The sequence below is a fragment of the Benincasa hispida genome, chromosome 6 (assembly GCF_027475165.1).
Source record: "Benincasa hispida cultivar pf3 chromosome 6, pf3_genome.v1.1, whole genome shotgun sequence".
In the NCBI taxonomy this organism is placed as follows: domain Eukaryota; kingdom Viridiplantae; phylum Streptophyta; class Magnoliopsida; order Cucurbitales; family Cucurbitaceae; genus Benincasa; species Benincasa hispida.
The window spans coordinates 32678707-32750795 of NC_143483.1; the positions used below are offsets into that span (position 1 = coordinate 32678707).

Genomic DNA, 72089 nt, shown 5'->3' on the forward strand with positions numbered 1-72089 from the left:
CTCAAATGTCAAACATAGGTATTATTGTTACTTGGAGAAATTCTTTGCCTTTTACTTTGAGTATTCGCAGTTTTAAACATCTCATGATTTAAAAATGCTTTTGATTCAGTTGGTCTTAACACATATAAGTTGTCTTCTAGTTTAGTTGAACAAATCATGACACCATTTTTCATAATGAACGCTTCCTTGAATGAAAAAGAAACAAAATATGATTGTTCAATTAAACAAGAAATAGATATGAGATTTTTCTTCATTTTAGGAACTATATACAAGTTTTTCGAAAATAGGTATCTATTTCCAAAGAAAAACTTTGCAGCTTCCACTGCACGAGCTGATATGACATCTTCTGTTCCAACCTTGAGTGTCATTTCACCTCCTCGAGCTGCTGGACGAAACTAATTCCCTATAAAGAAGAACAAATGTGATTGGTGGATCCCAAATCAAGTATCCAGGCATTATGGTTATGTTCCACTAAACAAGTTTTCAAGATAAGTAAATCATATTTACCTTCCTTCTTTTTCTTCTTCTCAGTGAGTTACTTAGGGTAGTTGTGTTTCCAATGACCATCCATATTGTAGTGGAAGCATTTGCCATTGACAACCACCTTGCCCTTACTCTTGCCTTTTTCAGCAGCGGAAGCCTTCCCTTCCCTCCTTTCTTTTTATGGATCTTCTTAGAACCAGAAGATAATGGAACATACTTAGTTCCAGAAGATGAACCCTTGTGGAACTTCTTGGAATGGACAACATTTGTCTCTTCTTCTATTGGTCTCTTACTTTTCACAAAAGACTGATAAGTCTGTGACTCATTCAAAAGGGTAGTTATGGTGTACTTTATTTTATTCATAATCGCATTGATGTGAAACTGAAGAAAACTCTTCGGAAGAGATTCTAAAATAAAGGACACTTGACTATGCACATCGATGACCGCACCGTTTGTCTCGACGGTATTGAACTGAACCATCAGATTTAGAACATGTTCCCTAACTAATTGACTTTCCTTTATATGCACGCTATAAATGTACTTGAGGGTCTTGTGCTAGATCTGAGAGGACGGTTGCCCAAACATCTCCTGGGGGGACTCCATGAGCTGACATGTAGTGATCATGGCCTCGTATTTCTTGGTAAGAACATCAGGCAGATTTGCCAAGATATAGATTTGGGTCTTGTAATTGGCCGTCGTCCAGTAGTCATAAGCATCATTTACTGCTTGGGATGCATTACGAGCAAGGACTAGAGGACACTCCTCCATTAAGACGAACCATAAATCATTTATAACTAGAATCATATTCAATTTAGATTTCCACATTGCATAATTTTCTCCGATTGATTTTTCGTTCTTAAGCAAGGAAATGATTGTGGAAGACATGCTGAAACGTATAATTAACAATTGACTGTATTAGTTACATTTGTCTTAATCCATTATTAAAAAACAATTATCTAATCAATTTAGCAAAAACAAGTAATCAAAGAACCCTATTTAAACTATTGCTTGTCTTTGCAACGGTACTTCAAAGGTTTAGAGCAACAGTGATAAAGAGAATTACCTCAATCACGTATGAGAACTCCCCCTTTATTCTAGGTGAACCCCCACAACAATAATAAGAATAACCCCCAATAAACAAAATGATAACAACCCTAAGAAAGCTAAACAGATTTGGCTTGGAAGATTGATCGATGATCAAGAAGAAAGAAGAACTTGTTCCTAACTTCAAGATTTCGAACTCTTCACAATCTAATTGATCAAACTAGATTGAAAGTTCTAAAACATGCATTCTAAACACGAGAATACAAAGAAAAAGCATAAAGCTTGAGAGAATAAACTCTAATGAAATTCCATTCAAATTCAAAGTGTTGTTCTAAATGTGGAGATTACAGCCCTATTTGAACTAATTGAATAGACACCATGAAAGGGTGCAACCTTTGACCTATATTGGCTACATTCATCTAATACTCTTTTGACTACTCTAATAAATGTAAATTCATAACATTAATTAAATACATGGGATGTTAATAACGTAAATGGATCTAAATTTTTAGATTCATGATGGCTTTTGGATGACCAAATGACTCTTGAAGCTTCAATGGTTACAACTCTTCACCTTTGGTTGGAAACTTATCATCAAAGCAAACATTTAATCCTTCTAGAAGTCTTTTAGCTCTAGCTCATCATTGGTTTTTGGGGCATAATGATTGCATCATGATTTAATTGACTTAGAAAGCTCCCCTATGGATTTTCAGCATGAGCATTGATTGAGATGAATTGAGCTTGTTGAGCTTCATTTTTCTCTTGTAAAAATTCCTGTTCTCCTATGATGGTCAACTCCTTATCAAATAGCTACCTCAGGGTGATCAGCTACCACTCCCTTAAATTGAGACAATCTCAGCTAATCACTAATGCCATAATAACTCTTATTCCTATAGTTTTTAGCTACATTGTTCGGTCAATGATTCCTTAACTAGCTTAATTCATCTCGTAAGTGTGACCCTACCATTTTCGGATCCCAGAGGTACGCTTCAATAGACTACTAAAAGGAAAGATAAATGTTGAAGATTAACCTAAGAAACCCTATCCATTATTGGAGTTTGTGTTGTTTTGAGCCTTATGATTAGGCCTCCGAAAAGGTGGTGGCTCCAAGACGACACGCAGGTGGACCATAGGACTCTTATGGTGCAATCTAATGGAGGAGACCGTAGGATACATTGACATGCATCCTTCTCCCACTTACTATAAATATTTTCCCTATTCACCTTGGTATTGACCCATGCAAACACTTTCCGAAGGGAGATCACGCTCAAGGCGACAAGAAGATGAGCATGGATCTTGTTGTGTGAACTCTTAAGGACATGAGAGCTAAAAATTGATATATCCCATATACCATTTTTCTCCCACTGAAGTATATTATTTTTAGGGTTTTATTATACTTATTTAAACTCCAACTAATGAATCAATCTAAGTCCTTCTTAATTTGCTCAATATAACACTTATATTGAATCTTATAACAATATTTGATTTCATTTATGAAACTCTTTAATAAAATCAATCACCTATTGCATGCTTATAAAATATTTGCCCGATTCACCTTCCAGGTCAATTCCTAGGTGTAGATGTTCCGTTTCCGTCAGCTTAAATATCCTGTCTAAATAGAACGTTCCTTAGAAAAATGTCCCTTATGGGCAATTATTTTATAAATTTAATCTTTTAATGGAATTTATTTTAATCCAATTAAAATAAATTAAAAGATTAACCTATTTCTAATCTCATTATAAATACTTCCAACATAGGTCTAGGTGAATTAATTTTAAAACCATTAAAAAAATGGACCTATGTTTGCATGCAACTCTTGATTATAGGTTTTAATCTATCCCATTAAACATATAACACTTATATTAATGTCATATTAAAACCAAGACCGAGGAGGGGCTCAAAGCTCATAAAAGTTGTTAGATAGCATTGGTGTATTTATCTGTAGTAGGACTTAAGCAGTCGTCGAGGGCACTAGTAGCACCTACAGGTACCTATTTGAATTCCGTTTTTTGTACTCTCTCTTTTCTTTTTTTTTTTCAAATTAGAGTGTAGCCTCTAAAAAGTATTTGAACGTATTGCAGTACATTGAAAATGAATCACGTGCATGAGACCCCTTGGATTGCCCCATATGCTCTCATCAGTTCCATTTTTCTAACTTTAGTGGTGGGATTAAAGCAAGACTACTCTTGGGGTTTAGACCTGGCGCTAAAAACATCTGAGATCTCTCTATACATATAAAATCGTTTTATGGCACGATGGTACCTTTTTTGTTCAAAGAATAAAAATGAATACACGAGTTAATAAAAGTATGCAAATAACTGGAAGGGTGAAAGAAAGAGAGAAAGAATATAAATGATGTGAATCACCGCAATAGCTCTTTGGTTGGGTATTAGAGCAACATTAAAAAAATTCATCTTCTATTAAGGCCCCTCTTTCACTATCAAGAGGAGGGTGAGGCGATATTAATAGAAACTTCTTTTTCATTCTTGGAAAATGAAAGCGATAATTGAAATAGTAGCAATAATATATATATATATATATATATATATATTGAAAGCATTCTTTTTAGAATGAATTTTTCAAAAGGTATATGGATTCTGGATCATAAAGAAAGGGAATTTATTTTGCAACCAATGTGACCGAAGATTGAATTGGTACCAACAAACGAGGAACTTATGGAATTGATGATTTGAACAGGGTGCGGAAGAAGAAAGAAAAAGGTATAAATCAAGGCTTTTTCTAAAGATAAAGGTAGAAATCTAGTTCCAAAAGGATTTGACTCCTCAAAGGGGGTAAGAGAACTAAGCTAAGTAAGAAAGTCTTTCTAGCGTGGGGGGAGGAGGAGGGGGAAGTTATAGCAATTGAACTTTTTTTCTAAAGGATATTCCTCAAATTTTAAATAGCCAAGGTCTTTAGGTCTAAAGGAATAAAGAGTTTCGATTAGTAATTCATACGAGGCTTAGGTTTTTTTTCCTCAACCGGTTGAAGTACAAATAAAGAAAGAAAGGGAAAGAAAAAAGCTCTTTCGCTAGATTGGAGAACTTGACTTATTGTTCTTGTTCTGCAATAGATCTTTCATCAATGGAATTGGTAGTTCATTCTATCAGCCGAGGAAAGCGGGAACCTAGTCAAACTAAAGAGTCAATTACTAGACGGCTACGCTACTCAGACCCCCTAGGGGATACTTTTTTGTTTAAAATCACTGGGTCCAACCAAATGGGAATTTCTTTGCGATATTTCACAAAAATCAAAGTATGCGATAAGGTAGCAGGAAAACATGGAAATAAAAGTAATGTCTAAAAAAATTTGCTTAGAGAAGATATGCAAAGGTTATGCAATAGCCAAAATTTGAGTGGATTTGACATCTGTCCCTCAAGGACGCCTTCGATATATAGGGGTCGCGGACCGACCATAAAAAAAATTAGTACAAAGAGTTAGACTCTCGGATGAGATTAAGCAGCCACTGACTGTCCCAACGCGCCCCTAACCTATATTGATTAAGACCGAAAACCTATAAAAAAAAAAAAAAAAAAAAGGGAGCCTAGTTTAAGCTCTCAAACAAATGATAGAATGGAAGAAAAAATTCACTGTCAAACCCTTAACAACAAGTGAGAAAGTTGCCCCATTTTCAATAACAAAAAAAAGAAAGAGGGGCGAATCAACTCAACCGAGAGGGAGGGGAGCGAAGCAGCTCGATTGATAGGGAGAAGGGTCATCCTCTTTTAGAATATTAGTAAAGACACCTGAGCCTATCACTCAATATAGGAAGGGGCCTTTTCTTGATAATTTTTCATCATCCGACTTGAGCACAAATCAAATGGACCAACTAGATCCAAATAAAAAATTAATATCTTGTCCATATCCAAGCATATATAAAATAAATGATTGATTCAATATAAGAAAAAATATAGAAGGTTCTATTTTAAAACTTATTATATCATATAAAAGTAATTTTTTGTATCACAGACACACTTAAGAGCCGAGTACTCTACTAGATCTGTTCCTTGGGGTACCCTAAAAAAAGGAACTTTTCCTCTCCCCAACCATTTGTCATTTCAGGTGTTTTTTTCGATGTTTTTCCTTCCCTACTTCCACTGGGCCTACTTAGGCCTGTTGATGGCATATGGAAGTACCAAGGTTCGAACTACTTCAATCTCTCTCTTTTAGTTCCTATCTGAAGGAGTAATATAACATGCAACTGAAGAATTCAGAATCAATAAGCACTCTAACTACATTTAGTTTGAGTTTTAAACATGCTACTCACGATATATTCATAAGAGGGTTTGAATCAAACATTACCTTTGAAGATCTCTTCCACAAATTCAGCAGAATTTCCACAAGTTTGAGCTCGATTCTTGAAGTAGACCACCAATAAGATCTTTTCCACTATGCTCAAGAAGGAATGTGTGGTGGAAACACTTAAATTAAGCTGAATTGATGATGAACTTGGATGGGTTTAGTAGGGTTTTAAGTTTTGCAGCAACTCAAGTAAAATTCTCAGCATACTCATTCAATTACATGCATGAAGCATCATTTTATAGACTGGATTCATGCAATAGAACAGGACTGCATGTAGAGCAGCTTCTACTTGGAATTAATTGAAGATCAAAAGTGGACTTGGGTGATTAACCACCCAGATATGGTTAGTGAATTTTTCCAATTTTTGGGAAAAATCCAATAACTCAAATCAATTTCTTTTAAATTGATTTTTTATTTAAACAAAACTATTTTATTTAAAATTTAGTTTTATAAAATCAATTCAAAATAATTAATTTAAATAAAACTAATTCCAATTTTAATTAAACCTTTTAATTAAAAAATTATTAATTTAATATCTTAATATTAAATTAATAAATAACAAATTCCACCAATATGATTCAATTTCGTATAATTAACATTTAAATCATAATTTAAATATTTGACTAAATTAAACGTTTTAATTGCATCATATACAATCAATTGAAAACCTTAAAATCGAATTTGAATATTTCAAATTCATAACCCTAAATTCAAAATTCATCCAATCAATACTCAATTTATATTCCAATTTATGAGCTAGTAGAAGGACCTACTAGACCTACAGATCATGAACTCCAACGATTTGTAATCAATTGGTTAAACTCTTTAAACCGAATTAATTACTATTTGTTAATTATCAAGGCACACCACTATAGCTCGATAGTTGCACTCTCTTCACTGTATATGTATTTATGTCCATGTTAACCATAATCAGTAAGTCGATCCTTCACAGGTCGTTCGTATTTACAGTTGGATCAAAATTACTGTTTTACCCTTGTAAATGCATATTATTCCTTAAGCTCCCACTGACCCTTTAATGAACAACTGATCCATAATATCGTTTATGAATCACGTCCCTCTCTATCACGAGAGGGTGGGGCTCCGTTTGTTCAAGGCCAGGAATCAGCACTTAAGAGAACAACCTATCTGCTAACCCTAAGACAAGTAGGAGTGAATTCCATCTTGCAAGGCTATGTCCCCAATTATCTATCCGGTTTTATCCCTAAAATGGGAGGCTTATTAAACAGTGTTGTTGGACTACTCTCACTCATGCAGATCAAAGGAAAATTCTGAAATAAACAAGAGTTCATAGCTAGCTCGAGATTAAGATCGAGTTATCCTAGGTTACTTTAGTATGAAATAGTCAGTTTTAACAGTAAATGGTCGTTATAAAGAAAAGTGACTATTTTGAGGTCCAGTCTTTATGAAAACTCATTGCATAGGATGCCCCACTCACATGTCTCTACATGAATGATCTGTGGATCACATCATTTGTATTACCATACAAAAATGGGTTGCATCCAATAGTGTTACCAGGATGAGATACCCAATTTCATTCATATACTTATAGACTATTTAGGTTATATACTATTAACTTGATCCTATTTATGTCACCACATAAAGTTAAAGTATTCATATTATAGTCATGGATATGTTTATTGGATTTTTATAATAGGATGCAATATCAACAACTTTATCGAATAAGTGATGACATGCAGAAATGCATGTCATCTTAGGACTTTTATTTAGAATTATGAGGGCTGTTAAGCAGAATATGCGGCAATTATGTTAGGAATTCATGAGAAAATGAGTTTGCATTGATCAGCATGATGAATCTCGGCTAACCCATTATTATGTGTTCTTATACGTTCAATTGTCTATTTTTGTAGCTAACGCATGAAGTAGACGCAAACGCGGACTACCGCATAGACGACCGCATGTGGAGAAACTCTCCATCGCAAAGGCAAACGTATTCGATTAATGCATGGGTGTTGCGGTAATCAGCCGCATGCGTCCATTGCATGGGAGTTGCGCTCGTCAAGCGATTGCGTTCATCGTGTAGAAGTTACGGTTTTAAGCGAATGCGGTCACTGCATGATGGCGGCTACACGATAACGCATGATAAAAGGAACAACACAAGGTTGGTGGAATGAACGTATCAACGTATCTACCTCGGGAAAACCAAAAGATGATGTTGACATTTCACCTACCACGCCGTTAGTAACAGAGATTCAGAAAGGACTAAATGTGTTGCGAATGTCAAAATCAGAGCAATCCATTAATGTTGTCGGTAATCCAAGCTCTATAAAGAAGCCGATGAGCAGAATTCCAACTTGTCCGAGGATTACCCCTGCAATCTAAGGTTTTCCTTGCGATTCAGACAAATGCGTGAGAAGAAAGCTTGAGAGTTCTTCATCTCCTTCATTCATTCTGAGTGATGACTGAAGCCTTCAATCGGAGCTAGATCTCGAGAGAGTCAGTTCCACCACCCATCCATGGCACCACCGGAAGCCTTGATGCACATCCGCTGGAAGCAAGTCATTGCTTCCAGCCGGTCATTTCGTTTTCTCTTCTCTTCTTATATTGTATTGTATTACATTTTGTGATTAGGAATTAATACATTATGTGTTCAATGCATTTATGTGTTTCCTCCAATTCCATTTCCATCTTCTTTACTTAGCATCTTTAACTTTCATTGTATCACTTAGTGAGATTGCTAGAGTATCACATACTTAATCATGTGGACTAGAGATATGAATCATGTAGCAAAACACCGAGAGGTGTGTGTTGTGTGAGTGTGTGAGAAAACATTATTTGCTTAGTGCGAAGCTGTAGCAACGTCTGTCTATAGGCAAACGCAACGCTTGTCTATGAGTAAAGTCAGCAACAACTAACTGCCCGGGAGGGTAAGTGATTGGTCACGTTAAGCAATGTAAGTTATTGTTCACTAGAGATAGGAATAATCTTGCGTCAACCAAGTTTGTGTAGTTACCTTGTCTTGTGTATGCGCCCATCACACCTTTAGAGCTACTCGAGAGAGAGTCTAAAGAAAGAACCTAAGACTCGAGAGAGCTATGTTAGAATCGATGCTCGAGAGGGCTAGATTAGGTTCGCATAAACAAGAATGGAGACTTGGGAATAAGCTTCGTTTGTTATTACACAGCATATGCACCCTAAGGAAAGGACAATGGCTACGTCCAGGAAGTAGGATATGGTGGTTGTATGCGATCATCTCGACACGAAGCATACACACCATACGTCCTAGATTTAGGATTTTAGTGTGTGTAGCATGATCGCATGGCTTGCGTTGACTAAGGTTGCCCTTGCGGTCACTCTTAATGGTTTCAATGAAGACATCTCCACATTTTATCTATTTTCTCATTCATTTGTTTCATGTCAAGAGTTTTCTTAGGAGTAGGAGCAGAGTTAGCATAGAAACCTCCCATCCATTCTTTTATTCAATCGCTGCATACACATTACCGCATTCATCTAGCTACAAGTCCCTGAGTTCGACCTCGAATCACCCGAGAAACTTACGTTCGCGTTATACTTAGCGTGAGCGTAAGAAAACTTGTGACAGGACGCATGATCATCGCATACATTCGTTAACGCATAGTCATTCCAACACATGACCATCGACGCATCAAAGCATACATTTAGGACATGCATCGCATATCGCGTTCTCGGAATTTTAGCTGTCGAGTAATTGACATCTAATTTTTCACCATCAATAAGATACCCAATAATATTTTATTGATAAATAGAATGTTTAACACGAAATTTACGAACTGCGAGTTCTAGGACATTCCCAACACTATCCACCCCTATCCTTTCAAAGCTTATAGGTTGGGTACTCTCGCTTGACTAATAGATCTTGGTCCATAGACTCTCAAGAAGGTAAGAACTCCAACTAGTCCAATGTTTCTTCAGCATTCGGACCTATTACACCTGAGCCGCATTTTCGACTTGTGGTTGGCAAGTATGATGGTCTTAATGATGATCCTGCACGTATATCGTATGTATTTTACTGGTTGATTTAAGAAACCTTGTGAGTTGACTTAGGTTACAAGTGTAGTTCTGGCTGTATTGATTGCATCCTTTGGTGTAACTGATAGACAATTTCAAATTAGCTTTGTCTACGAACAAGAAAGCCTATAAGTAATGCAACTATGAATCTCATGGAGAGTTTGATCCTGGCTCAGGATGGACGCTAGTTGCATGCTTAACACATGTAAGAAGTCGAGCTATATCTCGAAAGAAAAATACAGGAAAGGAAAATGAAATATGAAAGAAAAAAGATGCTTTACGAGAGGAAGAAAAAGTCCAACATTTACCTTCTCGACGAGTAAGAAAATTAGCTTCCTTTGTCTCACGCAGGAAAGCATGAACTTTAGTTAGTCTAATGCATAGAAGCATCTTATGTATGTTAGGATTGGTGTCCTAATTCTCCTGGAGTCTCGTAGTTTGTAATATATACACATTGTTATGAATAAAATAAAAGTTATTTTTTCTGGCATTTACTCATATCTAATAAACAAAGCTTCATGGTTATCGTATGTAAACTTAAGCATATATATGAGATATACAAGTGGATCATGCCTTAAGTGATAACCTAAGTAGGTCTGTAGTTTAAGGATTAAGCAGGGATACCTGATCCTAGTCACACTACGGATACGACCCGCTTTGTAGAGGTTTGCAAGTGTTGTGAACTACTACAGATGGTAGATCCTGACCATTCATGTGGAGACATGCGAGCGGGGGTGTTCTATACAAAGAGTTTATATAATACCAGACAATGAGATGATTCGTGACCAGACAATGAGATGATTCGTCTCTGTATATAATGTCCTTGATACTGGAGACTTATATGTCACCTAAACGACCATAGGTGACATGACCTCAATCCTGAGTGTTTTGGGAACTCCTGCCTTTGAGGGCAATCCTTTGATTAGTATGGGTGAGAATGGCCAGATTGCCAACTCAACATGCCTACCTTTTTGGGGACTTGTCTGATTTGGGAGCTGGAAACTCGGTTACACAAGATGGAATTCACTCCTTCCCCGAAGCAGGGGTAAGTAGATAGATTGCTCCATTAAAGGCTGATTCCGGGGCTTGAACATAGTGGCTACAACTTCTCTTTGGAAGAGAGGACTTAGACATAGTAGGAATATGACTTATGTTCATTAGGGGGATCAGTGGTACTTAAGGAATTAGATGTAACTACAGAGCCATAACGGTTATTGGCCCAACTGTACTTACGAGCAATCTATGAAGGGTTATCGCACTATTGATTGGTTGATATGGACACATAATATATCTATAGTAAGGAGAGTTCAGCTGTCCGTCTTTAGTGGAGTACCTGAAAGTTAATGGATGGTGGATTCTGTGACTAAAAAGTTTAGTCAGTTACTCACATACCGTTAGAGCTTCGAGCTACAAGTCCATAAGGTCCTCTTGGTAGCTCAATGGATTCAAGTTGAAGATCAGTTCTTGGTATTGATTTGAAATGTTTAAATTGACAAGAGGTAATTCGATTATATATAATATGATCGGTGTGATGTATGTGATACATCAAGTAGAGGGTTAATGTAAATGAGATTTACATTAAGTACCATGAAATAGAAAAAGAGCTATGGTTATATGTTTCATGAGATGAAATATTAAAACTATAGGTTATAAATATAGTATGGTAAGTTGGTTATTATATTATTAATATTAATTATTGGATAATTATCTCTTTTTCTTTAATAATTAATTGAGTGGGAGGTTATTGGTGATATTCATGGTAACCGTGAGATAAAAGGAAAAATGTTTTCCTAAATTTAGTAGTTGATTGAAAGAGTTTCCGTTCTTGGAAATTTCTCATGGTGGCTATCAAGTGAATTAGATTTACTAAATGACAGCTTGGAGAGACTAGATGATCGTAGAGTGTTTCTATACAATAGACACGCAGTTGACCGATTAGTTAAACAATCGTGCAACTTTTGCTAAACGATGGCACAACTTCTTCTAAACGATTGAGCATCGTCTATACGATAGACCTCTGCCATCTTCCACTTACTCAATCGTTTACACAATTGTTATTCCTTCAGTATCATTCTCTAACCAAGTCCACATAGAGCCCACACTTCCGGATTCTCACACCGAGAATACCAAGGTAACCATTGTGGTGGTGTCGTACTCAACTCGACATAGTCGAGGTTTTTGGAGGCCGTTCGCTGTGTTCATGATCTAGGTGATCGTTGTGTTCGAGATTGTTGTTGATTGTATAGTGTGGCGGTCATAGTGCTCAAGCATTCGGGTTTGAAGTCTTGTTGATTGTTCGAGCATTCGTGATCAAGGGTGTTAAAGATGAGTCTTCAAAGGTATGTGTAATTCTTCCCTTGATCGTATAGTAAAGCATGCTGTAATTTCATTTTGTGCATAGCCTGTTTGTTTCTGTTTATTGATTGTAATTGTTGTTGTTCATATATGATTGAAATTTGGAACGATCATTCCGCTGCTCATAGAAATCCTCATGTCTGATTTCCTTCAATATATCCATAGGTGTTATATTGGATTTGAATCAGATTTCGGAACAATCTATATTGATTGACTATCTCTATTATGTTGCTGCTAGCAAATACCACTATTTTTTTTGTTTTGGATCTTTCAAATCATTTCCGGGGGAGGTCCAGGAGATGTAATTAAACTCGACCAATATGGAGAGGAACGATGTAGAGCTCGCTCTAAGAAATAAGCGAGAGAGAAGCTTTGACATGCACAAAAAATATTTAGACTTAAAATTTAAATTTAAATTAAAAATGAAATAAGAATATTCTATTGATTCATTTTTAAACCTAATAGATATGTCATTGAATTAAATTAATATCATTTATCGGAATCTAATACAAAAATGCAAATATTACATCAAATTACTAAATCTTATTGTAATAAAGAATGTTCTCTTCATTCATTGGTATTTAAACTCTAAGAAGTCCATTCTGTATTTAAGATGAGTGATAACTATGATCTTTCTGAAGTGGGCCTTCTATCCATACAAAATTCTCTTCTTTCAAGTAACTACACCTTTTCGCCACTATGCTTAGTTATTCAGCCTCATGAAAACCTTATATTCCTTGAGGCCTGCTTGCCATCTACACCAGAATAAATGAAGTTTTTCAAAAAGGAACCTGTTACTAGAGGTAAAACACATCTAAGTCATATGCGATAGAAAGAACAACAGTTATTCCATATACTTGGATATTGAAAATAAAACTTTTGAGATTGACAATGATCCTTCTAGCTAAAGCGGGGCAAGCTTTCTTTAACCAATAAGCAAGAAAGATGAGAAAAGAAACTAAATGACTGATTGAATGGAACTTGCAGCATACGGGCATCCCCTGTCTTTTTTATCCAAGTCTGTTGCCATAAGAAGAACTACTTCCTCGGGGCATAAGTAGAAGTGGAAGCATGAGTAGTTCAAGGTTGCAGTTTTATCGGAGTTAATTATTGTATCCTGCTGAGATGATCATTGTAGTCTGCTTGCGGTCCATGCAGAGCGAATAATTGTCTTCAGGATAACACTTATCAGAAGCGTGCCTTGACTACGTTTTTAGTCTCTAAAGTTTTTTAGGTTCTTTCAAGTCTTTGGTTATTTTCATATCTAAGCCTTGTTACAACATCTAGCTTTCATTTGAGTTTGAATATTATATTTTGAGTATATTGTTTCTAGTAATTGAGGTGTAATCAGTTTGCTAATGTATTCAGTTTTATATGTACCATTTTCCCCCAACAGAATTGAGTTTTTGTTTATTCCGTTTTGTACACATTAGAAGATTTAGAAGTGGTTGAAGTAGATTTATACCAAAACATTTGTGTAGAGGTGTAAAAAGTATTTAGGGTGGCATTACATTTTTCTCCACACATGTGCACTGCATTTGCCTAAAGAAAGTTGACGTGATATTTTTAATTAAAAAATATTATTTTTTATTTTTAAAATCTATTTTAATTTTTTTTCATCGCTCTTTCCTTTCTCCCTCCTCTTGTTCTTCTCTTTCCTTTCTCATCTCTACAACACACGTTGTTGCCCCTATTCTCCCTCAGGGGGCATTTGGCTTACGATAAAAGCATATACTTGAGTTGATAATTATTATCTGAAGAGTTAAATTATCTGGAGAGATAAATTATCTGTGTTTGTTGTGCAGAATTAAGTTGAGTTGGTAATTATTGTCAGTGTTGGTGTGCAGAGTTGAGTTGAGTTGGGGTATCTGATGTAGTTTTTGTAAATGAGATTGGTTCCTTTTTTTTCCTTTTTTGTTTTGTTTTGTTTGTTTGTTTGTTTTTTTTTTTTTTTTTTTTTTTTTTTTTTTTTGCTTTTCTATTGTTGATTAATTTTCAACTATATACCTATTTTCTCAATCCTTTTATGACATAAACTAGAAAAACTCTATTTTTTTTTTCAATTTGTAAAACATAACATATTCTTTTCAATGTATTCTTTTAAAAAACTGTAAAAACTTTAATTCTCTTCAATTTGTAAAACATACCACCAGAATGCATGTCATATTGCAACTCAATTATTTATGAAGTGGTATATTGTATGTATGTACGTTGATCTTGCTAACTTAACATTATTATAAAAAAAAAAATTAATATATTGTACACATAAACGTTGAATAACTTGATAACTTAACAGTAGGGGTGTTCAAAAAACCCGATAACCCAAAAAAACCGATCAACCCAACCCAACCCGTGCGGTTTGGGTTGGGTTGGATTCAAATAAATGAAAATTTGATGGGTTGAATTGGTTCATGGGTTCACCTAATATAACCCAAACGAACCTGAACCAACCCTTTTATTATTAACTTTAAAATATTTTTTTATTACTTATAACACAATTATTTATACATATATTGATTTTAATTTTATTTAATTTCAATATTTTTTTTTTGAATAATTTATTCTTCAACAACTCTTAAAAGTAGTTTTTTTGCACTTTAGAAAGAAAATTTTCACTAAAATTGAAATTGGGTTGTTAATCTTAATTCAATATATGAAACTAATTAAATTTGACTTTTAGTATTTATGTTTTGCTTCTTTTTAGAACAAAATTTTAAATAAATGACCTGATTAACCCGAATCAACCCAAACCAAATATTTCATGGTTGGGTTGGGTTGGATTCATTTTTTAATAAGGGTTATTTGGGTTGAAAAAATTTACAAACCGAACAATTGAGTTGGTCTAAAAATTCTTTCAACCCAACCCATGAACACTCTACTTAACAGTTTATGTTTATATAACATGGATCGTATATGTCAAACTGAAATTATACATATAATAATTACCTTTCATTTCGAGAATGTGATAGTGTAGTATAGTTATGTTCTCCTGAACATCACAAAAATTATATCAAATGACCAAACATGTGGCCATTCCAAAAAACAAATTGACAAAATGTTTTTGGGTTGAAATATTAGGTAGTAAATCTAGTGGGTTCGAGCAAGTAGGCGTGTACAATATTGTATCCGTTTTTTTTTTTGTACAAAGTGGAAAAGGTTCGTCTTTTGTATGTCCCCTTGTACAAATGTTTCATACAACTTGTGTAATGCCCCCTTGTACTCATTAACTTGATTAAGACATTCGTACTAGGGTAGGTAGATCCCTGGGTTACAACCAATGAATACCACATAGAATTTGTGTATTCCCATCTACCTATATTTTTAAAATATGGGTAGTCAATGCCAGTGATAAGTGTTGAGGTGAAGGGTTTTTTGGGGAGTTAGGATTCAGGAGTTCTAATGGTTATGGTTTAATGGTTCTCGTGATACCCTTTACTACTTATATGTGTCCTAAATTGTAAAAGTAGATATTCTAGTTGACAAATTATAAGTATATTTACGTAAATCGAAACAAGTCTGGATGAGTATTATAATAGTTGAGAACATATTAGCCTACAATTTTGTAAAGGTACTAACTTTCATTCATGTGCTTATTCCTATGCTTATGATGTTGAAAATGTACTAACTTTTGTTCCTATACTTATACTTTCTTTGTCGTGAAGTTTATGCCATATTAGAAAATATTATATGTAACTTTCTTTCAGAATTAGTCTCGATTACAATATTAAATATAGCTTTCATTCTAGGACATTACAATATTTTTATAAAGATTCATTACATTGGAAAAGTTAAAAAAAAAAAACAGAGGGAATATTTTCTTTTTTATTTTTTGTATTTACAGCACAACTACTTAAAAAAATTAATTTTATGTATTTATAATTATTCTTTATATAAATAAAAAAAATATATTTTTTTTTATTCTATTCCCATTTGCAATTTTCTTTTTAATTTTACAGAAAAGTGTAAGATAGAATAAAATGAAATAAAAATTGAACCAATTTAAATTTATAGATTGAATTCTAAATTGAAATTTATAAATTGAAACTAAAAACGAACGTCAAACTATTTACAACAAATCAAAGTCCACAAAGAAAAAAGTTTTCAACAATGTCAATATACAAGTGAAAAAAAAATATAAAACCATAGTGCATTACAAATGTTCACCAAGTCAAGCAACAAACAGTAGACTATAACAAATATTACTCCGAACGTAAAACTTACGAACCTCAAACTAGTTACGAAATGCATGTTCGATTAGTTTGGCTCCTACACGGAAGAAAAAAAAAGTATGGTTAGACCAAAGGATAGATCAATACGACTAAAGTAGAAATGAAATATACTAGAACATACCTTTCGACTATGTTCAGAGTGAATGGTATTCGAGACGGTCCACACATAAGGGGGCAGAAAATAGATGTTGCCTAACAGAGACATGAAAACGTTAATGATAGATCTTACTTGGAATATAAGGGAGAAAGGAAGCATACCTTGTATAGGGCAATCTCTCATTTGTTAGCTACCTTATATGTATGGAATAAAGTTGAAGTCAGAGGTAGAAGAAAAAAATAGAACATATTGTAACAGACAAACCACATATATAAGAATGTAAAAACGGTTTAAAGAAAACTTGAAAAAAAAAAAAAAAGGTTAGAGCAGGGATGTATCAACAAGTATATCAAAGGAGGCTGTAGAGAAGTCTCAAAAAATATGAGGAATTAAGATAAAAGTAGAAGATACAATAAGAATGGTTGGTGAGGAGAGTTAGGTGCATTTAAGTGCACCTAACCTCAATAAGTTCAAATAGTAAATTCGTTATACCTATAATAAAGTGAGTCAACTCAAACATAAATAAAGTAAGTAAGGGTCAGTTCAATATCAATTTTAGGTGGTTGACCATAAAATAAATCTACTGAAAATGGACATAAAGATAACATAATATCTCACACATAAATGGACATAAGAATAAAGATTAGAGGGTCTTAGGATTTGGTACAGATCTTTCATTGGAAGAAATTCAATTCCAAACAAACAAAGTAAACAGTTGCAACAGTTGTAAAATTGAAGTTCAATTTAAGTGTACGAAAACTGAATTTAGTTGAATACTGAAAACAATTTCAAATGTAAAAAAAATCCATTGGTCAAACTAAAACACCAAAAAAATTGATTATATACGAAGGAAGAAATTACAAAGCAGTCCATAAAACATAAGAAAAAAACAATGATGTAGAATTTTTTAATCTAATTATCGAAATGAAATAAAATCATATCGGAAATCATACTAGAAAAGTTAGAGTGCAGAATTTTGAAACAAATCATCATTGGCCTTGAGGGAAAAAATATTAGAAAATAAACCTATTGTGGGGTGGATTGGACTCCCACCAAGCTCCAATAACATGGTTGGTATCCCCTACTAAGGATTTACTCGCTGTCCAAGTTTGATGGAAAAAAAAATGGAAAATGAAGGATACATGGTTTATTATTGAAGCGGCAAGAGGTAATTTGGAAAAAAAAGTAGGGAAGACAAAGACAAACAGAACATATATAAGCAGGAGAAGAAAGAATAGAGATGAAGAAGTTAATACGATATAAATGGAAAAAAAATAATAGGGACTTGGTTGGAATAACATACCAGGAGTGGAAAAAAATCATAAGAGACGAAGAACAAATTATAAGAATAAGCCCTAATCATAAACATGCAAACAAAAAAGATGCTCAAAATGACAGGAAGCTAAATCAGAACAAAAACAAACCCGAAAAAGTACAGAGCTAATAACAATCGGAAAATCAAGCATGCAAGGACGAATAAAATATGAGGGAATTCAAACAAGAACGTACAAATCCTAAGCCAGAAACCAAGTATTTGAAAAGATTTCAAACCTAAACAAGAAAAAAGTTAGATCTACCAAGAAATTGTTCATATCTGTTAAAAAAAATATTTAGATCTACCAAAAACGTAGTGAGATTTACCCAAAAAAATACTTAAATCTACACACAAAAAAAAAAAAAAAAAGTTAGATTTGCCAAAAAAAATCGTTCATATCTATAAGATCTAAAAAAATAGCCATACAAAAAAAAACTGAAGAATAGAAACATAATGTTCAACAAGAAAATGCAAATATATAATAAAATCTGAGAAGATTACAACTTGAGTCAGAGGAAGGAAGAAGAGACAAGATGAAGGAAGACAAATCGTACATGAAAGAATAGAAAAGATAAGAAGAAAAAGAGGTGAATAAATGACAACACGTGAGTGGAAGAGAGAAAAAATGGGGAGAGTAATTAAAATGCCGACAAAAAAAAATTATGTAAAACGAGGAGAGAAAAGTGGTAGATCATTTTCTTTTAAACAAAAATCACACACTGTTTAGACTTTTTAAGTCCATCCACTATCAAACAGCCCTATTTCAAATCTAAGGAAGAGATCGAAGAAGGGAGTGGCGATGGGGATAGAGGTTGCGTAGTGGGGGATGAGAAAAGAAAGACAACGATGGGAAGATTGAACAAGAAAACAAAAGGAGGGAAAAAAATAAAATAAAACATGATACTGAATTTTTTTTTGTTTTTTTTAAATTAAAATATATTTAGTTAAAAAACTAAAAATTAAAAATTGTCACACCAACTTCCAAAAATATCATAAATAAAAATATTGAATTTCAAAACTCATAGACTCAAATGTAACTAAACTCAAACTTCACGTACCAAAATTTGTAATTTTTTTTCTTGATATGTTGATAAATTCCTTACCTACATGTGATTCTTCTAGAAAGTGTGACAATTCTAGAGACACATCAAATTAACAAAGAGTGACTAATGACATTTTCTATGGTAATTTTTGTTTTATTTTAATTCACTGTAAAATATATTTTTAATCCTTCAAAATCAATTCAATGTTTATAGTACATTTTTAACTTAGATGTAAATTGATTAAAATATATGTTTAAAAATGATAAATGCATATTAGATCAACTCACTGAATTTAAAAAACGTGAAATAAAATTTAGATTGCCTAAGAAAATATTCTAAAATATTGAAGGCCAAATTAAAAAATTGAGTACAACCATTAAGGGAGGGACAAGGACTACCTAAGACTATAATAACGACTATAATAACTACTTCTTGCTACAGTAAATATTATTATATTCTCTAATTAGCTACAATTAACATTATTTCAAAACCCTCATTTATTACATATTTTCTATTTGCTACAATTTTTACTATGTTACATTCATCATTTTTTTTTATTCTATGCTACAGTGTTTACTATTTCAACCTCAAACTGAAATAGTTTACACTTCAAACACATATTATTCTAACTTAAACTAAAATAATCTACACCTCAAATACAAACTATTATAACTCAACTATAATAATTTATCATTATAACAATCAACTTTTTACTTCAAACGGTTCCTAAGAATCATTGGAAATATCTAAGGAATTATAAAAATAAAGATGGATAGTGGAAGACATCAAAAAACCACTAAACGAAGATTTTATTATTATTTGTGGAGACCATACAAACGTACAAGGAAGGAGTGAAGCGTTGAAGGAATATGTGCCCCATAAAAGGTTAGGTACGTTAATAAATAATGATATTTAAAGACACTTTTATTTCAATCAAATCCAATATTCCACGTGGCGTCCATCGGATCTAAAGACAGCCCATAGATGAACCGTCCATAATTAACTACGGGTAGCGGAATGTGTGTTTGGGATGCACGTGATCTCAAACGATGGTAGGCCCGCTATTCTTTAAAAAAGAAAAATGAAAAAAGAAAAAGTTTTTTATACATAAATTTTTAGTCTAATTTTCAATTTTATCTTTAAAATTTGAATTTTTGGGTCATATTTATTGAGTTATAATGAAAATTGGTGTAATCGTAATGAAATTTTGTTGACAAATCAATTGTAATGAGCCTAAATAGAAAATGTAATTTGATTGCTTTTGATCACACTTATTTAGAATTATAAATTTTGTCATATTTATTGTTACCGTTATCGTTTTCATTATATTTAAAGGTCAAAGGTAATGATAACCTTCCTCTAGAATAGTAACAACAACGGTAACCATAACAACAATAGTAATAATACGACGTAATTTCCAGATGCAATTGAATTGAGCATATTCTGCTCGTCCAACCGTTTGCTTTTTTTATTACAGATTTGGAAGTGAGTCCCATGTGCAGAAACAAGTAAATAACACCAAATGTAATCAAATGGGACCCATTTTTTACATTAATTTATTACCTTTCCACTAGGGTAAATGTGGCCTTGATTCAATTTCATTTTTAGATTTTGATATTTACACTTTTAATTTCGATTTTTCACTAAATACTCATTATCAGCTTAAAAACTATTAAAATTAATTTTAAAATTTCATTTCATAATTAATTAATAGACATTAATACCATGAAGTGAATATTTAATAAAAAAAAATCGAGATTAAATGCATAGAGCCTGAAAACTAGAAACCAAATTGAAACAAAACTCAAATCAAATGACAAAATTCTAACATTTGAAAACCTAAGAACTAAATTGAAATTAAACTCAAAATTAATTAAGGACTAACATTATCATAGTTTGAAATCTAGGGATCCAATAGAAATTATGTCTAAAATTTCTCAACAAATAAAAAAAAATGTAATTTTGCCAAATTTTTTAGGGTACAACAAAATGGATAAGAGGATTGAACTTGTACGACTACATATCAATTAGTACTTATTTGTATTTATTTTAGGAAAATATATATATTGTTGAAAAGACCCATAGACATAAACATAATGTGACCAATAATTTTGTGTGATCCTTCCAATTCCATGTAAATTTCCAATTCCATGGAAAATATAGATTTTTTAAAAAATCTATATTTTGGTTCCCATTTTTTTAAATTATTTAATTTAATCCCTTGTGATTTTAGAATATTTATTTTATTATAAAAGAGAAACGGTCATTTTAGTACGATTAGTGGGGTTGAAAATGAATGTACTAATGTACCTATGAAAATAAGAAATATTTATTGAAGTGAGCTAAGTTCAATGACAATTGATATCACTCCTTCATTTGAAGTTGGAAGTTCAATCTCCTATCTCGCAATTGTTTTACTAAAAAAAAACAAAAGAGTATTAGGTGACAAAGTAATAGTAACAATTGAATGTATAAATAAAACCAAACCGCAACCAACAATCCAAAAACCAATATGAATTTATATTTAAAAGAACAAATCTATTGATGGATGGAACCTAGGGAAATTATAGCCAAAGTTTTATGTACTTGCATACGCGATCAATTAATAGAAATAAAAAAGTCCTAACATGAGGTCTCAGTGATATATATTCATTTATATGTTATTTACAATTTCGGGTCTAAGACTTAGAGAGATGTTATTTATAAATTCTATTATCGCATCTACAATTTGTATTATATGATATTTCTTTTTATTAATAAACTATTCCCTCACTCTATTCGTGGATGTAACTAATATGCTGTTAGCAAATCACGTAAATCTATATTTTCTTACATTCTCTGCACAAATGTAAAAACTCTTCAAACTTCAAAGTAACATCATTCCATTATTTTTATATATAAATGAGCACATATGACTCTAGACATGGTTTTAAATCCATATTTTTTTCATAGTGCAAAATTTGAAATAAAATACCCAAAAATAAGCATAAAAAACCAAGAAATAAACTTTATACTTTAAGCAAATAACTATTGAAATCAAAACATATCACTAAAATGAGGTTTAAACCTTTGTGTGTGTACTAGTTTTTAATAAGTGCTATCCACATGATTTTTCAATTTATTTAATCATATATTAACATAAATTGGTACTACATTAAATTCTTTAAAAGAATTAATTTAAAGGAATCTAACTACATAAATGTTTAGAACAAATAATAACAAAACTAATTATTTCAAAACAGTTGTAGACGAAAATATCGATAATGATGTAAATATTCAGTAAACTCAGATTTACGAATATATTGATGAATATTTAAGTATCGATAAATGTCCTAAAAAATCACAGATATCGTGAAAATTTATAGAAGTATTGTGAATTTTTTGGTGAAAATTTTATGCAAATTTATTCAAGTAATTATAAACTAAAAGACTTTAAGCATATAAATCATTAATCAGAAGTCAAATATGATTAGTAATGAAATAATAGATAGCGAAAAATGAAATGAAGTGAATAGTCATCATTGATAAAGTCTACGTCATACAAATAGAAGGCCAAATACAATATTCAATAGTAAGATGATGGCTATGAGGTATTAGCCTAACATTAGCATAATTTATTTGGTAGTGACAGTATTGTTCTCAAGTCATAGTATATTCAAAGTTTCTAACATAATTGGAAGTATGTCATGCATGATTATCAATGTCAACCCTAATGATACTAATATGAGGATACCTTGAATCAAACCATATTTCATCTAAATGAAGACATGTTTGGAAGAATGGTAGATGATATAAAGGTTCTGAGTCTAAGTCTGAGTCTTCAACGCGTTCACGAGGAAGTTATGGTCTATGTGTGTATAGATCGATGTCTAATGCTCATCACTATTAACCATAAGAACCATAGTCTCTTAGATGACTATTGTTACTATTGCAATAACTATAATTACTTCAGTTATAGGCATATTGTCCATATTCGAACTGTCACTCATTTTCTTCATACTTGAAATAAGTGAGTCTACATTAAACCTATATTTTGTTGTCCTTGTAATTGTTGCTCTTCTAAAATAGTTGTGTGCTAGTGTGTGGCATGCATGTGTTGTTTGTAAGAAGCAAAATTTATATCAATAGAATAGTTTAAATGGTTGTAGACCTATAATATAGTTTTTGTGGGGTTTTTTTTTTCCTTTTCAAATTCAATATTGAAGATGAAATTTTTCGATTGAAAATAAAGTTGGAAATTTAGAAAAGTTAAAAATTAGAAAAAGTTAAAAATTGACAAAAACCATGGAAAAAAAGACATGTCGAGAAAATCAGATAATATATCAACGATATATATCTATGATATTTGGGTGATATATCCAAGATACTTTGTAACATATCTACAATATTTAATCGATATATCCTAAAATAGTTCCTACAGATTAAAGAAGGAAAGTTCTTTTTTAGAGAATTTGTTAGGAAATGGAAAGATAAAGAAAGCAACAAAAATAAAAACAAAAACATAATCAATAAAGATAATACAAAGATTTATGATAAACTAATAATGTGTTAGCTACGTCTACGAACAGAGAGAGAGTAATTTATTATTATTGAGAAATATTTGATAACATAGAAAACGCGAATAGAGTTAAAGAGATTATATAAACTACCTCTTTAAACATTAGGCCTAAAATCGTAAATTCGCATAAATGAAGGGTTCGATCATTCGGAAGGCTAAATAAAAAATTACGTGGATTCTAACCGAATTTGTGTACAACACGATTCTCATTAAAATTAGCGGACCCATGTACCATGTGCACGGGTTTTTGTTTTTTTTATCCAAACAATTATAAGTTTGTCATCACTTTAACTCCTTACCCCAAATTCAAGATATATTATATTTTTTAAAATTTACGTTATTAAAACTACAATAAATTTATCATTTTCTTTTTTAAATTACATTATTCATTAAAATAATCCGAGTAAAAATTGTGTACTTTCAAAATTTTAACAATTTAGTTTTATAGTGAAACATCTTATAAAACTTAATTATCAATTTTTATTATGTAATGACGTAGTCCTTATAATGTATGGACAAACTTAACCTTTAATCAATTTATTAAACTATGTTTGTAAGAAATTTCATTAAATCATAATTATATTTTCACCATGTGACTAAATTGTTACAAATTATAAAGTTTAAAAACTAAATTGATACTTATTAAAATTTAAAACTAAATTACTACAAATTTTTAAAGAATAATTGCTACCAATTTTAAAGCATGGGAATTAAATATTTTGGAATACTAAAATTCAATAATAAAGGTTTCATTTGATAATTTTTTAATTTTTAAAATTAAATTATTTTTTTCAATTTCTTATATTGGATTTCTTCTTTCGAAAAAAGAAAAAAGAAAAGAGTTGAATTCTTATAACCAAATTTTAAAAATAAAAATAGGTTTTTAAAAACTATCTTTTGAAACTTAGCTTGAATTTTGAAACAATAGACAAAAAAAAAAAGATGAAAGAGATGTTTATAGACTTAATTTTTGAAAATTAAAAACTAAAAAAAATAACTATCAAATGAGTTAGGATATGTTTAATAGTGATTTTGTAATGATTATAATTTTTAAAATCACTCTAAAACATGTTTTTAATCATTCAAAATCAATTTTGATGATGGGAAAGATACATTTAAAAGTATAAAATCAAATATTAAATAATTTTATTAAATATATATTTAAATATTTTTTTAAAAAAATGAAGGACAAGATAACGGCTTGTAAATTTGCGATTGAACCAAGAAAATAAAACATTATTATTTTTCATATCCTAAGATTTATACTTTGGAACTTTTTGTTTTAAATTTAAATATTTTTAAATACTTAAAAAGATCCCTTGTTTTTTTCTAAAATTATAGAAAATAAATTATTTATCAAATCACGAGAAAGTGACCTTTAAAACAAAAAGCCAGTACGTACCGGAAAAACACTCCGATATTGGACTTCCATGTTCTTCGTTGTCTTCTTCTTCTTCATTTATTTATCATTTTGCCCATTATCTTCCTCACTCTCTGCCATGGCTTCTCTCTCATAAGTGGTCGAATTTCTCCATTTTTCATTCAGATAATCCCATTTCAAAGTATTCAAATACTCACAATTCCAATTCCCCACTGCATTTCACTTCCATTGTTGTTGTTATTTTGCCCAATGGCAGTTCACTCCTCTGCCATTCTGCTTCTGCAGCTCTTTTTTTACTTCTCGGTCTCTTCCGCCGTTCCCCGGAGCAATGTGATTGCCGGAGGTGTGCGGATATGGCCGTTGCCGGTGTCGGTGACTCACGGTGGGCACCGTCGGCTGTATGTTGCAAAGGATTTTCGCCTCAACACTCAGGGCTCTAACTTCAGCGATGCTTCCGGGATACTTGAGGAAGGATTCTCGAGGTTGATTGATTTGGTTCGTGTTGCCAATGGTGTTGATGCTAATCTCTCTCGGTTAGGTTCCTCTGCTCTGCTTCTTGGAATCCACATTGTTGTTTCTTCGCCTTCCGATGAGGTATATATGATTGTGTTGAATCTGTTTTCATCTGTCGATATTCTGGATTTGCGGCTGATTTCAAAGTTGTTGAGCTTGAAATCTTTTGAACTTGTGTGGAGACTGTTCTACATCTGTTCATGGTTTCTTAGTTTGTTGGAAATGCATTTGAAGTTTTTGTTCAAGTTCAAACGACGTTTCTTGGATTTCTCGAAGACGATATGATAATGCATTTTGAGTTTTTTAACATATGCTTCAATTTTGAATGATATAGTTGATTCATAGTTCCGATTTTCTTGGTTCTGGAGGTCTATTTTCAATCAAATGAATTGTTCTGGGACGAAATTTATTGGCCGTTGATTATTGTATGAATTTTGTGAAAGTTCCATGTTGATGTTGCAGTTACAATATGGTGTAGACGAATCGTACAGATTATCAATACCTGCACCTGCACCTGGAAAACCTACCTATGCATATCTCCAGGTGGGTGAACCAAACCTTCACCTACTCTCTTTACTTCATAATTAGTCAATTAAGAGGTCACTTAAAAAGTGAAAAAGTTGAATTCATAAAGGGGAAAATACTGATTCAACTGGACATCATCCATCAATGTGGAGAAAAGTTGTTAAGTTTTAGTTGGCTCGTGCACTTTGATTCAAACATGCTTATGTTGTTAATATTTTGATTAATGCGTGTTTCTAATCTTTTTTGGTTCATGTTCTAAATTTAAATTCTAGAATAGTTTGAAATTGAATAGTATTTGGATTTACTTTTTAAAACTGAGAAATCCATTGACTGTAATTATTTGATATAGTTAGAAAATCTCATGGCCTTTATATATAGTTCTTTAAATAACTTTATAAATAAGAATGTAAACAATAAAAGTTCAATAGTTGGCTCAATCTGAATTTCCAAATTCTTAAATATATAAAAAATAACAATTTGGATGAAGTTTTTTCTTTCTTTCTTTCTTTTTTTTTTCTTTCTTTTTTGGTGTTTAAATTTAAATTCATAATATTATTTATTTACGTGGACTTAAGTGGTTTTATTTGATCAAGTTCTCTCCATAAACTGGCATGGGCAGTGTTCAGCTTTTAAAGATAATTATGTTCAAAGTACTCAAGCTTGCATGCACCACAATCCTTGCATGCACCACAATCAAACTGTAACATGTTTTATACACTTGATCTGATTGTTTAGGCTAAAAGTGTTCAGTAAGATTCATCAAACAAATCCAATTTTAATGAAGTTCTTGTTTCTCGAGTTTTACAAAACTAGATGCTATCGTCTGGAAAAAGCCATAAGTGAAAATGAAAGAGATTTAAATCTTTGGTCGTTTTCATCAACGGTCAATAAAGGAAAGGGCCTTCATCAACGGTCAATAGTCCTCTCTCGATTATATTTTGCTTGATAAAGTGTAATTATCTTTGTATTTATAATTAACGGCTCTCCTAATTTATTCTTGTAGTTCTGGTCCTTAATCAATTAAGTACTTTCTCAAACTATGCAGGCTCGTACAGTTTATGGGGCTTTGCATGGTCTTCAGGTTACCCGCTGAAACTCATACGTCTTGAAGGTTATATAATTTTTGGAGCCTAAGGGAATAATAAAATATGACTTTTAATATGAAATTCTGCAGACCTTCAGTCAACTATGCTCTTTCAATTTTGAATCAAGGGTAATTGAAGTTCGCATGGTACCATGGAATATTATTGATCAGCCAAGGTTCTCCTATCGGGGGCTCTTAATTGGTGAGATGCTTCTGAACTTTCCCATATCAAATTTTGCTGGAATGACCATCCTTGAGCAAGACCGCGACATGATAGAAATGCTTGCTTGGTTTCCATGCTCTCTGTTAGAAGTTCTCGTGGTGCTCCCTGTCCTGTTTCAGTTCCTTTTTATTTCTTTTATGCTGTTGTTTATTTATTTTGTCACTAATTTATATTGTTTCTTTCTCTGCAATTATGACAAAAATTTTGGTATTTCCAAATATTTTTACTTTTGTTTAATGAGTGCATATACCAACGCAAAAAGACAAATTGTTGTCTTTTATTTATTTAGTTAGTTATTTTATGTTATCTATCTATTGATTTAAACAAGCATTTTATGGGGGATGTTGTCTCTTTAGCCAGGATAGTAGGTTAAATTTTATGGAAGGACTATGCATATTGCATAATAAGTAGGCAAGAAGTACGTTTCATGCTATTCGGATGGTTGAGCTCTCCTCGTTCTTAAATGATAGCTGTGAATGTTCAGCCTATACCCTATGATCTACACTATTCAATTATGTTGCATGGCATAAAGCGATGATTTCGGGATTAGCAAAATCCTATATATTTGGTATATATGATTTTTTGGTTGAAACTTAGATTGAACTGGAGGGATACTTGGGCTCAGAGGAAGGTTTGCCTTTCTTATGTAAAAGGGATGAGAGTCTGAACATGATAGTTGTTGGGCAGTGAACTTTCTGAACTATTTCACAATTTCAACATTGAAGTTAAAAATAAAATGGAGACTCCATGTGATTTTTTATTTGTTTGACACTTTCATGACTTGGGTGGTCAACTGCAATTATGAATTGTTAATCTGACCTGTAAATGACCTTTGTGCAGATACTTCTCGGCATTATCAGCCATTGCCAGTTATAAAGAAAGTGATTGACTCTATGGCATATGCAAAGCTGGTATAGAATTTAAATTCATTAAGTTGTGCGTTAATATTTGATATTAGTCTGCAGGCAATGCTTACTAGCTCAAAACATGGTTTGTATAGCTGTTGGCTGTCTTCAGTTTCCAACTATTCTTGCCCAGTAGACCACATAAAATCTGTGTTTAAAAATAAGAAAACGCTTTAAAGCTATTCAATAAAAATGCCGGGACTGTTACTACCAATATACAGATACTTGATTACCTAGATGGAGATCATGTGTTGAAGTGGTTAGAGTCATTTTAATATTCAAATCTTTCATTCTCTTTTCATCACTGTTTTGGTTCTGTTCACCTTCTTTTGCCTCTTCCATCCATAATTAATTGTCCCGATGTTTCAAGAGAGCAAGGCATCTGCATTGGTGCTTCAAGTGAGCTTGATAACATACCTTAAACTTGTACGACATGGATGGAGAGGAGAAAAAGGAAAATTAAGTTAGATATTGACAGACCGTATTGATACATAAATAATAAGTGATCTAAACTACCTGCATTTGCTGCAATTCCCACCCTTGCTTACAACTATGAACTTTAACCCTTTTTATGCAGAATGTGTTGCACTGGCACATTGTCGATACACAATCTTTCCCGATGGAGATACCTTCATTCCCGAACCTTTGGTTTGGTGCTTATTCTAAACAAGAACGGTATACAATTGCGGATGCTTCAGAAATTGTGAGGTGAGCATCCTTTTTCTTTGGGTGTGCTAACTAAGAGATGGGTTCCATTTTAATTTTTTTTCTGAATTTTGTAGATATGCGCAACGGCGTGGAGTCAGTGTATTAGCTGAAGTTGATGTTCCTGGACATGCTTTATCATGGTAATTATTGACCTTTTATTCTATTTGATTCACTATGTTAACTTGTGTGAGGACCTGATGGTTTCATTTTCCAGGGGAGTTGGCTATCCTGCTCTGTGGCCGTCGAAGGACTGTCAGCAGCCACTTGATGTCAGTAATGAGTTTACCTTTAAAGTAATAGATGGAATACTATCGGGTAATATCACATTTTTCATAAAAATATTATAAATGCTTAGAAAGGATAAAGATTTACATTTAAATTCTTAGCAGAATTAAAATAGGTCCTGCCACAAAATCAGTGCGAAGAAGTTTGACAAATAAATAGTTTTTCTCAGTTTTGATGTTATTCTATAAATTGAGTTTTAAGAGAAAACTTAAAATGAAATTTTAGCAAGTCTATTATACACTTCTTTTTCTTATATGTATAATTTTAGAAAATAAATGCATTAACGAACATTCTCTTGTTTGTTGGAAAGAATAGAATATTTAATGGTCGCTGGTTATAGTCATCAGCTGGAAGCTTTTTTATACATGAACTCGTGAATTGTGAGGACGTGTTAGAATGCAACTATCATCTTGGTTCTTATCATTTGGAAAAACCTGCAGTTTTGAACTAAGCATTTGGTAAAAGCATCTTTATTTTAGGAGACAAGATATCATATTCCGGTTCTTGTGTTTCAGATTTCAGCAAGATCTTCAAGTATAGATTTGTTCACTTGGGAGGCGATGAAGTCAATACAAGTAAGTTGAACAATTGTATGATACTTTGTTTGTCATGAAAAACCTGCAAAGTATTCTTTAATCAACTTCATGTAATACTTCATCTTTGAAATTTGATTAGATCATTATCAAGTGAGACAGAATCTTTTATTTTTGTTTTTATTTTTTAAGAGAAACATCTTGCATTTTATTGATATGATAAATTACACAAAACATGGGGGAAACAACCCAAGCTGAGGGAAGTTATAAAAGCACTTCCAATTGGTTAAGAAAGAAGTTAAACTGTAGTTAAGAAAGTAGGATGAACTTTTACACCATGAGAGAACCAAAAGGATAATTGTCCATAGTCTATCATATGACTTTTCTTTATCCCTAAAGATATGGTTGTTTCTTTTGATTCATTATTCTTCTGCATCAATCTTCATAAACATTGATCACCTAGATAATTACATAACCCTCTCAGTTTTATTTCAGCTTGCTGGACAGTGACTCCTCATATAAGAAAGTGGTAATAATCTAAGACCTCATTGACTCCTGTCTATAAAGTAAAATAAACTATACTCAGGACCCAATGTTCTTCTGTTTTACTTTACTTAAACAAATAGTTCTATTAAATTTTTCCCGCTTGGCTTTATAAGTGAAGGATGAAAATTCTGTTAATTCATTCAGGCAAGAAATAAATTTTATTCACAAGACTGGAGTTTACAAAAGAACTTGAACTTGAGTGTTTGCAAGAATCAATTTGTAGTTCAGAGAGTGTTCCTTTTTAATTTGATTCTCATGTGTACTTTTTTAAAATTTATTCCAAGAATTGTGATCAGTTGAACACAGTCGAAATGCAGATGGAAATATTGATGTTTGTGCAAATTTTTTAAAAATATAAGTCTAACGTGATGCATAAAAATATAGGGTTTATAATTTCATTTAGGTGGTAGTCACGTGAGATCAGTCAATATGTGTGTTAGTTTGGATATCCATAGTTATTAATGCTACACTACATCAATGGAAAAGTCTGGAAGTTGCATTCATTCAGCATTATGTTGTCAAAAGTCCTTCCACGTAAGGTTAGGACCGTCAGCTATATGATAACTTTTTGTCTATCTTATATGTATAAAGTCGTGCCATACTTCTGTTGAAATTATATCAGTTCACGATCTTATCATTATTCTTTTAATATTAATGTGATACTGCTTGTAATCTTCGTTTTAGCTCTGAAGCTAGGAATCATGGTACATGTGAATATGTAAAGAGAAAGTTTAGAAATTTCTTGTGGGTAGGAAGAGGAAGTCTGATGCAATTTAGGATAGGGCGTGTTTCTATGTTTCTAGTTGATTGCCTCTGTCTTCACTACTTTCTATATGGCCGACTTTTCTCAATTTGATGATCATTTGTATTCGAAATCACTGTATACTATATGTATGCCTAAGTGTTGTCTGGAAACACTTGCATTCGGCCAAATGCAGTATTGAGATAAACGTGTTCGACTTTTTTAATGAACAGGTTAAGAAAAAAGGGTATGAAAGAATCCGATGCTTACAAGTACTTTGTCCTGCGAGCTCAAAAAATAGCTTTGTCACATGGATATGAACTTGTAAATTGGTATGTGCTTCTGCTTTAGTTTAACCATCAAAGGCAGCTTCTGATCTTTATCACACAACTGAAAATTTTCAGGGAAGAGACTTTTAATGATTTTGGCAGCGAATTGAGCCGAAAGACTGTTGTGCATAATTGGTATGTCATACCTACTCCCAACTATAAATTTCCACAAAGTGAACAATAGTTTTTTAGCAATCATGTAGATTGTTTTTTTTTTTTTTTTTTTTTTATAAAACAAGTATGTTGAGTGTTCAGGATTCATTATTGGAAGAAATTCATTTAAGTTTAGCTATTTATATATTTCGGCTTTTTAAACTTAACCCGTAATAGAATATCAAATCCAAATCCATGTTTAAAAGTAGTTTCTTGAACTACTATCGATATTCTTTTGCTTTATCTTGAGGACCATTATCATTGCATGAATGTGTTTAATAATTAAGGCAATCAACTTCTATTTAAGCTTAAACACACATAATTGTGCAAAACATCTATGAAATATGAATGATGATTACCTTATCTTGGCTTCTTTGGTTAGTTAGAATTGAGAGTTGAAGAAGGTTAAGTGTTAGATGGTATGATGGTAAATTGGCCTTCACTCATCAGCTTAAGCTTTAGGGTCAAATGATGATTTAAGATTAAGTGTTATGCAATGTAACTGAGTAAACGTCCTCAATTCATTTAAGCGTCTCAAAGTATGAAAGGGACAATTTTATCCGGTTCTGCTATATCTCTATCTAAATATTTGAGTATAAAATTAGTTCACCTAAACTGTTATAGAATGTGAACAAATCTGGTTTACCTCACATATGTGAAGGAAAGAGTTTACACCGAAATTATAGAATGGTGTTGCCATAAACCATAGTGATTTTCTTCTTTTCACTTTCAAGATTCTTTCACCTGGAGAGCCCCCAAGCCAGAGTTAGATTCTTCTTTTTTTGCTTTAACAAGATATGACATTTTTCATTAAGAAAATAAAAGGAGAATAATACTCGAGAATAACTCCGAAAGGAACAAAAAGAAAACAAGCAACACAGAAACCAAAAGGACAGATAAAAGAACATAATCGATAAAACTAGTCCTTATAACTAAAGAGGGAAGAATAAAAGCATTCCGGCTGAATGGCAAGCCCATCAAACTTCTTTGAGAGAAACACCATGAAGAAGATTTTAAACGAGCTTTATCAAAACTGTTGTAACTCGAACAATGAACATTCTAAAAAAATACATTGATTTCTTTACCACAGAGTTAGATTCTTCTCAATGCAAAAATACAAATAAGCTATACGAATATACAAGTCTTCAGGAAAATAGAATTTTAAGAACGGTTATTTGTTTGAAATGGAACCAAATAAGGGATCCCATATTTTTACCTTACTGGTTGCTGTTTTATATCATTTCATATTTGGAAGGCTAGGAGCTGGTGTTGCTCAAAAGGTTGTTGCAGCTGGGTTAAGATGCATTGTTAGCAACCAAGATAGTTGGTACTTGGACCACATAGACACAAGTTGGGAGCAGTTCTATATAAATGAGCCGCTTAAAAATATCACAGATCCTCACCAACAAAAATTAGTCATTGGTGGAGAGGTATGCATGTGGGGTGAAAATGTCGATGCGTCAAATATTGAGCAAACTATTTGGCCTCGTGCTGCAGCCGCTGCCGGTACGTCATTTTTTTGTGTTATTAGTTTTGCATTATGGAATCAATTTTGTCATATTTACATTATCCAACTGGCGCATGATAGTTCCCATTCCCCAAACCCTACACAAAACTTTGCTTCTGGTGCAAAATTATGCGATATATAAAGGCTCTGGCAATGCAATATTTTATAATTTAATGTGTAGAAGAGATGTAGTTTCACATTCCCACATTCCCAAAGGCCAAATTAAGTAGCCGAAGAAAATCACAACTAGTCCTGCTATATTGCTCCATCCTAAGTACCACAAACACTTTGGTTTGACTAGTGTGTCCATATCCGATACGTGTTGGGCACTTGGACACTCCAATATTTATTGGACATGTATTGAACACTTGTTAGAGTAACAAATGTGTTAGACACACATAGAACACTTCTTGAATAGACTGAAAAGACACATACGACAATAATAATAAATTTGATTGTGAAATACATCAAACTAATTTTTTAAACATATGAATGTATTAGCCCATTTAATTCGAATTTTCTTCTAGAATAAAAATGACATATATTTCTAAAAATGTTTATTTTAATAAACATGTCCTTGCCATGTCTATGTCCTAAATTTTTTTTCAAAAAAAATTGTGTTTTCGTGTCCGTGTCTCGTATTCGTATCTATGCTTCTTAGACTCCATCTTCTCTGATTCAACTCATTATTTGCTCTACCTTAATTGACTGTTAATAACTTCCTTTGGTGATCATGTACTGAAAGAGCGCCTTTGGACTCCATATGACAATCTGGCTAAAGACCCCGATCAAGTTTTTGCAAGGTTGGCACATTTCAGGTGTTTGCTAAATCAGAGAGGGATCGATGCCGCTCCAGTATCTGGACTCGGCAGATCAGCTCCTTGGGGTCCGGGCTCTTGCTTTGTGCAATGATAATCCAGGTTAATGTCTCTTTCATACTCTACTTTTCCTCTTAAATTTGAACAGTTTGCAAGAATATTGTATTTATGTCCATGATTTGGTAGGACTTCTTGTCCTACTTTAATGTATCTTTTTTACATTGTAATCTTTCTTGTTTGAAAAATTCTGACCCACAAAAAAAGAAAACAAAAGCCAAAGGAAGTGAATGCATGATGAAGCCAAATACTCTTGCGTGTGGTAGTTGAATAGGGAGATAAACCCTTTTTTCCCTTCATTTTGAAGGTAGCATGTCACTTCATTAGATCATAAGAACTTTGTGGATTGATATATAGAAATGGCAACATACACCTCGTAATAAAACCAACCAATCACCATCAAGTGTAAAAATCGAAGTTCTACGTTAGCTGGAGAAGGAAGAGATCCATGTAATATAAACGAAGATAATTATCTCCATTGGTATGAAACCCTTTGGTTGGATAAAAAAATAAAAACTTGAAAGCTTATACCCAAAGTGAACACAAAGAAAGTTACTTTATTCATTTGCAAAATGTTCAACAAGTCGGGACGTTTTTTTTTATTATTATTAAAAAAAAAAAAAGAATAACACCAACTTCATTAATAATAATCACTGCATGACAGATTACATAAAGAAGCATCGAGCTCAACAGTCGATCTCAACCGCAACGGCAAATTAAAATCCCATTAAAATCGGGAGTGCTAGATATTCTCAACATTTCTCTCACTAATACTTCTTTGATTAACTAATTATCTCTCAAAATATGCACCGTGTTTTCTTCTACTAATTGCATTTCTAGGTTACGCCCAAGTTCCTTTCTATGCACATTTTCACTAATTTCTCAGGTTATTGTTTTGTTACTAATGATGAAAATGATAGAACCCAAATATATTGAAAGATAAACAATGGTGGAAGACCAAATATTCAAGGTACAAGCCCTAATTCATTTCTTAAAATATTGCCTATTTTCCACCTTCCCCCACCTACTATATTTATAGCCAAACTTCTCTAACAAAATCCTTAACTAATTACTAATAAGCCCTAAATATACTAATTATTCACTAATAACATTCTTATCAGAATTTGATCAAAAATAAATTTAAAAAAAAAATTGATCAAAAATAAATTAAAAAAAAAATTGATAAAAAATAAATTAAAAAAAAACATTCCTATCAGAATATTTATTGTCTCCTTGAAAATGTAAACACAAATGTAATGTTGATCGAAGAAACTTTGGTGGTGAAGTTAGAATTATAAGAATGAGAGGGACTTTTTAAATTTTGAGAACGCTCCTCCAAGTGGATGGCCCCTTAATACAATGGTTAATTTTCACGAGCAAAGTTCATGATGCAAGCCTAGATTGGTGAAAGTAGTTTGTAGGTGAAGAGTATTAGTATACTTTATGCTATAACTAAATACTTTTCCAAGGGAGTTGTTGCTACTTTGAATCATTTATGGTGTAAAGAACTTCTAAAAATGAACATATTATATGAAGTCAAGTCATTTAAGGAAAGAAAATTAGGCCCAGAAGAAAAAGGAAAGATCGAGACAAAAGGGAAGATTTTAGTTGGCCTAGTCCTCACCAGCAACGACTCATCACGGCCTCCATGGCGGCGGCGGTGGCGGCGTTTTGGGACCGAGTGGTGGGATCCCAGAAAAGATAGTGTTTTTGTCAATGCCAAAGCCAGCGGTAGTAGTGAGGGAAACAAGAGCAGCAACAAGGCCAGCATTACCAGCTAGAGTTGGCTCAGTGTAGTTTGGATTAGTACGCACGTCGTGAAACTTGTCGAATTGATCAGGACCGCCAACCATGGCACCAGTGATATTGTGCGGGTTGGGACCGGGATTGTCTCGCCACTTGAATCCGGCCTCGCATGAGTAGTATTTGTTGTCGCTAGGAATTGAAGCACCACGATGATGCACTCGTCTCGGGAACTTGGTGCCGTAGCCCACAACATAGCTCATGTTCATAGGGTTATTGCCAAGAATGTAATCAATCTGTAGGTAACTAATTATATTAGAATGATGAGATAAAATAAGAGATATAGAAAGGTTTTGATAAGGGGAATTAGTAGGGACCTGGGAGGTAGCAAAGTTGCGAATAAGAGTTGAAGGAATGTAATTAGGGCCACAGTTGAAGCCAGGGACGCCGGTGGAGTTCAAGTAATCAGCAAATAAAGATGCCAAAAATGCAGCATTTGCTATATATTGAAGATTCTGTCCCTGTTGCTGTCCTTTGTTCATAATCATCATTCCTCCTAAAAAGTTTTAACATCACACAATCTTTAATCTCAGGATTATCTAAAATAACCTAAATATATTATTGAAAAATAAAAAATGGTAAGATAAACCAAGCTTTTGAAGTACTAGGATCCCTCTAATCTCGTGATCACTCTCAAGCTCTAAATTATTCGCCAAATTATCGAATATCATTTATAACTAAAAGTATAATGAGCTCTCTAGGTAATTACTAATATACTCTTAATACTCTAATAACAGTCTAATACCATTCCTATCATTATCCAATTTAATTTTGAAAGGTTTGGGTAAATTAAAAAAAAAAAAAAAAAAAAGAAAAAACAATGATATGACAAATTGGACAAAAGGTATAGACAAAATGAACTTGCTATTTAATTCGGTTAAATACTACTTTTGTTGTATTAATCAAAACTCTAAACTATGACTTGTATTGCTTAAAATCTAATTTTTCACAAGGGAATCAATTAAGACCTCTTATTAGTGATTTACAACTATATTTTCCCAATTTTATTTTGGATCAAAATTACATAAATAAAATTAGATTTAAATATGTAAAATTTTCACAGATAGAAAAAATATCAAACTATTTATAGAAATAGCAAAAAAAAAAAAAAAAAAAAAACTCAACTTCTATCAACATCTATTAGTGATGGACTTGTATCAGCTTCTATCACTATAGTATCAATGGTAGATTTCTATCTGTTTTTATCCGTTTCTTTCCTTAATAGATACTATCACTATAGTATCAATGGTAGATTTCTATCTGTTTCTATCTATTCTAATAGATGATAGACTTCTATCCGCCTCTATTAATAGCCTCTATTAAATCAACATTTATCAAAGAAGATTAAATTTTGCTATTTTATATAAATAATTTTTCCCTTACTTTTCTATTTTTAAAAATTCCCTTAAAATATTATGTTAGTATATGTACCTTTGCGTTTTGTTCATTTTGGTTAAAATATTATTTCTTATATTCATTTTGAACTTTGTATTTTTAACTTTAGTTCATATTGATTTAGATCAATTTTTTAGTAGGTACTTTTAAAAAGTGAAACTTTAGTCTCTAAATTTATGAAACCTTAAAGGGTAAAAATAATGCATTTTTTAGGTTCAAAACCAAAATGAACAAAAGTGGAATATATCCCTATTAAAGTAGTATCTAAACCATAAAATTGTCATGTAATACTTACCAAATAAGTGAAAAAAATTCGAGGGAAAAAAAGTCATTAAGAAAAGCTACAACCATCCATTTTGATCAGAGCATTTTAAAATTGAAAGCATAGAGAAATCAAATCAAAACCCTAAAAAAGAAAGAAAGAGATAGGTACCTCGAGTCCAATTGTAGACACGAAATTGCTTGAGATATGAACACATATTAAGCCCCGTAACAGTCTGATACATACTCAACATTTCTTCATATGGAAACCCTGGGTTCAGCATCATCCTCAATCTCGTCAGCAACACCATCGCCGCCGGCAGCTTGTTATTCCAGCTCGGAACACTCGAAACCGCCGTCACATTGAAAGCCCTAGCGTTTCGAGGTATTCCCCGCTGCGTCGCCAGAGATATGTAGGACGAGTTTCCCGTCGCGTAGAACAACCACGCTGCTCCCCACATGTACTCGTCGTAGTAGCCGGTGGAGTTGTAGGCGGCGGCGATGAAGGCGTTGTCACGGCTGTAGCGGCCGCGGCGGCCGGAATCGCGAGCGAAGGCGAAGAGTGTCTCGGCGCCTTTGATTAGTTTGGCGGAGTAGGCGGAGTCGTGGTCGCGGAAGACGATGGAGGCGGCGGAGAGAGCGGCGGCCATCTCGGCGGCGAGATCGGGGCCTTGGAATGTGGTCTGTGTAGGGCGATTGTAGTCCATTTGCTCCGGCTTCTGCCAGCAGGTGGAATCGTCGGGGATTTGGGATCCATTTTGCGATCCTCCAACCTGTGCGTTGTGTTTGTTATATAAACCCATGATGGTTAGCTTCTATTTATAGGATTATAATATTAATATAATAACTAATAATTTTCTGCTCAACATATATATATATTTTATGATGACTCAAATTAGGAGAAACTTTTCGAAAAAGGGTAATTGCAATTTTAATTAAAAAAATTAATTACAAATTAGGCGCGTATCTCTAGGTTTTACTTTTTTTTTTCAAATATGGCAAAAAAAACTTTGGTCTGAAAATTTGATTGCTATTTGATTTTTATATGATTATTATGTGATTGCTATCTGCTTTGTATGTGGTTGTTATATGATTGTCATATCTGTAATTACAAAAAAATTGAAGTCATGACTTTGGTTTCTTAAAATGTATTTGTCATACAATGCATTTTTCCTTTTGAAAATGAGTTTTTTTACCCTCAAATTCAAGGAAAATTATCAAAACAAAACTCTCACCACACGAATTGACTCCCTTTTCTTTTTCATAAATCGCTCTCCTCACTCATTTTTCTCACGATCTAGCTTGTTGAAAAAGGAGGAAGAAAACACAAAATGAAAAAGAAGAAGAAAGTGGGATAATTTTGTAAAATTGTTTGAAGGTGACATAATAAAGAGGTCAAAAGACTAAACTTTTTAAAAGTGGAGTAAAAAAATCATTTTGAGCTTGAAAAATGGGTCTTTTAATCAATTATCTCTACCGAACTTTGATCTCGAAATCAAAGCTATACTTATATTGATGCTCAACTATGGATTCTTGATCAACGAGTTAGAACTCAAATGCTCACATCTTCCATCCTTAAAAAACACATCTTATAAACCATAAAATTAATTAGTGAAGTTGTTTAATCAATGTTAATAAGTCGTAGAGTCTACAATGAGTTTGAGAACTTCTTAAACCAAACAAAGAATAAAGTTTGTAACTTTCATCCCACATAACTCCTTCTCCAAATACTTTCAAGCTTAAGGATCTATTGGACACAAAGTTTGAGAAATCTGAACATTTAAGCCAAATATATAACGTTTTGATTAATTGAGTATGTTCATACTGAGAAAGATTCAATGACTTAATTACTAAAGTATGCTAAAGTTAATAAGACAATAAGATTTTCATAGTTACATAAAAATATTTTTTTACTTTTAAGTATCTAATAAATTATTAAACAAATGGATATTGAACTCGTCACTCGGTATCATTTAAAAATCCAACAAAAGACTATATTAATCTTTCATTTTTATTAAAAATGGAGATAATTTTCTCTTCATTTCTACAATAATATCATATTATTTACTTAAAACTATAAGTAGTAGCAACAAAAACATTAGTATTAATCTTTGAGACGGTAATTTATCTTTTATTTACTAAGATACGCTGAAATTAACCTAGAAATATGAAACTATAAAAGTGGATAAAAAAGAAAAGTTACCTGGGAGTAAATTTGAGTAATTTTGGTGGAGGAAGAGTTGAAAGTCAAGAGTAAATAATCAGTACCCCACTTGATGAGGTCGATGACGTGGTCATATTCATGAATAGCCTTATACTTGTGACTGTACTCAATTAAGCTCCAGCTCAGCATTGTCATTGAATATGCCATTGGAAAATTGTATTTACTGTTCTCACCAGAATCATAATATCCGCCAACTAAGCCCCCCTTTGCCAACGTGTCATTCCCATCGTTTAGCCCTGAGTTCCCTCTCCATGTTATGTTGTTGCTCTTTGCTAATCTCCCAGCTACCACCCATCATCAAAAATACTTCTCTCAATATTTCGATATTCTTTTTGTTCATACTATAAATTTTGATTTATGGACAAAATCTAAAGAATATCGAGTGTAACTAAAAAAAGAACTATAGTATCTGTATAAATAAATAATCTCGCTCTACCCATTTTTAAGTGTGTACTCTAGTTAACTTATATACTGTTTTATTAAAAGGTTTAAATATTACTTTGGTTATCCTACTTTTAATTTTAGTATATTTTGATTGTTGTACTTTTTTTTAATGTTCACTTGGTTTTTGTAATTTTAGAATGTTCATTTTGATGGTTGTTATTCTAATATTGGTTTATTTTAGTCTTTGTATTTTTACAAAGTGATCATTTTGGTATCTTGAATATGAAATATAAATAAAAATGAATGAACTATAATGATCACTTTTTAAAAATATAGGAACCAAAATTGATATTTTGAAAGTATAGGGACCAAAATAATGAACGTTAAAAATATAAATATCAAAATAAACATTTTGAAGGTACAGAAACTAAAATTAACCAAAATGAGAATTACAATAACTAAAATAGTATTACTAGAATTATAAGATAAACGTGTGGAAATTAAAAGGTGAGGTCATTGAGCAATGACAGATTCAAAAATTTTGTTGACGAGGATTCTATATAATTTAGTAAAAACAAATGTAATGAATATGGCTTGAACTTGAATTTAAAGGGGGCAAGATATTAGCCAATGGTTTTGATAGCAAGCTAGTTATATATATATATATATATATATATATATATATATATTATAAAGAGTATAAAGTTGAGGAAGGACTTGAGTCCCCAACCCATGCTAAATCCGCCGCTGTCATTAGAAGCCGTTTGGTTGGAGGGTTTTTTGCATTGGGAATAAACTGTTCTATAGCATTCTCATTCACTACAGACAATGGTTTTCTATTTATTCCCAAAACTGTAATTTTTATTTTATATATATTTCACTTTAAATATAGTTAATTAGTTAATTAGTTAAGTAATTGAATAATTTAATAAAAATAATATTTTAATAAATCAATAATAATTTATTAAAATATTTACTTGACTTATTTTATATAAAATGTTATTAAATAAATGCAATTACTTTTTACATAAATTTATAATTTATTAGCCAACAATATTTTAAATATATTTAATTAGTAATTTAGGACTAGTTAAATTTAATTAGTTCAAGAATTCATATTTCAATTATAATAATTTATTACTTTATTTTTTTTAAAACTAAGTAACTGTTTGTTGAGATTAATTTTAATATGATTATTTGTTATGAACATATAATCATTATTGGTTAGTTAATTATTTATTGTCATTAATTTGTATCACTTCATTCATTACTAGCATACCATATTCAGAAAAAAAAAAATTAATATTCTTTATTAATATATCATATTTTTGTCTATTTTTTAAACTTTTTATAAAATATATTGTTTATTAATATATTTTTTTATATTATTTAATTAAAAATTAAAATTACTAATGTTGATATTAATTAATTATAAAAATAATTAAATATTAGATATAATTAATATGACATTCATTAAATATATTAATTAGTTAATTTTTAATTATAAATACTCAATTTTTAAATATTTATAATTAAAATGATTATTAATTCATAATCAATCAATTTTTCATCGATATATTGAATTTTGTTTATTGGTTAATTTATTAATCTATTACAATTATAAAAGATTTTGATGCTTGCTTTCATAAATTAAATACAAATATAATTTTTGTGATGACATTTTCATGCATAATAAAAAATAGTCATATTTAATTCTTAAACATCCTATTTTTAGAGGTATCTTATTTTCAAATATCTTATTTTTAAATATATATTATTGTCAGATATTTATAAAACCTTAAATCAAATGACTTCTTAAGGATATTTATCGTTTTACTTTTTCAATAAAATCAAAACTGTAAAAGTTCAACTAGACGGAATGAATAATTAACTTGATTAAATAGAAAGCAACTTGACCACCGATATTTATTATTTTTATTTTTTTTTAAAAAAAAAAAAAAAAAAAAAAAAAAAAAAAAAAAAAACCTTCAAAACAAGTAGCATATTCCAATGTATTGGGCCCACACGGTGCCCACAAATTTTTCCTATTTTTAATTGACATTAAATACCCTCATGAATTTTGGCGTGATTTCATTCAAACTCCAAACCATTCCCCCATTATTATTATTATTATTATTATTATTATTATTATTATTATTATTTTACTTCAACAATTATCTAGTTGATTTTTTAACGGATTAAAAACATTTCATACACTAAACAACACTATAGGAATAACAACTCTTATTGTAAATTTGTAATAAGAATGTCATTCTTACAAAATAAATTTAAAAAAAGAGTTGGTCTTGGCTTTATAAATCAACAAAATAAAGGCATATTTATGTGTGGTTTGAAATAGTTAGAATCATTTTCATCATCCAAAATCAATTTTAATATCATGAAAGATGCATCTAATAATGAAAAATTGATCATTAAATTGATTATTATGATTAAAAGTATTTTTTTTTAAATGTATTGTAATTAAAGTTTGGGGTGGGGGAATCAAACCTCAGGTCTCGAGATTGATAGTACAAGTACTATGTCGATTGAGCTACGTTCTTGTTGGCATTAAAAGTGATTTCAAAATCACTCCCAAACATGCACTTAATAGTTAGTGGTTTTTTTCTTATCATTCCAATGTTTGAATCTCACCTTCTATATTTGTAAATTGGAGAATTTTATTTATTTTGCCTAATTTGTATGTATTAATTTTTTTTTTTGTGATTTTCAAAAAATAGAAAAATAGAAAAATTATTTTCATAAAATAGTAAAATTTAATCTTCTTTGATAGAGATTGATAGAAGTCTATTAGTATATGCCGATAAACTGATAGATACTATGTGATAGACGTTGATTGAAATCTATCAACATATATCAATATTTTTTTTACAACATTTGTAAATAGTTTAACATTTCTATCTAAAAGAAATTTCCTCTTTATCAATAAATTGACTTTTATTTATTTTTCAGAAATTATTTGCTCTCTAACCTAAGGTTGATGAAATAATAAATAATTAGTAACCTTTGTAGTTTAGAAAGAGATTTTAAAAAAGACAGTTAATAATATATTTGGAATTTTGTACAGATCATATTTCGGAAATAAAATAAATAAAAATAAGTCAAAATCGGCCGAGATAACATCCTATATCAAAATTAAATCCCAAACTTAAAAAAAAATGTTAAATCAATACCTTTCAATTTCATTAGTTGTTTAATGATTTTTAGTTAGTTGAAAGCACTTTCTTTTTAACAATATGACATTCTTTTTGTAGCACATTATTTAATATTTACTTTTGAAATTTTTTATAACAAGGTCGGTGTGAGATGCCTTCTTATTCAAACACTTCTGAAAAAAAAAATAATAAAAATGTTTTTTTATCTTACATTTTAAAATTATTTTAAATGACAAATTTATTTGGTCTATATTCAAAAGTCATTCCATCTATATTTATCATTGCTTACCACATATTTTTTTGAGGATCTTTATTAATGACATTTTTTTTTTAATAATCCATTGACCATTATAAGTAGTGTCAACGTTTTTTCTTAAGAAACCAATGTTGATCCCTAAAATTCCTAAATGATGTTTTGAAATTTGTTTATTGACAAATCAATTTTATTTAAGAAAAAGCTTTTTCTTTAATTATTCCAAACATACTCTTATTTATATATTAATCTTAATTTCATCTTAAAATTTAAAATTTTACAATTAAAGATATTACGATAAACGAATTAATAAAATAAAATAACATATTTTAAAGTAAATCGTAGGACTTTCAATTTTATGTAAGATAGATTTATAGATTTTATCTAATAAGTCAATGATCTATTAATCATATAATTCAATTTACAAAAGAAAAAAAAAATCTTATTCTTATATCAATTCTCACTTTAAACTTTCAATTTCATCTAGTCACACCATTATCTCAATCTTAATAATAATAATAATAAATTCTCTAATTTTTACCCACCCATAAATTTTTGTTCAAAAATTCATCCAAAAATAGTATTCTCTTCTATTTTCAATGAATTCTAAAAAAGATCCAAAATTTATAAGATCTCAAGAAAAAAAAACATTAATAGTTGAATTTATCTCTTAATCAAACTAAAATTTGCATACTAATGAGTTTATTTTTTCCAAATATATATAGTGAGTTTATAGATATTTGTGTTTTGTTAAAATTAATTAATTTTTTTAATTAAAAAAAATGAGAATTGTTTAGAGAGGGAAGGGAACATACATTTCTGAGCATTGAAGAACAAGAGAGCTTTATGAAGAGCTTCAGAGTAGCGATCAGGTGGAAGCGGCGGAGGACGGTGGTGCGGCCAAGTCTTCGCCACAATAATCGGCAATCCGATCACACAGAACGCAATCAAAATCGAAATAAAGCTCCATTTCAGAGCTTTCCTCGACACAATTACGCATCCTAAGTCAACGTATTTCTTCTTCTTCTTCCCATCCGGCGGACCTAGAAGCCAACTCCTCTGTGTCTCGTCAAGCTCGTTCTGATTGTACGATTGCGATTGCAGAGCCGCCCGATCCCAATCCTCCGCCGCCGTCCTCCGATCATGATCCTCGCCTCCGCCGCCGCCGCTGCTGTTGTTGTTGTCGATCACTTCTAATGGCCCTCCCCAGTGGTTTCCGCCTTGCATTTCTTGGAGGTCTCAATCTGATATTACTCTGTTTCTCATCGGAGGAGAGGAGTGAAGACGGTGGAGAGAAAAATGGCTTTGTTTTTTCTATATATAATGAGGAAAATGCCTTTGTTTGAAACTGTCAATGAAAAGGATGGGAAGAAAAAGCCCAAATTTTCCCTTAGCTTTCAAAGTTTGTGTTTAGAAATGTCTTTTGTATATTTTTACAATATATATATATATATATAGCCTCTTAAAATATTATTTTCATATATGTAGTTTGAGATCCGTTCAATTGTGTATCCCCATTTTTAAATATGGGGTGATAATCGAACGTCAATTTGTCTAAAATTGATAGTATAAATTCATGACACTTGAATTATGGTCATATTTGTTTAAATTTAGTTTTATTACTAATAAGTTTATTGTCGATTTTTTTAATAAAATAATCGTTATCTATTAATACTTTTACTATAAATTTTAGGAGCATATCTATATATTGTATTTCTCTAGTATGAAAAATCGAAAATTTATTATTATTATTTAACTAATTTTAATAAAAGCTAACTTTGAAGGATAAATTTAAGAATTACTAAATATACATGGACTAAGATATTTAAAATATAATAACTAAAATTGAACAAATCACAAAAATTAAGAATCAAACTTATATATATTGTCATTTAATCTTTAAATGCTAGACGATTGCTAATATAAGCATAGCACAATTGACATAAAATATGTACCATCAACCAAAAAAACAAATGTTCAAATCTTCTACTACTTCTTTTTTTTTTTTTTTTTTTTTTTAAAAAAAAAAAGGTAAATGATAGAGGATTTTATTAAAAATTAATTGGAAAATTAGGGGTCTATTAGAATTTAAATTTATTTATTTATTATTATTTTTTTAAGGATACAGCTAAATACATCCAATAAAATATTTATAAAAAAATAGTAAATAGGTTAAATTGTAAATTTAGTTCTTATCATTACGAGAAAATTGTAATTTAACCCTTATAGTTTATAATTAGATTTTAGTCCATTAAAAGATCAAAACAGAGAGATTACTTATGACGTTTTATCAATATATAAGTACTCGATCCAAATCAAGAAACTAAATTTAAGTTTTTTTTTTCAAATTATAGGACGAATTTTGTAACGGGACGTATTGAATATAAACTTGGAAGTTGTAGATTTTGAAAAAGATGCAATCACGTTGTTTAATTCTGGATTTTATTTCAATTTAAATAACGTAATTAAATGTTTGACATAATAGCATACAAGAGGAAGCCATTTGGAGAAAATGAGGAGCAAGTGGTTAATAATCATAAAGAAAGAGAGGAAAAAAAAAAGGGAAATTAAGAATCAACAAAAAATGTGGGTTAGTAAGGGCAAATCTGTCAAAGCAGGATCTCGTGGACTAATTCTCTTTAAACATTTTCCTTCGAAAGGCCAAATTTGTCAAAACTAACTATTAATGATTTAACATGTTCTTAACTCTCTCTACTTTGTAAGTTGTGTTTGATAAGGGTGTTTAAAACTGATGACCCAAAAAAATCGATCCACTCTGTGTGGTTTGAGTTGGATTATCAATTTATTTGGGTTGAGTTAGGTTCAAATAAATGAAAATTTTATGGTTAGATTGTTTCATGGTTCACCTAATATAACCCGAACCAAGCCGAATTTATTATTAATTTTAAAATATATTCTTTTATTACTTATAACACAATTATTTATACATATATTGATTTTAATTTGATTTAATTATAATATTTTTTGAATAATTTATGTTTCAACAACTCTTACAAATAGGTTCTTTGCATTTTAGAAAGCAAATTTTTACTATATAAATTGAAATTGAGTTGTTAATCTTAATTCAATATATAAAAATAATTAAATTAAATTTTTATATATTTATGCTTTGCTACTTTTTAGAACAAATTTTTTAATAAATAACCCGATTAACCTAATCCAACCTAAATATTTCATGGTTGGATTGGGTTGAGTTCATTTTTAAAAAAAAGTTATTTGAGTTGAAGAAATTTACAACCGTACAATTGAGTTAAAAAGTCTTTCAACTCAACCCAACCTAACCCATAAATATTCTTACGGTTTAAATTGACTAGAAAAAAAATATTTTTTAAAAGATCATTTTTATTTTTATTTTTATTTTTTTGATAAAAATGATTTAAAATAAACATTGAAACCAAGGTGAAAAACAAAATACGATGATTTAATAGAGAGAAGAAATGGCTTACACAATTATGATTTATGAATATTTGACGATAAGTTTTATTCCACAAAATATAAGAATTGTGATGTTTTTTAAAATTTTGAGAGTAGCAGTGAAATAAATTTATAGTCGAGTTTGGAGAATGCTACAACTGATATGGTAAAACTGACATTTGTGAAATTTGGTGTTATTTTTATGTTTAAAAATTCAAATTTTCATATTTAAATCTATTATTTTAATAGTTAAGGTCCCAGTTGGTAATCATTTTATTTTTTATTTTTTGTGTTTGAGAATTAAACATATTTCTCTCCATTTCTTACAATAACTTGCATCTTTCTGAATTCTTAGCCAAATTCTAAAAATAGAAACAAATTTTTAAAAGCTATTTTTTCTTTTAGTTTTCAAAAGTTGGCTTATTTTTTAAAATTATTAGTAAGATAACCAATAAAGAGATTTAGAAATGAAAACAGTGTCCATAGATTTAATTTTTAAAAATAAAAAAATAAATTTAAATAATTACCAAATGAAATCTAAGGAATTAAATAGACATTAATTTTAAAAAAATAAATTTGTAATTGAACCTTTTTATTAACAAAATTAAAAAAACAAAGTAGGTATACTTGGATCGCCATATTGATTTTTTTTTTTTTCCGATGCCAATTTTATTCTTTTTCAGATTAATTATATAAAAGCTGGATCATGATCTCTCTTCCACATCATACTTTGAAATTCTTTTATTATTATTGTTATTATTATTTTAATTATTATTATAATGTTGATGTTAAGTTCTGTTATAATAATAAATAATATAATGGCATGCCGTCTCACCAATAATTAAATCATTTTAATTATTTTCAGTATAAATTTAAAAAAAATTTGAAAAGTCAAAACCATAGAAGAGGCTAGTTTGGGATGTAGAAAATATATTGGAATTTGTTTGGTTCAATAATGGACAATTTTGTTTTTTATTATTGTTTTACAATCAGCCTGTTTTTCTTTAGGTTTTTAGTTTATATTGATAAAAGTTTCCCAAAATATATATAACATTATTATTGCAAAATATATAATAATAATAATATATGGGTGAAAGAGTCGGACATCCATCAAGTTATGCTCATTACAAAAAAAAAAAAAAAAGTCTACGATAGTTTCGAAAAACATTATAATAAATCTTTTATAGCATTTTATACAAAGTCGTGACATTCCATACTATAAAAAGTTTGAGGCTTATTATAGTGTTCTTATAAGTTTGAAATTTTAAGACTATATAAACGACAAAGTATATATTATGAAAAAAAATAAAAAAGAAGTTTATTGTTTTACAAAGAAAAATTAATTGTCGAATAAATGGTTAAGAAAGATCAATTCATGAAACTAGGACTTGAGATTAAGAAACTGAACGTATATAATATATTTGTTAAATAATCAAACGAGCTCATCATTTTCGATAGAGTTAGTATTCCTCAATTACTTATATCAATTATCGACCGATTCTTTTTTAATCCAAGCAAATAGACCTTTTGTACTATATCCCATAAGTTTTCAAATAATTTAAACATAAATTTCATAAATTTAATTATTTAAGAGTAAAATGAATTTGATGGGTATAGAATTATTTAAGAGTAAAACTGCTGAAATTATTTTAGAGTCTTTGATGTGGTTTAGAATTCTTTGATGACTTTATTTTTAATTTCCAACCTGTAGCCAGTTATGTATAATTGGTGCAATTAAAAAAAAAACCAAGAATTTTCAAAATTACAAAATAAAATAAAAACAACATATATTATTTTAAATTCCATGTTCTTGACATCACCATTTGACAGCCTTTTATCCAATAAATTTCCAATCCTGTCCATGCAAGTGCTTTTGGGGGATGCATTAGGAATAACTAAAACTAATTGAGAATAATTAGTTTTTTTAAAATTAAGTTTATTTTCTTTTAATATCTTACCATAATTTTCATTATTCTTAAAAAAAAAATTCTTAATTAATTTCTAAAAATGAAAACAAATTTTTAAAAAGTTGTTATAAATATTCAAATTATATATAGATGTCCATTGATTATATATCTGCAAATATATTTTCCATTATCTTTCTTTTATTTTATCAAATACATAATATATTCACTTTCTCCTCTCCTCTCCCAAACTTTGTTATACAAAATTATTCCTTTTAGTTTTCAAAACTGGGATTTTTTAAAATATTGGTAGAAAATAGATACAAGAGAAGTACATATCATTTATTATTGAGATACGCTTATGTTGGTTTTGCTTCTCTCTCTCTATATATTATTTTTTAGAGAAAAATCAAAGTAAACACAGCTCAACAGTAAATAACATGACATTTTTTGGAAGTTTGGTAATTAATCGAAGACTAAACTAATTTATTTTAGTATAGTTCATTGTAGATATTTATAAATTTATTATTTTTGAAGCTATTATAATGTAATATTAAGAAGAAAATGTAACTTCAAAGTAGAGAAAGAGTACATTAACGAGCCAATTTCATATCTAAATAATGCAAGACAAGTAAAGAGGGTTTTGTTAGGTCATAAAGGGATGCAAGACAACTTTCAAAACCATTAAATACATAACTAGAATTGTGAATCTTAGGCTTCGAGCATTACATAACTAACTTCATCGTTATTCACATTTCAACTTTATAGGTATGAAACAATCATTTTAAACATAGAGGTGAAATAGAAACGCATTTGATATAAACTTGGGAGCTAAAAGCATAATATTTCATAACTTTAAATCCAAGTTAGGAAAAAAAGTACCTTTAAGCTATTTTGGTCCTAGTTATTCTAAAGTTAACTATCTAAGTCTCTCATTTATTTGAAGTTATATGTACTTTTGAATTTAATAATTTATACTTGGTTGCTACTATAATTTTTTTTATCATTTTTAAATATTTAAACTATTGTCAAATCTATGCTATATCAAAAAAGGTAAAAGAGGAAATAATTTTTTTAACTTGTAATGTCAATTTTACCCTTAAATCTTTTTAATTCAAAACTTAATAACGGTGACTCAAATGAATCTTTCCAATTCAAATAGCTTCCTCCATTCAAGTCCAAGCTTCGATCATTTCGTTCTCTTCTATTCCACTTCATTTTCCTGCCAAACTAAAGAAAAATACTAATTTTGAAAGAGGAATGAAATCTATAGAAGAAATTTTCTTAGCCTAAGCGTTTTGCATGTGGATAATAGATCTTCGACTGGAGTGATTTCAAAATGTTAGTTTTTTGTTTTTTTTTTTATTATTGGATTTTGAATTTTTCGAGTTTGGGAGAGATTTGATTTAGGATTTTATTTATATAGAAAAATGCAAACGTTTCTCAACTCCACAACCCAAGTATTTATTTTTTATCTTTTATTTTTTTTGTCATACGGTAAATACTTCAAGAACCTTTTAGAATAGTTAGTGTTGTCTTCTACTTCAGTATAGTAACTCATTTAATCTTGTTTGGATTTCGAATAACGTACATTGGTCCATTACTTCCTTCCTCACGATCCATGATTTCATAGATCATGGTACCTTTTATATGATTTATTTTACTCAATTTTTATTTATTTATTTAATTGGAGTGTATATAAATATGAACTCACTTCAATAAAATTTATTTGATGTCACAGCATTATATCCACCATATGTGTTTTACCCAACTCCATGGACTGCATGATCTCCACCCTATTTGATTCACACAACTTTCATTCTTGTAAATTTGTTTGGGGTTCTCTATAAATGAACCAAAATAGAACCCAGTATTACAAAAATGTTAAAAACTTCCAAAATCTTCTAACACAAAATAATTATTGATTTTTATATAAAATTCAATTACTATAATAACCTTCCAATATTGGAATCTTTATTATTTAAAAAAGTAAGACTAAAATTATCGAAAAAGCAAAGCATTTTCATAAAATAACTTCCATGCATGCAATTAATAGTGTTGGTTTTAAAAAAAAAGATTAAAAAAAAAAAAAAAATCCATGTATGCAATTGGTGGTTTAAAAACAAAATCTGAAAAGGAAATAATGTGTAAAAACAATAAATCTCCAAAAAAAAAAAATTATGTCAAACTTTTCTTAAAACGGAAAAAAACCCATGTATGACGAAAATCTTATGTTATTGTTTGTTTATTTTAAGAACAATAAAATAAAAAAATTACAAAAAAAATTGATAATTTTATAATTTTTCCAGCGATAAATAAAACCTGAAAAATGAAATAATGTGTTTGAAATTTTCCAATTGGTTTAAAAAAAAAACTTCATTTTATGCTTGCTTCTCAAACCTGCCAAATTAAAAGTAAATTAGATAATAAAATCAATGAAAGTTTCTAAACTAAAAATAGAAAATAATAATAACTAATTGTCATGAAGATATATTGGTAAGATAAAAATAAGGGGAAAAATGGTGAGAACCCATAAATAAAAAATAAAATTTTTTTAGACATTTTTTTTTAAAAATATTATACCCTAAAGTGAGTTCATAGGACACAAATTTTCACTTTGTTTTATCTCATTCCATTGTATTTAAATACATTTGATATCATAGAATATTATATAATCTTCATCGATTTGTTTTACTCATCTTCATTCTTTTAAATTTGTTTTATGTTATTACATTGAATTTAAATATAAAACTCATTTCCATAAAATTAATTTGAGCCCGTTAAAATTTTGAATTTTATTTTTCATCCGGTTTGTTGAGTTATTGAGTAGGTAATATGAAATAGATTGGATGGTAAATATATAGTTTCAAACTCTGAATAGTCAATTGATAAAAACATCAACAAGTTTATTTATTATAAGTCAATTACTTGCAAGTTTGTCTATATATTATAACATTTAACTATTTTAAATATTACTAATCACGTGCAAAGCACATGTCATCTAGAACTAGTTTGTCCAAAAAAAGCAAAAACAAATTTTTAAAAACTCTTTTTTAGTTTTCAATAATTTAGTTTTTGAAGACATTAGTAAAAAGTTAATAACGAACCAAGAAACCTAAAAGTATAAAAAGTGATGTTTATAACTTATTCAAAAATCAAAACTAAGATATAGTTATCAAATATGACCTAAATTAATTGAATGATAACACACTTCTTAATGTGTATTATCAAATCAATCCAACATGAGCGAAACTCAATGGTGAAATCGTCTATATATACTCCTTTCCTTCTATATTAAATGGTCAAATTTTCATTTTCATATTTGTTGTATTTGTTACTTTTGTGTGTTATATTGAATAATCAGTTTAATCAAGATACAATGAATTACAAAATAAATAGAAGCCAACAAGCACAACAAAAGAAAGTAATAGAAAAAGAAAAATACATAAAAGGAAAAATATTATAAAGAAAAATACTAATTAGGAATAAACTCTAATTTACTTTTTCACCCTCCCTCAAACTCAAGGCAACCAACTTGAGTTTGTGAAGCGACTGACTAAAACTGATGATGTAAATTGAAGAAAACTCACCAATCAAATCATGGTAGATAGAGGCTAGTGACAAAACTCACAAAGAACTAAAACATAGAGAATTTCTAGGCTGAAGACAGAACCCACGTAGAACTAAAGCACAGAGAACTTCTGGACTGGAGACAAAACTCACAAAGAACTAAAGCACAGAGAACTTCTGGACTGGAGACAAAACCCACAAAGAACTAAAGCACAGAGAACTTTTGGGTTGGAGACAAAACCCACAAAGAACTTAAACAAAAAAAAAACTTCTAGGTTGGAAACAGAGATCCTCATAGAGAGATCTAAAACAGAACCCACGAACTACTGCTTTGAAAATGGAACAGAGACTTTGGAAAATCAGAAAACATAACAGAGATTTAAATTGAAAAACAAGAACATAGAATTAACTAAGCAGGTGAGTGAAATCTAGATCTGCCTTCGTTAATGGCGAATCAATGGAAGTAGAGATCAAATAGAAGCAGAGGCTAAAAAATAGGACTTAGAGCTCTGATACCATGTTAATTTTGTATATTATATTGAATAATCAACTTAATTGGCATAGACACAACAAAGGAAAGTAATAGAAAACGAAAAAATACAACAAAGAAAAATACTAATTAGGAATATACCTTAATTTACCAAATATATAGTGTTTTTTTTTTCTTTTTCAACAAACATATAGTGATTTTTTTTGGGGTGGAAACATATAGTGAAATTTGAAGCCACAGATCTGTTATGAATTTGAGGAACACAATGACATACAAATGAAAATACGAATATGGAGAAAATATGATATAATAATAATAATAACAAAATAAATAAATATTAAAATAAATATAATGTAACATAAAAATATATAAAATAAATAAATAACAAAAGATTAATAAAATAACAAAGAATGAATTTCTCTACTTTCTCCAATCTTTTTGGATTGATCACCAATATGAGTACGACTTTCAAAACCCACCAAATGCCACTTTTTATAGGCAATTTAGCAAGTAGGAGGTGGATCACATGAACACCAATAGTGTGTAATCTTGAGATGCATGGACAACACATAGGGTAATGGATAAGTGATACATGGCCAACGGACATGAATAATGGGCATCTACATTATACCTAATTTTTAACATATTTATAGTACTCCCCCTTAGATGCCCATTATATATAAAATACACCTCGTTAAAACTTTACTAGGAAAAAAAACCCAATGGGACCAAAATCCTAGTGAAGGAAAAAGAGTATATATTTCATAGAATATAATACTCTTAAAATCTATATTTACTTCCCCTTATGAAAATATCACTTGAGATCTTTGAGTCGCCGCATTCCAATGTTGTGTACTGATTTTTCAAAGGTTGCGGTAGGTAATGCCTTTGTAAATAAGTCCACAAGGTTATCTTTCGAACAAATTTGTTGTACAACGATGTTGTCATTTTCTTCAAGATCATGAGTGTAGAAAAGCTACGGTGAAATATCTTTTGTTCTATCTCCTTTAATATATTATCCTTTGATTTGGGATATGCATATTGTGTTGTCTTCATATAATACTGTTGGAAGATTTTTACTAGAAAACAAACCACATGTTCCATGAATATGCTAAGTCATTGATCTTAGCCATACACATCCTTGACTAGCCTCGTAGATTGCCAGAATTTCAACATGATTTGAGGAAGTGACTGTTATGGTTTGTTTCACTGATCGTTATGATATAGCAATTCCTCCACATTTTAACAGATAACATGTTTAAGATCTAGCTTTATGTGGATCAGATAAATATCCAGAATCTGCATAACCAACTAGATCAAAATTTGATTTATTTGAATAAAGCAAACCCATGTCGATCGTTCCTTGGAGATAACGGAGTATATGCTTAATTCCATTCCAATGTTTTTTTGTTGGGAAAGAATTATATCTTGCTAATAAATTTACTGAAAATGCAATATCTAGTCTTATATTATTGGCAAGATGCATAAGTGCACCAATTGCACTAAGGTATAGTACTTCAAGACCGAGAAATTCTTCATTATCATCTCGAGGTCGAAATATATCTTTCTTCACATTTAGTGAACGAACTTCTATTGGAATGTTCAATGGATGTGCTTTGTCCATATAAAATCTTTTCAAAATTTTTCTTGATTGATAAATAAATATCCCATTTTCTAAATGCTCAATTTGCAAGGTAAGGTAAAATTTTGTTTTTCCAAGATCTTTCATCTCAAATTCTTTCTTAAGATATTCTATTGCACTTAAAAGCTCTTAAGGAGTTCCAATTATATTTAAATCATGAATATATACAGTTATAATAGCAAATTCTGACTGTGATTTCTTTATAAAAACGCATAGACATATTGGATTGTTTTGATATCATTCTTTCAACAAGTATTCATTTAGGCGATTGTACCACATTCATCCTGATTGTTTCAATCCATATAATGACCTCTGTAACTTTATTGAATACAATTCCCCGGAATTGGATTTATATGTTTCAAATACCTTAAAATTCTTCTAGGATTCTCATATAAATATCATTATCGAGAGATACATATAAATATGTTGTGACTACATCCATAAGATACATGTCCATATTTTTATACACAGTCAGAATAATTAAATATCTTAGTATAATTGTATCCACCATTGGAGAATATGTCTTCTCATAATTAATACCAGGTCTTTGGAAAAAACTTCGAGCAATTAGTCTTGCTTTATATCTTGTGACCTCATTATTTTCTTCTGTTGTTCAGACTACTAGTCCAAAAACCTGATATTCTAAAAGTGAGTTTAATTCTGTCTCGATTGCTTCTTTTCACTGAAGCCAATCTTTTCTATGTCGACATTCTTCAATAGATTTTGGTTCAGAATACTCATTTTTAGATATAATATCAAAACAACATTATACGCAAAAATATTATCAATAACTACATGAGTCCGATTCCATCTTTTTCCTGTCATGATATAGTTTATTGAAATCTCATTATTTTCTTTAGGTATTTCATCTTTCTCACTAGTCATGTTAAAGATTTTTTTCATGGGTATTTACATCCCCAACCAAGTTCTTTTTTTACTACTAATTATTTTTCATCTTCGAGGATTTTTATCTTTGGAACTCACTGTTCTACCACGCTTCTGGCTTGTTCCAGACTCATTAGTGACAACTTGCTGTGTTGGGATATCAATTTTCGATGGAACATTTGCAGCTGATATATGTGATTTAGTTACTTTCTTTGCATCTATGAATGTATCTGGTAACTGATTTGCTATATTTTGTAACTGAATTATCTTCTAAAATTTAAATTCACATTGATTTGTACAGGGATCTAAATGAGACAATAACGGTGCATTCCATGTATTTTTTTTTCAACTTCTTAATTCCTTCCCCTAATGTTTGAACATTTGTCTCATTAAAATGACAATCAGCAAATCATGCAGTAAAAACATTACTCGTCAGGGGTTCAAGATATTTCATAATTAATGGAGAATCATATCCAATATATATCCCTAGTCCCCTTTGAGGACTCATCTTAGTATGTTGTGATGTAGCAATTGGAATATATACTGCACATCTAAAAATTCTTAGATGGGAAATATTTGGCTCATGACCATAAACTAATTGTAATGGCGAGTACTTATGATAAGCTATTAGGCTAATGCGTACAAGTGACGCTACATGCAAAATAGCATGTCGCCATATAGATGTAGGAAATTTAGCACTCATAAGTAATGGTCTAGTAATTAACTACAAACGTTTTATGAATGGTTCTACTAAACCATTTTGTGTATGAACATGAGTTACAAGATGTTCAACACTTATCCCAATTGATATACGATAATTATCAAAAGCTTGGGATCACCAGCATTATCAAGACAAATGGTCTTAATTGTATAATTAGGAAATTGTGCTCTTAACTTAATTATTTAAGCAAGTAATCTTGCAAACGCAAGATTTCAACTTGATATAAGCACATGTGTGACCATCTGCTGGATGTGTCTACTAATAGCATAAAATGTCTAAATGGTTCACTTGGTGGGTTAATAGGTCCACATATATCACCATGAATTCATTCTAAAAATGTAGGTGATTCAGTCATCACTTTGACTGGTGATGGTATAATGATTAATTTTCCTTGAAAGCAATCATCACACAATAATTCATTAGATTGAAGAATCTTTTGACTCTTCAATGGATGTCCATTTGAATTCTCAATAATTCTTCTCATCATTATACACCCTAGATGACCTAATCTGTCATGTCAAATTGTAAATATGTCTGGATTCATGAACTTCAAGTTCATTGTTGCATATGTTTCAATTACTCATATATAAGTATAATACAATTCAAAAGATAAAGCACACACCTCTTCCAGTATACTTTTTTCATATGAGACAGTAAATATGATATAAAGATACTCCATACTCCACAAAATAATATTTGCTTTTCCAAACCCTTCAATTAGGTTTGCAGAACCTAATATTGTATTGATTTTTGCTTCAATCGTTGTTAGTTTGGAAAAATATTTTCTACTTGTAAGTATTGTATGTGTAGTTTCACTATCTGCCAGACATAGATCTTTTTTACTCATTTTTTGTTCATTATACATATGAAAATGATCCAGGTTTCTTTATTAAAAGAAAATAATTATAATAAGAAAAACAACATTTGGAATATATAAAGGTTAACATCTACTAAGAGGGGAAACAAACATGGAGGTGAATAAAAAAACAACATTAAGTCTAGATATTTTCAAAGTCAAAGGAAACATTTGATGTTCCACCAATTCTACCGATTTTATCTTCAATTCTATTCAGAAGATTCAAAGAAGTTCGTCACATCCAAATTTTTCATATAAGATGGGTCAAATTTTTCATTATTCTATTATGCAAAATTTGCTTCCATATTTTTCTCTTTTTTCCTTCAGAAATGCTTGATAGAGATCAACTAAGTGTTTTGACATACGACAGATAAGTGACCAATGCCTAGTTATTCCGCATTGGAAGCATTTATTTCAACATTTTTTGAACTCTTATCTTGTAGATTTTTTCCTTTGTGATTATCATTTTGTGTGGTTCTTTTGAAATTTGAATGATTAGAACAACCACTACGAAAATAATAATTACTTCTTCCTCTGCTATGGTCATGACCTTGATCATGATTACGACCTCAACCACGATTATTATTAAAATTCACAGCATTCACTTTAGGGAATTGTATCATTTCGGTTGGTGAAGATTCATGATTTTTCATCAATAACTTGTTATTTTCTTCGGTCACGCGAAGACATGAAATTAGTTCAAAATATTTTTAAAACATTTCTCTCGATATTGCTGTTGCAGGAGCATATTCAAGATATGAAATGTAGAAAATGTCTTCTCTAACATATCAACACCAGTAATTTTCTCTCCGCATAGCAACAATTTCGAACTGATTTTAAATGATGTGGAGTTGTAATCACTTACTGATTTGAAATCTTGTAACCTCAAGTGCATCCACTCATAACGAGCTTTCAGAAGAATATCTTTTTTTTTTTATTATTATTATCATACCTCTCTTTCAAATTTTTCTACAAGTTATGGGGATCTTTTATTGTAAGATACTCCATTTTTAATTTCTCGTGGAAATGATGACGAAGAAAAATCATAGCTTTTATTTTGTCCTGAATTAATGTCATATTTCTTTCTTTAGTAGTCTTTTCAAGATTCACGGCATCTAGGTGAATTTCGACATCAAATACCTATGAAAAAAAATTATTGTCGTTAATATCAAGGGCGATAAATTCTAATTTTGTGAGATTTTTCATGGAAACACTATCATAAAATATTGTATTTATATTAGAAATTTAATAGATATTAAATTTGCAAAATAACGTTAAATTTATCAATTATAACGAAGAGGGAAAAACCGGCATACCTTTAGGACCTACTTTTAGCGAGAAAAATGATAGGAGTTCGTGCTAATAACGTGTTGTTAATTTGAGGAGTACAACGGCGCACAACGAGAACACAGATATAGAGAAAATATGATATAATAATAATATATAATAAAATAAATTAATTAATTTAAATATAATATAATATGTAAATATATAAAATAAAAAAATAACAAAAAGTAAATAAAATAACAAAGAATGAATTTTTCCATTTTCTCTAATCTTTTTAGATTGATTACCAATATGTGTGTCTTTCAAAACCCACAAAATGTCACTATTTATAGGCAATTTAACAAGTAGGAGGTGGATTACAAGGACACTACTAGTGTGTAATCTTGAAGCACATGGATAACATATGGGGTAATAGATAAGTGACACATGGCCAATAGACACTAATAATGGACATCTACATTACACCTAATTTAGCATATTTATTGAAAGAGATTGAATCTCGTAGCGGAAGTGTTTTGCTAAAATGCCTTGTATCCTACAAATTGATTTTACATTAAACAAAATTATTGAATTAAAATAGAATATAAACATGTAAATTAGCATGTATTAAAGAAAAGATTAGAACGATTCTTACCTTTGTAGATTCCCAAGTGCCACGAACAATCCTCTCCTGGTTCCAACAAACGGATCTCCAACGATCTTGATCAGGAACAATTTCTAGAACAGTCTCGAACACTACTACGAGAATAACCTCGTTATTCTCTGGGATTCCAATAGAGGGATAGGTGGTACCCAACTATTGGGAGGAGAGGAGAAAATGGTTTTGAAAAATAGAGAGGATTTTTTTAACGGCTTAGAGAAAATTCTGCACAATAACATTATGGTGGTGTGTATTGTGTTCTATGTGTTCTACCAAAAGGGCCGTCTTTATATAGAAAATGATCAAACCATTTTCTTAATATTTTTCTTTTCTATAATTAATTAAATACACTTATTTAATTAATTAGACCGTTTAATTAAATAACACTTATTTAATTAACTAGCCTAATTAAATAACATTTATTGAATTTTAATTTGCACAATAATTAAATAACTATTTATATATTAAATCCAATTTAATGTATATATTTAATTATCATATACATCCCATGTATATATGCAAAATCTCTCTATTAATTAATTATTTATTAATCTAATTCACTTGAATTAATTAATTAGAATCTTATTCAAATATTACTTTCCAATTTAATTATAGATCACATTCATAATTAATTATTAATCACATTAATATATAGTTTCCTAAATTAATTTGAACAATTCAAATTATCACTTTTAAGTATTCTCTAGTGAGCTAACGAGGGGATCTAATGGACCTATAGGTCAGAAGCTCCAATGATATGAGATTAATTGTCTAAACTCATTAACAATTTAATCAATATTCGTTAATTATGGGTAAACTCTACTAAAGATCCATAGCTATATTCTTCCCACTGCAGATATATTTCTGTGTCCATGAATATGGACCAATACCAGAAAGTTAGTTCTTCACGAGTGTTCATAACTCCAACGGAGGAAAATTACCATTTTACCCTTGGGTTACCTCTGACTCCTTAAGTACCAGTGCTCCTCTAGTGAATAACCTATTTATGGTCCAACCAATAAACATAAACCCTTCTTAGGCCAACGAGAGGGTAAGACCCTTTGTTCAAGTCCCAAATACACCAATTAAAGGAATACTTATCTACTTATTCTTAAGGCGGGAAAGAGTGAATTACATCTTGTATTATTATGTTCACAACTCCCCACTCGGTCTTGTCCCAAAATGGTAGGCTTATTGGATCGACGAACTGGTCACTCTCACCCACACAAATCAAAGGATAATCCCTCGTGAACAGGAGTTCATAATATACTCAGGATTAAGGCTAAGTCGTCTAGGTCATTCTATTGAAATAGAAACTTGACTAGTTAATGGTGTTACAACTAGTGGAACTATTTCGCTTTACAGTCTCATGCAAATTTATTGCATAGAATACCCCCACTCACGTGTCACTTACACGAACGCATTGGATCATTATGTTTGTATCAAATACAAAGTGGGTCGTAGATAAGACACCCAACCTTATCCCTATACTATAGATCCTTTAGGTTGTATCTTGAATATTGATCCATGTATGTCTCCACATACAGTTCAAGACTCATAAGACAATCTTGGATATTAATTTATTGGATTTAGGGTTCTTAAGACAGAATAGACAACAATATAAGCAATAACATTTATTAAATTAACATCCATAACTATTTATTGATGATGGTCAATTAATAATATTTACTATCTATAAGTTTTAGGGTATAAAACCCAATATTTATAATAAGATATTATATGATAATGATTTTTTTTAAAAAAAGTGTTTTTTTAAGCTTGAAGGCTAAAATTGGCATCACAAATTCAAGTACCAAAATAGGCTTTTAGATGAAAAAAAAAAAAAAATACTCCAACCTACTCCTTTAATTAATGTAATTAATTGATATACTATTTCATGTCGATATATGAAAGTGGTTCATATTGTTAAAAGTATTAGAAAATTTTCTTGGCCAGTCATTGGAAATGATGATGTGTTCAAACCAAACATAAATTTATGATAATCCAGAACATAACATCTAAGAACCCATCTCACACGCCATATATTGTCCACCATCTTTTATTAAATAATTCTAAACTATTATTATTTTATTTCTACAATATTTGGGATACAAGAATTCAATCTCCGATCTCAAAATTGATCATACATACATGATGCAATAAAAAAAAATCACATCAACACTTATTATTTAAAATTTATTTTTAGTATAACAGTACTTATCAATCAATAACATATTAATAATTACTAATCATTAAAATGTCATTCCAAGTACATTAATGATATAGATTTGTCACCGATATGTTTTTCTCATTACTGATATACGTCTCATACTAAATCTATATTGTACTTTGTTAATCTTTGTCTTTCGTTTGTTGTCCTTCATGTTCTTCTTCCTAAATCTTTTAGGTATATATTGAAAATTTGTTTTAAATGGTAAAATTGTTGAAAATATTTATAAATATAGCAAAATGTCATTATCTATCAATGATATACATCGATAAACACAACTATTAAAAAAAATATAATAATAATAATAATTTTTTTTTGATATCCCGAAATTAGCCTTTAAGGAAGCAATTTCTCTACTTACTCTATAAAGAAATTGTGAATTTCTTTTTGTGTAACTGCGTTCCCAGCTTCCTAATCAGACGATTCCCTAAAATGGTAGACATATTGAATCAGCAAAACTGGTCACTCTCACACATGTAGGTCAAAGAACCGCCTTTACAAGTAGGAGTTCAGAACTCACTCAAGGTTCAAACCAAGTCACCTACGGTAATCCTGGTGAAATGTAAGTCTCTTCTAGTAACGGTGTTATATAGAGAGACTATTCATTTTGTGGTCCGATCTTATACAAAGTCTTTATATAGAATACCCCGCTCGCATGCCTCCACATGAATGATCATGATCGGATCATTTGTAGCAGTTTACAACAATTGTAATAAGTACAAAACGGGTTGTATTTGTAGTGTCACTAAGATAAGGTATCTAACCTTAACTATCTACTATAGACCATTTAGGTTATCATTTAAACATGATCCACCCGTATGTCTCCATATAAATGTTTAAGTTATAGAAGATAACCTTGGATCTTAGTTTATTGGTTTTTTCGGTTAATGAAACTAAATGTCAAATAAAATACTCTTATTTTATTAGATAAATAAAAAGTTTGTACAATACAATTACAAACTACAAGACCACAAGAATTAGGGCATCAACTCCAACACCCTCGTTAGCTCAATAAGGACTAATGAGAATTAAATTGTTTTTGGTCTAATTTGAATTGTTCAGATTAATTAAAGGAAATTAATTATACAAGATACAATTAAATAATGTATATCGATACATTATAAAATATAATGTATGGTGATATATTATATAATTTAATGAGAGAAATAAACATTTGAATGTGATTCAAATCTTTGTTATATGAATGAGATTCATATAAAAACTATATGTTAAAATTAATGTAAATGTGATTCATATAAAAATTATATGTTAAAATTAATATAAATGCTATTCATATTAAATTTATGTTGTTATATGTTAAAATTAATTATTTGAATATGATTCAAATGTTAATAATATGAATGTAATTGATATAAAAACTATAAGTTAAAATTAATATGATTATGATTCATATTAATATTATAGGTCATATGAAAGTATTATGAACTATAAATTATATTATATATATTAAATGTGATATAATATAAAATATAGATTATTGGTTATATGTAGTATAACCTATGGTTGATATTAATATATATTAAGTTAGTTAATATATATTATATATTATTCAAAATTATGAATATTGAAACTTAAATAAATAATAAAAAAAGGGGAGGGAGTTATAATTCCCTCCACCTCTCATATGTGATATGAAAAGGTGGAAGGCTGATCATCTTCTACCGAATGGAAGCTCTTTATATTCTCTCTTCTCTCTATCTCTCCTTCTCCTCCCTTACCAAAGAAGGAGTACAAGCTCACAACTCTGCACGATTCTCGTTCTTAAGAATAACAAGGAAGTCCTCGTGGTAGTGTCCTAATCATTGTGGTCTTTTGTGCATTCGTGGCGGTGAGATCAAGGACGTGGTCGTTCGTGAAATCGGGAGAGGAAACGTGAAGATTGTATATTCTACAAGAGTAAGTAGAATTTCTTTCTCTTCTTCTTATAACATGCTAATTATAAGGTTTGTTTATCCTGAAATTTTATTATTCTCTGCATTTTCTGTTTTGGCTTTAAATTGAACTTAAAATCATACAACGCTCACGCGCTTCTGCTTGGGATTCAATCCCTTTAGAAATCCTAACACAGAGGTTATAAAATGACATGAAGTCAAAGACTCAAGACACGAAGCAGTCATCAATTTTTACTTATCACACAAATTTTCTGTCTTCCAACATCTTTAGTTTCTCTTGTTCTTGTAATCATATTGAGTTCTTGCTATTCTCTAATCGATCCAACCTTATTGAAAGATCTAGGATATTAAGAACCAACTATCCTTGAAAAAGGAAGTTGAGTTGGTTAAGGATAGTTGTAGTAAAACTCTCAGGTTTAGGCTCTTTTCTTTACATATATTTTCCATTTTTGTAACTTTAATTCCAACACTATTGTGATTGAATTGTTAGACGTATTTAAATAATAATACGTATAATTAAATTATGAGTTATGTATATGGATTAATATTTTATCACATTGGATTATTTTATTTGATTAGGCCCTATTATGTGATCTAATTAATTAAGGTCCTGGATTTCTTATTGAGAATATTCTTAATGAGTAGAAGCTCATTCCTAGTTAATTAGGGTTTAATGGGAATCCTAATTGAACTATATATAAGGGACCTTAGGGCCATGGTTCCTAATATACCAAAACAATACGCACTTATCTTTCTTGAATCTCATCTAGAGAGAGATCCCGTTAAGAGCATTCAGAGTTTTGGTTGGGGAAGACAATAGCGACTTTAGAGCAATCATCAATCTTTCAATGGAATCTAGTACATATATATTCTTGACAATCTGACATGAATAATCTTATATTTTATCTATCTAATATAGATTTAAAGTAATTATGCTATCAAATGGTATCAACGCTTGAATTTCATGTTGGATTGTTGGTTTATGTTTGTTTTCCATTGAGATTTGATTCAATTTTGGTTTCTTTTAAAGTTGATTCAAGAATTAAAAGAATTAAAAAATAAATTAAATAATATGAATCCAATTGTGCAATTGTTGTCATGCAATATGCACAAATTGTGCCATCATAGTAGGTGCACCATGTTGGGTTATATGTCCTAAAACTCGTGGTTTATAAACAATAAACTTATTCTGTTATCAATATAGATGTTATTGAGGTTTATTCAATAAAGTTGTTATTGAATGTATGAATTGCTCATTTCGTTTTAGAAATAACCTAAATTTAATAAATTAAGATCCATGGCTATTACATGAGTACTTAATCTTTATGTGGAGACATAAGAGTGGATCAAGTTCAAGTAGATAGCCAAAATGATCTATAGTATATGGATAAGGCTAGGTACCTTATTCTAGGGACAATGTTGGATGCAGCTCACTTTGTATTTAGTACAAACGATATGATCCCGAATTATTCATGTGGAGACATACGAGTGGAGACGTCCTATGCAAAGAGTTTGTATAAGATCAGACTAAGAAATAAGTCACTCTTACTTTATAACGTTGTTTATTGTTTAAGACTGACTATTTCAAAGTGATGACCTATATAATTTGACCTTAATCCTAAGTTAACTGTGAACTCCTATTTATTCAAGATTATCCTTAGATTTGCATGAGTGAGGGTTGGCTCAACAGCGTCGGCTCAATAAGCCTCTCATTTTAGGGGTAAGACCGGGTATATAGCTGGAGACATGGAGTGCAAGACGAAATTCACTCCTACTCGCTTTTAAAGATAGTAGAAAGGTTGTTCCCTTAAATGCTGACTCTGGGTCTTGAACAAGGGGCCCCACCCTTTCATTGGTCCAAGAGGGACTTGATTTGGTGATTGGATCACAAACCAATTGTTCATTAGAGGATCGGTGGGACTTAAAGAGCAAGATGTAATCTCAGGAGTAAAATAGCTTTTGACTCAACCATTATTACGAACAACTTGTCAAGGGTTGACTTACTGATTATGGTTATATCAAGTGGAAAAAAATATATCTATAGTGAGGGGAGTGCAACTACTGGACTTTAGTGGAGTGACTTGGTAGTTAATGAATGTTGTTTAATTAGGTTAAAGAGTTTAGCTGATTGATCTCGGATCGTTGGAGCCCATAATTTGTAGGTCTATTAGATCCTTCTACTAACTCATAAACGGACTAAACCTCAGAATAGTGTGATGAGAGAATTTGAAACATTCAAATTCGAATTACGGGAATTATTAATTATACGTGATATAATCAAACATTTAGTTATCAAATTAAATGAAATTGAAGGATAGAAGAATATTTAAACATGATTTAAATATTAAATACGTGTATATATATATATATATATTAACTTTCATGAATTTTAAAGAAAAATCATTTTAAATTGATTTTAAATTCATGTAGGATTTTCCCACAAAAGTGACCACTTCATTCTCCACTTAGTGCATGAGTTCTTGGTGTCAATTTGACATCAAATTAGATTTGCATGTTAATTTTGATAAAAATGACTTAATTGTCCTGCTGAGAGGGGGAGAGGATCCTGAATTAAGAGATAGAAAAGTTCTTTCTCTAGGGTTAGAAAAAATGTTGAACTTCTTCATCCAAACTTAAAAAAAAAAAAAAAAAATCCCTTCAATTAAACTTATTTTGGATCCCACACTCCAATCTAAGATCTGAAGATCAAGTGGTGGTCTTCAAGTATTTGGAAAAGAAATTTGGGTTGGATTTAAAGATTTGAGCAGTTCTTCAAATGTATAATTTCAAAACCCTATTTTCTTTATTTGAACTTGCATGTTTTTTTTTTTTTACTAAAATTGATGGAATTAGAATACCTAAGATCCTAATTACTTTCATATGTTGAATGTCAACACCATCACACAATTAGTACAGTCACAAGTCTCATCAGATGCAGGGTTAAGTTTATTGACGTCGGATGTCTCATCGGTCATGGGTGTGGTATTTAGCCGGTGTTTCTTGGTTTTTTGATTGATGATTTTGTGAAGTTCCTGCCAGTGATTCTTGATGTTAAACTAATAATTTTGTGAAATTCTTGTCTGCGTTTCTTGGGAATTATTATTATTATTTTTCTAAAATTAAATGATGATTTATTGAATTTAAAGTCTAGTTTTTAATTGATACTTTTGTGAAAGGAAAACTAGAATTTTCAATTGATAATTTTTGTACATTTAAGTTTAAATTTGATTAATCATTTGCGGATTTTGGTTTTAATTTGATTAATTATTTGTAGATTTAAGTTAAATTTGATTAATCATCTGTGGATTTAAGTTTAAATTGATTAATTATGTTGTGGATTCAAAATTAATGGATCATGTTATGGATTTAAGTTTGAATTTGATTGATATTTTTTGGTGATATTCACTTGATTATGTTGCTTTAATTGTATTCAATGTATGCAATTATTGGGTGAACTTTGGTAAAATGTATTTGGTGTTCTTCTCCCGCTATTTATGTACAATAATATATTTATGAATATTATATTATTGCGTCTTATATTTTGGATTGAATTGGTCAAATTAATATGTTACCAGATAGCCTATGTTATCTAGATTAGTTTAATTCTAAGTTAAAAGATGTGCATATTCATTAATTTTTGCAAATAATTATCGGCCTAAAGGAAGGTAATTATTTGGCCAAATTATGAGTATGCATGTAGTAATGAGTATGTGACAATTATAAGGATTGTACATTTGAAAAATAGTTGGTCCAAAGAAAGTTTATTTTTTATGGAGTTTATTGTCAATACTTTGATACTACATTGAAAGTACCATTTACAGTTGGTGTTTTTGCACAAAGGTTAGACATCAATGTTGTGCTAGGTATTTTGTAAAAGAGGCCCACCATATATGTGAAATTATTTTGTCATATTTTAGTTGTAAGTATATGTTTTTTTGTTGTTTTAATTGGTCTTACTCAAATATTTGGAAATCTGAGTTCAATCCCTAAGTTGAATGGATCGAACTTCAAGATTTGGAAGGAAAGCCTAGAGACACTTCTCGGGTTTATGGATTTGGAACTTACACTAAGGACCGATATACCTACTTCTAGTGAAGAACAATCGAATATGGCTAATATAGAGAAGTGGGAACAGTCAAATCGCATGTGTACTTCATTCTGAAGTCTTTTTGGGGCTCTATCACGAAAAGTGAAACTGCCAATAAGTTCTTTGCTCAAGTTGAGAAATATTTTGCTAAAAATGGAAAAGGAGAAGCAAGTAGTCTTTTTACTTTTTTAATTTCCATGAGGTATAAGGGCAATGTAAACATAAGGAAGCACATTATGGAAATGTTCAATTTCGTAGATAAATTAAAGGCACCTTATATCGAGATAAATGAAAATTTACTCGTGCATTTGGTACTTATCTCTCTTCTTACACATTGCACTCAATTTAAGATAAGCTATAATTATAAGGATAAATGAAGTATTAATGAGCTTATCTCACAATGTGTGCAAGAAGAAGAGAGGATTAAGAGAGAAAGGATAGAAAGTACTCATTTGGCAATTAACTCTCGTGATAAGAAGAAAAGGAAATCTACGGGGTTGCAGAAGGGTAATCTCAACATAATAAAAAAAAAAGAAACAGGTTATTGAAAATCCTTGTTTTTTCTGTAAAAAGAAAGATCACTTCTAGAAAGATTATCCCAAATATGCCAAGTGGCGTGTAAAGAAGGATAAACTTCTTACTTTAGTTTGTTCTGAAGTTAAATTAGCTTCTGTACCTACATATACTTGGTGTATAGATTATAATGCTACTACTCATATAAGTATATCTATGCAGGGTTGCTTGTGGAGCCACCCGCCAAGTTATGCTGAAAGATTCATCTATGTGGGTGATGGCAAAGCAGTTCCAGTTGAAGTTATTGGAAATTTAGATTACGTTTGAAAACTGGCTATTATTTGGATTTGAATGAGATTTTTTTTTTCTGTCATTTAGACAGAATTTAGTTTCTATTTCCAGTTTGGAAAATTTTGGTTTACTTGTTCTTTTGGAAATAATGAAATTAGTTTTTTTCAAGATTTCAAGCTTATTGGAACTAATTTTTTAATTGATAATCTTATTGGGGATGATGCCCTAAAGTCTCGTGTCCTATACTTTGTAAACACAGTTTTGTATGAACGCTTGTGATGTATAATATATGGTATTTACTTCACTACTTGTCTTTGAACATTGGATGTTTTATTTGCTTTACCACAAACCAATAAACTAAAATCCTTAGTTGTCATTATGTAACTTGAGCATGTATGTGATGACATACAAGTGGATCATGTTTTAAGTAATAACCAAAATGGTCTGTAGTATATAGATATAGGAGGAAAACCTTGTCTTGGTAATGCTACGAATGCGGTCCGCTTTGTGGATTAGTTACAAGTGTTGAACTTGCTACAGATGGTCTGATCCTAATCATTCATGTGGGGACATGTGAGCGAGAGCGTCTTATACAAAGAGTTTGTATAAGACCTGACCACAAAGTGTTAACATCTTGTTATATAACGTCGTTCATGATAAAGACTTCACTTCACTAGGATGACCATAGGTAACATGACTTCAATCATGAGTGAGTTGGGAACTCTTCCCTTTGAGGGCGGTCCTTTGATTTGCATGGGTGCGAGTGGCCAGGTCGCCGACTCAAACCTACCACTTTGGGAATTCGTCTGATTTGGGAGCTGGGAACTTAGTTACACAAGATGTAATTCACTCCTTCCATAAAGCAGGGGTAACTAGATAGATTGCTCTTTTAAGGGCTGATCCCGGGGTATGAACCATATGGCACCACACACCTTCTCATGGCCCAAGAGGTGTCCACACATAGTATGATGTATTGTTCATTAGAGGGATTAGTGGTACTTAAGAAGTTAGATGTAACTACAGAAGCAAAACGATAAATTGGCCCAACTGTACTTACGAGCATCTGTAAAAGGTTATTGTACTGTTGATTGGTTATATCCGATGGATATAGAAATATTTCTGTGGTAAGAAGAGTTCAGCTGTCGGTCTTCAGTGGAGTACCTGGCAGTTAACGGATGGTGGATCTTGTGGCTAAAGAGTTTAGTCAGCTATTCATGTACCATTGGAGCTTCGAGCCATAGGTCCATAAGGTCCCCTTGGCAGGTCATTCAAGTTGAGAATCAGTTTTTGGGTCAGATTGAAATGTTCAAATTGACAAGAGGGAGTTCGATTATATATGATATGATTGAACTGGTTAATTATATTTGATATGATTGACTTTATATATGAGATATATTAATTGGAGAAAATTGGATATAAATATGATTTATATCTAGTGGAGGAGAAAATACTATGGTTTATATGTGATATTAAACTATAAGTTAATGAATATAATATGATTACATTTATTATTTTATTTTAACAATTATAGGATAATTGGCTCCATTTTCTCCGTAACCGTGCGTTAGTGGGAAGTTCCAATCAGTTTTCGTAACTAAAGAATAAAATGAAAATCATTTTCATTTTGCAAGGATCACGGTTATCTGCTCACGAAGTGCTTGCTACCTATCGCTTAGTAAATTGAGAGACTATACGATAGCTCGAACTTACTACCCGATCGCTTACACGCGCGCACATCTTCTAAACGATTGCCCACGTTTTACTAAAAGATCGCTTAGTGCCCGAGCATTTACTAAACGATCGTATAGTCGATCGCTACCTTTTTACTACACGATCGTGTACACTCTTAGTTACAATTCCCACCGCGTAATAGTGCACCCATATGTCTTAATCGACGTTGTTTTTTTAACCAGAAGACCGAGAGCTAACTATCGAGACTTTGGGCTCTCTGGACACATACTTCGTGAAATGGTTCATGCATGCTTGTTGCCCTTTTGAGCCCTTACTTTATCTAATTTTAAATGGAATTGAATCGATCAAGCATTTTGTCTATATGATAGACTAAGCTTTCTCCCACTTGCTTGATCGTTATATACGATCCTCATATCATCCTCCTCTCTACCAAATCCGAACAGCCCACTCTTTGGATTCTCTCATTGAGAATACCAAGGGTTCCAAGTCATGGTATCGTCCTCATCTTCCTTCTATTCATATGGAGGTCGTTCATGGTAGACGACCGGTAGTGTTGGTGAATGATAGCTTGACGTTCCAGCGAGAGCGAGAGCACCTGTTCCCTTGGAGAGAGTGAGATTTGTTGTGAAGAAAAGTTCTTCGACTGGTAAGTTTTCTTGTTCTCTTGTTATTTAGTTTTAAAGCATGTCGGTAATTTAAAATATGATGCATATATGTTTGTTTGAATGTAAATGTGGTAATTCTGTCACAATGACTTTGGAAAGATCCGCTTCCACTCAGAGGTACTCTTGTATAAGAGTTCCTTCAAATCTATATATGCTTGATTCTTTTGCTTCATTTAACAAGATCTTGTTATCTAATTCATGTGGTACAAAGCATAAATTAAATGAGAATTCTGCTATATTATGGCACAAACACTTAGGTCACGTCTCTAAATAGAGAATTCAGAGACTTGTGTCTGATGGAATTTTTTATTCCCTTGTTTAAGTAACTTTGACGTTTGTGTGGAATATATTAAGGGAAAATACACAAACATAAGAAAATTAGGTGCCAACAGATGCTCAGACATCTTAGAACTAATATATATAGTCATTTGTGGTCCATTTCCTACGGCTTCTCGAAATGGACAACAATATTTTATTACATTCATAAACGATTATTCAAGATATGAGTACCTATATTTAATTCATGTGAAGTCTCAATCTTTGAACGTTTTCTAGTCTTTCAAAGTTAAATTTGAACTTCAACTTGGAAAGAAAATTAAGGTTATCAAATTTGATCATGGTGGTGAATACTATGGTAGATATGATGAATCAGGTGAACAATGTCTAGGGCTCTTTGCCACATTCCTAGAGGAATGTTGAATCGTCCCATAATACACTATGTAGGGCAAACCCAACATGAATGGTGTGGCAGAAAGGCAAAATAGAACACTTAAGAAGATGGTAAGAAGTATGATTAGTCATTCTACTTTACCAGAATCCCTCTGGTTGAGGCACTAAAGACTGCAATATATATCCTGAGTAGGGTACCTAGTAAAACGGTAGCTAAATTCCCTCATGAGTTGTGGACAAGAAAGAAACCTAGTATTAGGCATCTTTACATATGGGGTTGTCCAGCTAAGGCTAGGTCTTATAGGTCTAACGAAATAAAATTGGACTGAAGAACTATTAGCTGCTATTTTTTAGATATTCTGAGCACTCTCAAGGTTTCAAGTTTTATGATCCCACTTCTAGATCATTATTTGAGACAGGAAATTTTCCTCGAGGATGTTAAGTTTGAGGGGGAAAATAACATAAGGAAAGTTATCTTTGAAGAGAAATTAGTTTCTTTTCCTATTGTGGTTATAAATGATGTTCAAGCTCCAATTTTTTACTTCACTATCGAACCAATCATAAAACACAACAACATTAAAGTCCCCGTTATTGTACTTGAAGTTCAAACTCAACAACTTCAAGAAGTACCACTAAGGAGATCCACTAGAGAAAGAAGAAGTGCAATTCCAGATGATATTGTGTTTCTTCAAGAACATCAAGATGATATGGGCATAATGGAAGGACCAATCAACTTCCAACAAGCTCTACAAAGTTCTAACTCTCAAAAGTGGATAAATGCTATGGAAGATGAAATAAAATCCATGAAAGACGATGAAGTTTGGAAACTTGTCAAATTTCCACCAGAAGTGAAACTCATAGGTTGTAAATTGATATTTAAAACCAAAAGAGATTCACATCGTAATATTGAAAGATACGAGACTCGCCTTGTTGCAAAGTGTTTTACTCAAAAGGAAGACATTGATTACAAAAAGACTTTCTCTCTTGTTTCATTAAAAGACTCTTTTAGGGTAATCATGACACATTTAGCTCATTGTGATTTAGAGTTATACCAGATGGATGTTAAAACTGTGTTTCTCAATGGGAATATTGATGAGACAATTTATATGGTGTAATCAGGATACTTTGCCTGGTAATTCAAAGTCTATGGTGTGCAAAATGAAGAAATCCATCTATGGTCTTAAGCAAGCCTCTCGTCAATGGTATCACAAATTCCATGAAGTAAATAACCTCATTTGGTTTTGAGGTGAATATAGTGGAAGATTGTATATATCACAAGTTCAATGGGAGTAAATCAATCTTTTTAGTGTTATATGTCGATGGCATACTTATTGTTGGCTTTTTGGCC

The 72089-nt window shown here is 30.8% G+C and overlaps 2 protein-coding genes and 1 long non-coding RNA gene across 3 annotated transcripts; 1 reads left to right on the forward strand and 2 right to left on the reverse strand.

Annotated features, from left to right (window-relative positions):
- Positions 1-16196: 16196 nt before the first annotated feature.
- Positions 16197-18698, reverse strand: LOC120079369 (uncharacterized). Its single transcript, XR_005482227.2, has 2 exons — positions 16558-18698; positions 16197-16473 (listed from the first exon to the last, which is right to left on the reverse strand). It is a non-coding gene; the product is annotated as an uncharacterized LOC120079369 (long non-coding RNA).
- A 6162-nt stretch (positions 18699-24860) lies between these two features.
- On the forward strand, positions 24861-34006 carry HEXO3 (beta-hexosaminidase 3). Its single transcript, XM_039034469.2, has 14 exons — positions 24861-25424; positions 25806-25886; positions 26914-26949; positions 27043-27154; positions 28016-28086; positions 28658-28788; positions 28863-28928; positions 29003-29103; positions 29589-29648; positions 30102-30135; positions 31128-31226; positions 31299-31358; positions 32632-32882; positions 33629-34006. Exons 1-14 carry the CDS (start codon positions 25080-25082, stop codon positions 33793-33795), a joined length of 1614 nt encoding a protein of 537 aa, XP_038890397.1. The 5' UTR covers positions 24861-25079; the 3' UTR covers positions 33796-34006.
- A 1166-nt stretch (positions 34007-35172) lies between these two features.
- KOR2 (Six-hairpin glycosidases superfamily protein) lies at positions 35173-44676 on the reverse strand. Its single transcript, XM_039034468.2, has 5 exons — positions 44067-44676; positions 39421-39725; positions 37390-37990; positions 35879-36057; positions 35173-35797 (listed from the first exon to the last, which is right to left on the reverse strand). The coding sequence occupies exons 1-5, from the start codon at positions 44476-44478 to the stop codon at positions 35396-35398; spliced, it is 1899 nt and encodes a 632-aa protein (XP_038890396.1). The 5' UTR covers positions 44479-44676; the 3' UTR covers positions 35173-35395.
- Between the last annotated feature and the right edge of the window lie 27413 nt (positions 44677-72089).

Excerpts from the sequence above, each read along its gene's own strand:
- KOR2 (XM_039034468.2), bottom strand. The coding sequence starts at position 44,478 with ATGCAAGGCGGAAACCACTGGGGAGGGCCATTAGAAGTGATCGACAAC. Across the intron at positions 36,058-37,389 it reads TGTCTACAATTGGACTCGAG|GAGGAATGATGATTATGAAC; the intron begins GTACCTATCTCT and ends AAAACTTTTTAG. Across the intron at positions 35,798-35,878 it reads GCAACTTTGCTACCTCCCAG|ATTGATTACATTCTTGGCAA; the intron begins GTCCCTACTAAT and ends AGTTACCTACAG.
- HEXO3 (XM_039034469.2), top strand. The coding sequence starts at position 25,080 with ATGGCAGTTCACTCCTCTGCCATTCTGCTTCTGCAGCTCTTTTTTTAC. Across the intron at positions 28,087-28,657 it reads CTATGGCATATGCAAAGCTG|AATGTGTTGCACTGGCACAT; the intron begins GTATAGAATTTA and ends CTTTTTATGCAG. Across the intron at positions 28,789-28,862 it reads GATGCTTCAGAAATTGTGAG|ATATGCGCAACGGCGTGGAG; the intron begins GTGAGCATCCTT and ends TGAATTTTGTAG.